Consider the following 72,089-nt stretch of genomic DNA (forward strand, 5'->3'; position numbering starts at 1 on the left):
TATTACCAAAAATTACCTATGTCTTTACGTACATTGAGAAAGTGAACAGGGGACTAATTGTAAGATGTTCCAATTTGAATGAAACAGAGTTTATTATGTTCTTTGACACCAAACCAGGATATTTCTAGTAAGGGGTCTCTGACCATTAATATTAATTAAACAGCACTAAAATCACTAGAGCGTTTAATCAAGCGTCTATGGATGATAAGCGATATCAGGGTGTGAATTATTTGTAAAATGCATCAAGCACCTTGAAGCCCTAAATTATGTGAGCAGATTATTTGAAGGAGAAGAAACCATGTAATACGCCTTTGCAAAGACTTCTATGGACTTTGGCCATAATACAGGGAGCTGTTGGTGTCATTAGACCACAAACCGTGCACTTGGATAGTGGGGAGTACTGTGAGTACCCCCCTCTGTTTTAATTTTTTTAACTGGCCTGTAATTGGCATTACCTTTTTTAATTGGCAATACCTATTTTATGTTTTTAAATATTGTGTACTGTGCTTCTTGTGGCCTGCTAACTGTCAAATACTTTACTGTTCTCCCTAACCATCCTTACTTGCTTCGCCTGTCCTTCCCATTCCTCTGTGGTTCGTCCAGGGCATCTCTCTGGTCTGCCGTGGCTCTAGGTGCCCTTTGAGCAGAGAGAGCAGCCCGGAAAAACAATTTGGAAGGTCAAAGCCCACCCTCCTTGGGTAGTTGACGCTCTAGTCTTTTATGCGCCTTCCTCCTCCCCGGCTTCCAGTTCCGACTTAATTCGGAGCCCGACTCGGACGTGCAGCGGATGCTTGCGCACCATTGGAATGCCAAAGGCAAGCAAGTCTGCACCCGTCCACGCCTGGACACCACCATCCACTAGCAGGGCTGTATCTTTTTCCTATCCTTCATTCTCTTTCCCTCCACACGTCCATCTCATCAGGTCTAAACCACAAAAACTGCATATGGCTTTTAAGGTCTACTCAAGAGAGGAGCTCATTAAGGGGCTAATTATGATTGCGCATTTCCCGCATCCTCCGGGCCGGCGGAAGCCACCGCCGGCCCGGAGGATGCGGGGAAACCGCTGCGGAGCCTCCACAGACCCACCGCCAAATTAGGATGGCTGGTGGGTCTGATATTCTGTCCGCAGCTTTTCCGCGGCAGTCGCCTTCCGACCGCGTCGGAAAAGCACTAACATGTCTGGCGGTGTCTATCAGACACCGCCAGGCATATTAGGATGCCTGCAATTCTATGCTTTTCCACGGCGGCTTTTCCGCCTTGGAAAAGCATACAGACCTGCACTTCGGGGGCCTGTTGCGGGCCCCCTGGGTGAAGGGGTGGTGGGGGGTGCACATGGGGGTACCTATGGTACCCCCCTGCATTTGCGTGCACAATGCAGCAGGCACCGCGCGGTGCCTGCCGCTTTGTGCACGCAAATGCTGTGAATGCATTTTTAACATTGCGGCGGCTGCAGTTTGGAGCTGCACCCGCCGCAATGTTAAAGATTGAGGATGTGACCGCCACCCTGGCGGTCACATCCTAATCTGCACAGAGGGAACGCCGCAGCCCATGCGGACGTTCCCTCATACTCTGGGGTCGCGGACGGACTCAAGTCCGTCCGCGATCCTAATGACCCCCAAAATTAGGGAATCACACTCAAGGAGCACTCTGCAGACAAAAATTATATCCTGTGGAGAAGCTCACCCATTAGCAGTGTGACCTTTGCAAATTTACATGGACCAATAGGTTGTCCATAGGCAGGCATAACAACTTGGGGCCCTCAATAGATGCCCATCTTAAAAGCAAACACCCAGATATTAGCAATAACACCTCTAGTACCCCGTCCCAACTACATTGCACATACTTTAATGCACGCTCGATTCCTAAACACGCTTCAGAACTATGGGACCTCCTAGACTCAACAAGGCCAGATATATGTTTTGTCACGGAAGCATGGTTAACTCAGTCTCATACCCATCATAGCCCCAGCACTTCCACAAGGCTACATCCTAACTAGATATGATAGACAGCATAAAAAGGGGGGAGGGGTAGCCATACACCCAAAATCCCTCTAAGAATAGACTCCTGTTCGTCACCTATAGTGGATATGCTAATCTTTCAACTAAAAGCTCAAAATAACACAACCTAGAAGGGATCCCTTGTTTATCGCTCACCGGAAAGGAAAAAGGTCTTCAGTACCAGGTTTATGGAACATCTAGCGCCCCGTATCCTAGCGGCAGATAACTTTCTGCTGCTAGGTGACTTCAACTATCACATAGGCATCCAAATGGATACTGACACTATGCAGCAAGTAGCAGAGTCGCTTGGTCTCCATCAATCAGTATCCGGCCCTACCCATAGAGGAGGGCTCATATTATATCTAATCTTCATTGATGCCATGAACTTAGCAGTAGACACTCACACTGAGCAGATATGGACCGACCACTTCTCTAATAACTTTTAATTAGATATCAAGTTCCATAAGGATGTACGCAGCCATGGATCCAAGCTCATAAGTGTTTGGAGGAAGGTGCACTTCTCCCGGTTTTTAGTCCTCCATCCATCACTGACCACTAAGACATTAACATGGCCCTGACTGTCTTTGAAGTCTCACTCATAAATGCCTTAGACTCAATTGTGCTGCTAAGAAAACCTACACCACGAGGAGAAAAAACCTCTCTCCCTGGTATTCTGAATCGTTATGGAAGAAGAAACCCACAGTAGGGAGCCTAGAATGCATATGGAGAAAGGATAAAACCAATGAGGGCAAACTTGCCTATGAAGTCACCCTGAGAACATTTCTCAAACACTGTAATTTGGCCAGAAGAACTCACATAGCACAGAGAATTAACTCTACAAAAAACTTCGAACCCCAAAAAGGATTCACAAACCCCAATACTGGCAATCACACAATACCGGTATCAAGCTCACAGCGACAACCTCGCAGCCCACTTCCAACACAAAATTAACAGCATCTACAGCAAGTTCACAAACTCAGTAGCCTCCAAAACAGGGGAGCCTCAAGAAGAACCACACCCCTGCATGTTGGAAACATTTAGTCTGATGACAGAGGATCAAACTCAGGCCCTAATAAATGCCATCAAATCTGTGTCCTCTGCAGACCGGGCATCTCCCCATGTAATTATCAGTTTATCCCCTATTCTGTGCAGTCTCATTACAAACCAATGTTACCTCTCCGACAGCAGGCTAGTATACCTCGCAAAGCGAAGACAGTGTATATTAAGCCCCTTTTTTAAAAAAGTTACAACTGAACCACAGAATTTGGCAAAACTACAGACCTATCTTCCTTCTTCCATTTGTCTCCAAAATTCTAGAGTCCTCAATGAATGCCCAACTAGTATCAGACCTGGAATCTAACCATCTGCTGGACTACTCGCAATCAGGCTTTCGTGCCTCACATAGCACGGAGGCTGCACTAGTGGAAGTCACAGACACTATTAAACTGGCACTAAACCAGAGATCTTCGGCCATGTTGGTACTTCTACACCTTTCAACTGCATTCAATACCATCTCCCATCAGATCTTAGCGCAATGACTTTGGGAGTTTGGTATCAGAGGTAAAGCCCTTGAAAGGTTGATTAACCTCCTGTCAGAACATACTAACTTGGTCCAGTTGGGCGAGCACATATCGGCATCCTAAACGCTAGATAAGGGGGCACCACAGGGTTCAATCTTGAGCCTCACTCTATTTAATGTATATATGGCCCCCCTGGCATGACTCATGAGATCCTATGGTTTTTAAACCATTTCCTATGCCGATGACACAGAACTGATCATCACTATGGACCATAACCCTATTCTGACCAAAGCGGGATTTAAACAATGCCTACTGACAGTAGCCACATGGATGTCCAACAACTGTCTTCAAGTGAACATGACCAAAAGGGAGATCTTTGTGTTCGGGAAGGCACATTCAGCCAGGTCAGTGGACTGGTAGTCATCGGAGCTGGGCCCTCCACCTACCAGGAACAAATATGCAAGGAACCCAGGAATATTGATGACCGACAAGCTCACTATGAGTGAGCTTGTCAAAACTGTCACTGGAACCTGGTTTGGCCTCATGCGAACCCTTAAAAATGTCTTTCAATGGACTCCTCTCCATGGCAGGAAGACTCTGGTACAAGCACTGATAATGAGCCACCTGGACTACGGCAATGCCATTCTGGTGGGTAGTAATGAAGGCTCCTGGCCCAGGTTCCAGGTCGTGGAGGACTCGGCTGCTCACCTGATCCTGAACCCCCCCCCTGTTCCCCTCGGAACCCTCTCTCCACTCCCTTCACTGGCTCTAGATTAAAAAGTGTGCCCTCTTCAAACTTCTCTGCCTGATGTGTAGACCCTGCTTGGGAAGGGTCCACTTTACCTTAGGAAGAGAGAGCAGACAATTATCCCAGCACGTCAGCTTAGATCGAATTATCTATTGCTTCTATGCCCCAAATGTATTAGAACGACTAGGTTCGGAAGCTGCTCCTTTTCATTCCTGGCTCCGCATCACTGGAATCGGCTACCTTTATCCATACGAGCATTCAAAAAAATCTTGAAAACATGGCTATTCACTCAGTAAGCTCTCACTTACAGACTGCTCATACACTGCAAATGCGCCTAGAGATCCCTTCGGGGATGATTTGTGCGCCTAACAAGTGGAATAAATAAATAGAGTCTTGCTGAACCTGAAATTCCAGCTAGAGTGGCTAACGCTTGCAAGAATCAATCAGCTGTTTATTTGGGAATATATGGCATCCTGAAGGATGTGGGACGGTCCCTTTTACTGATCTTCATTAATAAACTAATATTGAAAGACTCTACAAAGTATGTTTGCCATATAGTGTTTCTAAATATGGTCAGTGCATGTGACTGAGTGGAGTGGGTCACAGAAGTGGCTGGTAAATCTATGATTGTTTGGTATTTCCACATGATTGCTTACTTTCCAGTATGCTCTGCTTTCCAGCGTATGTGGCAGATTGTGAGAACGGAGAACGACCACAGTGGTGCAAACTGGATGACAACAGCTGCAGAATGTTAACATTTTAAATTTGTGCCAAGACCTGATCAATCTTAAGTACTTGTTCAGGTGTGTATATTTAGCTGTTATTTGAGTAGTTGTGCATGTGAGGGAAGCTTCTTACAACAGGGAAGCTTTTTTTGGTACAGGTTGTTAAACTCTAGCAAGGGGGATAGCATGCTGAGGAACAGCTGAAAATGAGAGTTTGTGTGGGAGGCTCCATTCTCCCTGAACCAAGCAGTTGCTCACTTGTGAGTCAGTATCTAAAATTAAAATTTCAGCTTATTTTTATTTAAAAAACTATACAACCATTGTACAATAAATACAGCAAGTTTATTAAAAAATAAATAAATAACAGAAAACACAAAATATGTTTCACTAACAAAACATGAGAGACTAGCATAGAAAGTCCTTGCATTGACTTAAATTGTCCTGTGCTTTTAGAAAAGTACACATGATACAGCGGGACACAGAGAATTCAAAACTGGTATAAAATTTGAAGGTCCAGCTGTCCCTTTCTTTGGCTCCCGGGGCGAATCCTTCATTGTGAAGCAGACATGATATTTCAGTGAGATCAGGGCTAATTTTTAACAATAAACAAATATTAAATACCAATAATTAAAAAATAACTTTTTACAGTCCTTGCAAAGCACTGATGAGGTTCTAGGAATCTCAATCCTATAGTTTCTGGCCTGCCAGATGTTTCTTATTTGTAGGGGTCAAAGGGGACCTTTTTGTACTGTGAGACATGACAGCACTTCTTTTCATGAGAGGTGAGTACATGACTGTCACTCATTGTTTTATACAATGTTTAGATAATGTTCCTCTCCTTGAGGCGATTTTCAATTTTATATAAAACAAGGTATATTAAAGATGAGTGCACCAGGTGCGTCATTCAACATTTGTGAGAGGGATGTATTTTGATTGAACACTTTTAGTACAGGGAGGATACCAGGTGTGAGCTGTCTACACCTTTACCGCAGAGAGAATGCCAGGTGTGAGCTGTATACACCTTTACCGCAGAGAGAATATCAGGTGTGAGCTGTCTGCCACGCTCTCGATCTCCTCCACACCTTCAATAATGGCTTCCGCCTGGTCTTGGTGGAGCACATGGCTAGCGTTGGAGCGGAATTTCTCATGGAGTGATTCTTGGCTGAGGGGCTTCCTCCAGTGTCCATAGAAGGTGTCACATCTGCCCGTCACGATCTCTCCGCTGTCCAGGAGCAGCGCTACTTCTCCGTACATCTTGTCGAAGTTAGCCACATTGTCCTCAGGATGTTCCACCACCACCTTCTTCAGCAGGTTGATGAGGTCAGGTCTCCTGAGGGTGTCCTCACTGAAGGAAGAGATGCCCACCTTGCCATCCAGGAGGGCTGTGCAGGCGTTGAACTGAAGGAGTGTCGGGCCTGGTGCTCAGACTCTGGGAAGGGTCTGTTGATGTACTTGGAGACTGGGACCCTCAGAAGAATAGAGCAGATGGCAGCGGGGTTGAAGGAGCCCATTATATTGATGACTCGGTTTCAGGCTGAGATGGCAGCGTCTGCGACCCAGTGCATGCCCAGCTGAGCTGGGAACCTCTTGAAGGCGATGTCTTATTTCTCCAACAGGAAGCTGTAATCTTGATCTGGCACTGCCAGGGGCGAGGGCTGGTAGTCACCATAGAAAGCACTGAACCCTGAGCAGCCGGGCACATCGTCCAAGATTAGTGGGTTGGCTTCCATCCCTCGGGCAGCTAAAAGTGCTGCTTCCATGCCAAGGCGGGTGGCGTTGCCAATATGGAGAGACTTGGCAAGAGTCGCTGCATTGGCCATAGGTGCCCCTGCCAGAGAGGTTGCAATCTCCGGAGCATGGGCACATTCGTCTGTATTCAATGAAACAAGTTTTGCTGTGGCAGCAGCACTGCCCATGGTGCCAACAACAGATGGTGGGTGGAATCTGATAGGAGATACAAAGAACAGTGTCAAACATGGCATAAGGTTAATGGCAAGATAGTTGCATGGGTAGTACTTATAATAAGTGTGAACTAAAGGAATATGCTAAGAGCATGTCAGACATGTACCATTAAAACCATCATGCAGTGTGAGAAGGCATTGACAATATGCTAAGATCTAATCAAGCACTTAATATAAATATATAACCCAGTTACAGTGAACAGAAAAATAATCTTTACCATGTTTACATTCTGTGCTATCCACATACATGAAACTGTTTGCATCACAGGCTCTTCTTTGGGATATTTCTTCCCTCTGTGCACATCAGGCACAGATCATAACATTACCCCCTCTAGGGATCTCACTCATACCACATGAGCTATTTCTACCCTCTTTGAGCATCACAACCATGGTCTTGAGATACTGCAGCCCTTGAGGGCATTCTGTGTTGGTCATGGGATATTTATGTCCTTTGTGGTCATCACACATACCTCTTAGGGATATTGCTGGCTTCATTGGAGAAACGCATGCGTCTTCCTTGCACCTTGATGCCCACGTTGAATGCCAACAGGAAGTCTGAGCCACTGGGTTGTGAGCCCATGGGAGGCATCTGGGAAGCAGCCATTAGAGCCGGCAGCACAGTGCTCGAGGGGTGAGTGGCAGGGTGCCAAGTGTCATCGAAGTCCATGGAGTGAGTCTGTAGAAGAGGGTTAGAAGGTCCTTAAAGAAGAGAACCAGTAAGTGATGGTAACCAGAGCGATAGTGTCATTAACCTATGGAAACAATTTACAGACAAGGAGGATCCATATTCTAAAATGTTGTTGATTGACTGCACCAATGCCCAATACAGACTCTCTACAGAAGTGGAAACAGACAAGATTGAACACTTGAGGAGAGTGTATAGGAGTAAAATTCTCATGAACTCATCGCTCCTAGCCTAGGATTGATGGATACATTGATAAGCAGCTGCCAAATTCCTTACCGCCACTCCATTGACATATGCAGCCAGCGTGGGAGGGAGTCTCATTCTTTTCCTTCCGTACACAGAGCTGATCGCAAACAAAGAGAACATGTCCTGTTGGAGAGAGAATAAAGTGATGAATGAACAGTGCTCCTAGTCACCTAGTAGAGGAAGAAGGTAGCTTGTGAGAGGATGGGTAACTCAACACTAAACACAGGATGGTACATCTCATACCTGGAGGGGTCTAGTAGGAGAAAGAAAGGAGCAGGTGAGGGATCTCCATGAGCAGGAGTAGTGTTCCTGAAGGACAGCTGTGTCGGAGATCAGAGGTCTCATGTTTAGCTGCTTACCCTTGATGATACTCGCTCTCCTGGCAGTGTCTCGAGATATTCACTGCTTAACGACCCCAGGGAGCCAGGGAGTGATTTGTGAAAATTCAAGGTGGATTTTATGAATTGCTCTTTCTCTCTTCTTACATATTATTTCAGGAAGCTGGTCTCGCTATTGGTCAAGAGGGTTATTTAATGGGTGGGAGTCCAGGGTGTGATGCTTGGTTAGATACAAGACTCCGATAAGCAGGTAAAATCTCTTGGTGATCTTGAACAACTAAAGTCTGAAGAGGTTCTGATTAAGGGATGGTTTGATTCATGAGACCTCGCTTTTTTAGTTGAAGTCTCCTTTTCCTTTCGAGTATCTCAAGGCCTTGCTAACTTTCTGGGTCCTGGTAGTATGTTTTAATGGTGGTGTGTTACAAGTTGTGGTGTTTGCTTTGCTCCCAGGATTACTTTAAGGACAGCTGTGAAGGAGATCAGAGGTCCCCATCTTTAGCTGCTTACCCTTGATGATACTCGCTCTCCTGGCAGTGTCTTGAGATATTCACTGTTTAACGACCCCAGGGAGCCTAGGGAGTGATTTGTGAAAATAGAAAGAGGTCTCAGAGAAGGGGGTTACACCAGAACCAGTGACTGGACCCAGGACATAGAGGTCTCAGACCAGGGGGTTACACCAGAACCAGTAACTGGACCCAGGACATAGAGAGAGGTCTCAGGCCAGGGGGAGTGACACCAGAACCAGTAACTGGACCCAGGACATAGAGAGAGGTCTCAGGCCAGGGGGAGTGACACCAGAACCAGTAACTGGACCCAGGACATAGAGAGAGGTCTCAGACCAGGGGAAGTGACACCAGAACCAGTAACTGGACCCAGGACATCGAGAGAGGTCTCAGACCAGAGGGAGTGACACCAGAACCAGTAACTGGACCCATGACATAGAGAGAGGTCTCAGGCCAGGGGGAGTGACACCAGAACCAGTAACTGGACCCAGGACATAGAGAGAGGTCTCAGGCCAGTGGGAGTGACACCAGAATCAGTAACTGGACCCAGGATATAGAGGGAGGTCTCAGACCAGGGGGAGTGACACCAGAACCTGTTACTGGACCCAGGACATGGATAGAGATCTCAGACCAGGGGGAGTGACAACAGAACCAGTAACTGGAACCATGGCATCAGGGACACGAGTCAGGATGAGTGACACCAGAACCTGTTACTGGCCCAAGTGATACAGAGCGGCATCAGAGCAGGGGGCATGACACCAGAATCAGAAACTGGGCCCAGAACATAGAGAGTGAGGTCTCAGACCAGAGGGAGTGACACTAGAACCTGTAACTGGACCTAGGACATAGAGAGAGGTCAGACCAGGGGGAGGGACACAGAACCAGAAACGGGGCCCAGGACATAGAGAGTGAGGTCTCAGACCAGGGGGAAGTGACACCAGAACCGGTTACTGGACCCAGGACATAGAGAGAAGTCTCAGACCAGGGGGAGTGACACCAGAACCAGTAACTGGGCCCAGGACATAGAGAGAGGTCTCAGACCAGGGGGAAGAGACACCAGAACCGGTTACTGGACCCAGGACATAGAGAGAAGTCTCAGACCAGGGGGAGTGACACCAGGACCAGTAACTGGACCCAAGACATAGAGAGAGGTCTCAGGCCAGGGAGAGTGATACCAGAACCGGTTACTGGACCCAGGACATAGAGAGAAGTCTCAGACCAGGGGAGTGACACCAGAACCAGTAACTGGACCCAGGACATAGAGAGAGGTCTCAGACCATGGGGAGTGACACCAGAACCAGTAACAGGACCCAGGACATAGAGAGAAGTCTCAGACCAGGGGGGTGACACCAGAACCAGTAACTGGACCCAGGACATAGAGAGAGGTCTCAGACCAGGGGGAGTGACACCAGAACCAGTAACTGGACCCAAGACATAGAGAGAAGTCTCAGACCAGGGGGGTGACACCAGAACCAGTAACAGGACCCAGGACATGGAGAGAAGTCTCAGACCAGGGGGGTGACACCCGAACCAGTAACTGGACCCAGGACATAGAGAGAAGTCTCAGACCAGGGGGGTGACACCAGAACCAGTAACTGGACCCAGGACATAGAGAGAAGTCTCAGACTAAGGGGGGGTGAAACCAGAACTAGTTACTGGGCACAAAATACAGAGACGTCATACCAGGGGCTGTGAGTGTAGAGACACTTACCTTCCACCGCCGCTGTGTGCACCCGTCTAGACACCCTCGGGATGGCCTGTGGCTTCTGGAAGAAGAAAGAGAGTGACATTAGCTGAGTTGATGCAGTGAATCCGAACATGGAAAGGAGAGAAAAGGGCTAGAAGAGCAGAGCAGAGGGTAACAAGGGTGAGAAGGGAAAGAGGACAGAGAAGGAGAAATACCAGAGGAGAGGTTTGAGGGGGGTCCCTGATAGAGGCTCCGGTCTGCCAAGCTGCAGTCCAAGACTGGCAAATGAGAAACTTCAGCCTGGCCCATGGGCAGTCCCAGCTTTGCAGATAAGCAATCCTATGAGGGCACATGCCCTCTCCCAGCATGGCACATAAGACGTCACTGCCAGGCATATCAGCAGGTAAAGCCTGGTTTATAAACAGCCCTAGACTTGCACATTAGCTGCAGGCTGGCACCGTAGCCACTCTGTCTCAAGGATCAAACCTGGTCCATGTAAACAGCGCCGCTAACGCATTGACAGCACCCGGGATTTATAGGCACCACCCTGGCATATGATGCCAGCATCTGGACACACATGTGATGTCAGCACTCTGATAAATTATGCCAGCACCCTGGCAAATGAAGTCAGCACACTGACAAATAATGAAAGTACCCGGCACTATTGGAACCATACTTGGATGTTATGCCAGCGCCTTCCGTTGGCATATATCTGGTCGCAGCACCTTGACAAAGGATGCCCGTCTTCTGGCCTATGACGCCAGCACGCTGGGAGATGATGCCAGCACCTTGGCACGTCATGTCTGGACTTGAGGTCGTCTGTTGTGGTGCAGGGACTCTGGTGAGATGTTGGCACAGGAACAGTGTGGGCATTATATCAGTTGGCACAGTATGAAACTGTTCATCTTGCTCCTGTCATGGACGTGAAATGGGCAATGTTCCCTAGGGCACAGTGTACCACCAGGGTACACCAAATGGCACAACCATGTCATCTGGGACCCCATATTTCTATTGTCAGACTTCTGATCGGCTAAAGGAGTGTTATTTAAAAAATCCCCTCGGGGCTGCCGCTAAAGACTCTGGCTAATTGAAAACGTTGTGTGACGTACATTATTACACATTGTGAAAGAAGCACTTACAATCCAGTCCCAAACTCCTCTTACAACAGACCTTAATTACCTACGATGCTCCTGTTATGTCACGGTAGACATGCACATCCATGGCATGAACAGAACAGAAACACATGACTAATGCACTCAGAGCAGACGATAGAAAAACACATGATGACGTCAGAATAAAAGGTGCCCTCCTTTTATTCACCAACGTACATTTAAAAACGGAAAAGCATTAAAAAGTATGAGTAGGAAAAGTATTTTAACATTTCGAGAATGCTAACGTGAAATAAAAGACGAATAAACGTGTGATATGACCAAGTACATCTTCTAATAAGTAAATGCCCTCTCTGCTCTATTTTAAAATAAATCTCTATGAAAACAAATTAAATTTCGAGATCTAGAGACCGGCGTTCAACCAATGGAAACAGACGATGCGTCCCAAACTATTACAAAATATACAAATACAGTCGTTACAGCTGCGACCCCTGATATATGTAGCAGGGGCTCACCTGGAAGGCGCCTTGAAGCATCCTGTGCCCGGGTGTCTGCTCTGTCCCTAGTGGGGTTGTCTCTGTCGCGTCAGTCAGTCTCTGGGGAGCTCTTCTCTGTCTCTGCAGTCAGTCTTAGTTCCAAGAGAGGTCTCAATCAGTCGCTGTCTTTGGAGATAGATGTTCTCTGTCCACCTGGAGGGGTCTTTTCTATCCCTGTCCTGGGACAGTCCTTCGCTCTCTCTCGGGTGCTGACAGGAAGGGGCGGGTTGGGCCTCAAGTGCTGGCAGGTGTTGTGTCTCTCTCCAGCCAGGGGTTAAAAACACTTAAGGGGGAAATGAGCTCCCCTAAAAAAGCCCTATGTAGAGTGACATCACTAAAAGGGGCGGGGCTGGGCCTGGCATCACCCTCTGGAAAAGACCAGGAAGACCTCTTGGAAATTCCTGCAGTCCATATTCTGGAGAAAAGAACAAAGGTGGGGGAGGGGCCTGTGGGAAACCACGGGAGACATCCCAGACTGCGTCGAAGTGTCCGCGAGCCCTCCCCTGGCTTCCTAGGATGACGGATGGACTTAGATGATAGTGACGGTGATGTCAAGAGGGCGTGTGCGCGCTCAGATATATAGCTCCTCTTCTGTATGCTTCTAAACCTGAGCATATATGTCTGTACAAATGAAACTGCAATTCTAGTTACAATCGAACACCAGATCTGAACCCCAGACACATAACAGGCAAAGTAGTCTGTGCCATGGGAGAAGCAGCATGTACCTGATAAAATATGTCCTCTGGAAAAAGACCTACAGAAAATCCTTTCTAAATGACACCAAGTTTGAATATTTACCACTGCTCCTCTGCCAGTTAATAGCCCCTAAAAATTCTATTATAAATGAATCTCTAATATACCTGGGCTCTGCCATCACATGCCAAGCTTCTTCCAATACAAATCTAAGTTTTGCTCAAATATGCCAAAGTTTCCCCAATTGCATAACGCTGAGTGTTGTTAATATGATGATCAAGGCGCTAGCCTGTCCCCCGGGGCTGCTCAGCGGTGCGAGACATTAGGATGCTCCTCAACAGCGCCAGCGGTCTGCTCACAGTGCCAGGGGTCTGCTCACAGGGCCAGGCGTCTACCCACTGCGCCAGGTGTATGCTCACATTGCCAGGTGTCTGCTCAGAGCGCCAGGGGTCTGCTCACAGTGCCAGGTGTCTGCTCACAGCACCAGGGGTCTTTCACAGCGCCAGGGGTCTGTCACAGCACCAGGGGTCTGCTCAGAGCGCCAGGGGGCTGCTCACAGCGCCAGGGGTCTGCTCACAGTGCCAGGGGTCTGCTCAGAGCGCCAGGGGGCTGCTCACAGCGCCAGGGGTCTGCTCACAGTGCCAGGTGTCTGCTCACAGCACCAGGGGTCTGTCACAGCACCAGGGGTCTGTCACAGCACCAGGGGTCTGCTCACAGTGCCAAGGGTCTGCTCATAGTGCCAGGGCTTTGCTCACAGTGCTAGGGGGTCTGCTCATAGTGCAAGGGGTCTGCTCATAGTGCCATGGGTCTGCTCGTAGTGCCAGGGGGTCTGCTCACAGTGCCATGGGTCTGCTCGTAGTGCCAGGGCTCTGCTCGTAGTGCCAGGGCTCTGCTCACAGTGCCAGGGGGTCTGCTCATAGTGCCATGGGGTCTGCTCATAGTGCCATGGGGTCTGCTCATAGTGCCAGGGGGTCTGCTCATAGTGCCAGGGGGTCTGCTCACAGTGCCAGGGGTCTGCTCACAAAGCCTGGAGTCTGCTACTCAAAACTGACATTCATGTTGGTAATGCAGTGATGCCCCAGAGTGTGAAATGCGTCTTCCTGTGCCAGTCACTTACCCGGCCCCTGCAGGTAAAGCACCATCACCATGTCAATAACTCACATCGACGGAACACACAAAGACGACCCACAGTCCATGGACGATTTTAATATGTCAATGAGTATATCACAATAAGTAGGAGTGTACCTTCTTTTTTTTTTATTTCAAATGATTTTATTAGGAACATTTTTACATACACAGTACAGAGATAGTGAAGGCAAAACTGGTCTTGTTATAGCGTCGTCCGTTGCAGTTAGTATACACTAGATATGATGGGACGCTTTTATGCTGAGTATGCATAAACAGCCTATGACATTTGCAGCATTTAATGTTCTTGTGCGTTGCCTTCGTAATTGAGAAATCAATTGGAATTTTTTTTTATTCTCCCCCTTTTACCTAATGTTGTGTTATTTGTTTCTTCTTTTTTTCCCAGAGTTTTATATAGCGCGAACTTGACCCGAAGGTGTAAGGTATCTGAGCGCTTTACACAAGCACCAGTTGCTTTAAATGAGGACACATTAATATTTAGTAGGCACAGGAAGATTAACTGATTTTCCCAGGGTTACAGGATGTTGCGCATCCTTGCTGAGACTTGACCCAGTTCACCAGATTTGAGGTCCAGCGCCCTAGCCGTTAGGCTACTTCCTCGCCCCTATGTTATTAGTTTTCGGCAGTACTGTGCTTGTGAAATCTATTGTTTTTCATATAAACTTAAGAGGGGTTTAAATCCTGCCACCTCCCTTTCCAGGCTTTTCATTGGTTTCTGTGCTTACCACTTACTTTTCCGCCATTTCTATTGGCTGTATCATATTTTCCTGCGTTTACCAATGTTTGTAACTCATCTGCTTCTCTTGTCAGTTTTCCGTAGCCGAAATACTGTTAATAGCCGCTTTGGTAGAACTATTTTTCATAAAGTTTTGCCTTGTTCTGCTTTTTGGTCTTGCAGCAGCTTTACATAACACAATTTATCACCCTGAGAGATGAAGTGACCTCACAGAATCACAGAACGCCGCGCCGCAGAGACTCGAGCCAGGATCTACAGCTCTTGATTCAGCTGCTCTGGTCACTATGCCACATCCTCTTCACTCCCATGAGACTTGTAAGGGAGCTCTTTCCTTTGCCTTGAACAGTGATTGATAAAAACAGCTTATTATTCTTCACATAGGCAAAACCGATGCATTGCCATTGCTTGTTTTTGTTACATTGATTGTGCTCTGCAATCGTTCGTATTGATGCATTTTTTTTTTAAGTTCAGAAAAATTTTATTGAAAGAATATGACATAAGCTTACAAAGTAAGACAAAGAAAATAACAAGCAAAAGTATATATCAAGATAATTAAAGGTATTAATATAAGCTACAAAAAGAAACATCAATAATTGAGAATACATATAAGCAAAATTGGCACCTGGTATGATATAAGGTAATAAAAGATATACTAAATATACATTGCAATTACAAGAAAAGCGAAAATAATATTAATATGTTTAACAAAATACAGGAATTCATGGAGGTTTAGGAACTTCTTGTTGTAACGGGAACAAAGGAAGAGAACTCTGAGCACTTAAATCAAAAAATAGTGTGACTCGACTCCACAATTCTTTTCGCTTGGCAGCTAAAGCCAAGGGGTAGACAAAAGTCGTATCTAACCTGTGATTATAGCAAACAGCATACCACCAAGCCTGATAAGATATTTTGGTAAAATCCTTCCAATTTTTAGTTATTTGCTGGAAAGCTACTGCCAACAATAAGTCAATTATTCTAACCCTGAAAGTGCAATGATCCCAGATGGGGGAAACACTCCCTAAGAAAATGTGAGATAAAGAGAAGGAGTGATTAGAGGAAAAAATCTTGTTAATTTGAGACCAAACTTGCCGCCAAACATTATGAACATGGGAACAACTAAAAAGCATGTGGAAAAGATCTGCACATGGTAAGGAGCAGGACCAACACTTATCAGAAGCATCTGGGTATTGTTTACTAAGAACTAGTGGTGAAAATAATAAACGATTATAAATAAAAAATAGTGTTTGAGTAGTATTAGCAGCTCTGGAAGATCTACGAATCTTAAGCCATAATTTGTCCCGTAGCTCAATAGGCCAGGAGACTTCTAGGCCTTTTTCCCAGGTTTCTTCAGTTGTGGTTTTCGTGCGAGATGAAGACTGAGTTTGAAGCAGAGCATAGATTTTTGAAGCTTTAGGTTGTTTAAGAAGTAAAGAACTCAGTGAAGACATATCGGAGGATACGTGGTTTGATGGAGGAGGTGCAGCAAGGGAAGCACCGTAGGCAAGTTGTAATGCGTGTGACAATAATTAATATTTAACTCGAAAAGCGGGAGGTAGATTGAAAGAAGTAGCAGCTAATGCAAATGGGATGATCTGATTTTGGTGAAACAATTGATGTACTCAGATAAGGCCACGTGATCTCCAGGATTTCCAAAAAATCGGCTTATTGTTAATTAATATAGATGTATTGTGCCAAATAGGTTGATCAAAAAAGGATGAAACGGGAAAGGAAGGAAGGATTTTGGAGGTATACTTAAGAATAGGAGTAGATAAAGATTGAGGTTTACGAGAAAACATAAGATATTCTTTGAAAGAAAAGGGGGATATAAAATACTTTTCTAAGGCCAACCAGAGAGGAGAGGATGATGCGGAATCCGTAATCCAGTTCGACACTTGATTCAATAAAAAGGATTTATGATATAAGGCAAAATTCGGAAAGTTTACCCCACCCTCTCTTTTAGAACGCATTAATTTGGACAAAGACATACAAGACTTTTTATGTCCCCACAACAAGGAAGATGAAATAGAGTTAATTTTCTTGAAACATTTCAAAGGGATAGAAAACGGTATGTTAGATATTGTAAATAGCACAATGGGAGAGAGCATCATCTTGATTGTATCTAATCTCCCCCACCATGATAGATATAGAGGATGCCATTTGCTAGTGAGAGTAGTCAATTTTTGTAAACAGTCATCCCTATAAGTGCAATGATCCCAGATGGGGGAAACACTCCCTAAGAAAATGTGAGATAAAGAGAAGGAGTGATTAGAGGAAAAAATCTTGTTAATTTGAGACCAAACTTGCCGCCAAAATTTATGAACATGGGAACAACTAAAAAGCATGTGGAAAAGATCTGCACATGGTAAGGAGCAGGACCAACACTTATCAGAAGCATCTGGGTATTGTTTACTAAGAACTAGTGGTGAAAATAATAAACAATTATAAATAAAAAATAGTGTTTGAGTAGTATTAGCAGCTCTGGAAGATCTACGAATCTTAAGCCATAATTTGTCCCGTAGCTCAATAGGCCAGGAGTGGAGACCAAAATATTTAATAGAGTTAGGGCTCCAAGTAAAGCCCGAAGCAGAGAAATCGTCCTTGAGAGTGAGTTTGGTAAGTGGCAAAATCTCACATTTATCCTTATTTAATTTGTAGCCAGATACTTGTGCAAATGAATTAACTTCATCCAAAAAAGCAGGGAGTATTGATGCATTTTAATGAATAATGAATATATAATTAAATGATCTATGTGTGTTTTAAAAATTCCTGTGGCACTACATTTGTTTGATTGTGGTGACTGAATGTGAGTGTATTTATTGTTTAAATAATCTAGCAAGGGGAATTCTTTAGATTGACTTGTTGCTTAAACACTGTCCCTTGTTTTGAGGGGTGTCTCTCTTTTTTCAAGCAGAAGAAAAGAGACCCTTTAATCGGACACTCCAGGATCCCATACACGGAAGGCTCTGTCCAGGTGAGTCCTATCTCTCTTTCTTATATCGGCCACTCACTGTACCTCCCTGTTGTGTAATTATTACATTATTTACGTTTCTGTTAGTCTAATCTTTATATGTTTCTAATTGTACACGCTTTGCGTGTAGTCTATTCCCCGTTCCTCGGTACAGGCGCTATGGTGCCTCGAGAGGCCTAGTTGGCACTACATTGCAATGAATAAACACAGAAATTAAATACGTTTTATTTTATATTCTCTCTGGGGAGATGCATTTCATTCCCCTTTAAACCGATGTATTTTTCTGTGGAAATCACGAGCACCTTCTCCCTCCCTTCCCCGTCTCTGCCCTGTCTCTGGAAATGTATTCCTGCCTGTCCCGGACACTGTCCTGTATGTGAGGTGTGACCCCTGCTGCTAAGGGTGCCCGTAGAAGCAGCTCGCGGGTGTGAAACCCCCCTCCATGTGTCGTACCACGCAGCGGGGGGGGGGGGGGGGGAGGGGGGGATGCAAGGCGCTGCCCTTTCGGGAAAATCCCACTGCCCCGTGAGTGACAGCGACTAGACACGCCCCCCGGGGACACTGCAGATAAAGAGCTGCTGGGCCGGGTGTGGAGTGAGACACCAGCGGTGACTGACCCGGGCGCACTCCAGCTACCCCAGCCTGACGGGCTCCAGATTCACCCACGCTCCGGACTCACTGCGGATTCAGCCCACACTCCAGACTCACTGCGGATTCAGCCCACACTCCAGACTCACTTCGGATTCAGCCCATACTCCAGACTCACTGCGGGTTCTGCCCAGACTCAATCCAGATTGTCTCCAGCCGCAGGATGCCGGAGCCAGGGAAGGCCCCAGAGCCCCTTCACTATTCCATTGGGATCTTGTCCATCTCTGCAGGTAGGACCCATACTGCCACTTTCGTCATGTTTGATGCCTTTATATAGCGCTAGGATCCGATTGAGGCAGGCAAGCGCTTGGTGAATGGAGAGTCCTGGGCTCTGTTTAGATGAGGTGTTGGGGAATCATATTAGTGTTGAGTTGTTTTCTGAGGCTTAAGAGAATGGTTTAGGATGGGTTAGGGCCAGGAGCCGGTAGAGCTGTCGAGAGTCAGTGACATGCTATCGTCACAACTCAGTGCGACTGACTGTTTCAGCTCCACCGGCCTTCGGAGCAGAAGCCTCTCAGGAAGTCTTGGGTCCCTTATAGCTCAGTTCATGTCTGAATACAGCCATGTAGGCGCTTTCTCCCAGTACCTCATCTGTGACCAATCATTATTGAATATTGGAATAATAAAGTGAACGGGTGTTTCCTGGGTTAAGGCGCGTGCTGCGGAGATCTGAAAGGAAAGGTGTGTGTTTGTGTCACGGATGTCTTTGCTGTGTATCCGGGCTCCTCCCAAGATGGAAGAGAGGCTGGTGTGAGTGTAAGTTATCATTTCGTGCCTGTCTCTGTGTTTCCAGACTCCCTCCTAAAGAGGGACCCTGGCAGGCGTGTGTTTTATTTATCTTTGAATCATGGCTGTCTTTGCTGTTCTTCCAGGCTCCCTCCTGCTGGCAGTGACGTCATACAGCTCCTCCAGAGCCACGCCCCTCATCCCCAGTACACCCCTGGGGGTCCTGCTGGTCATATTGGCAGCTCTGCTGGGATATACAGGTGAGATCACACGCGTGGGGTTCAGGGGAAGTAGAGAGGGAGGCACACGGCTGAGAATGCGCGACACAGTGCCTTAAACACACCATGATTGCTTCAATGCGCTTATGACATCTCAATATGGGAATGTAGTGCTTTAAACTTATGCTAGGCGAAGATGCCCAGAGAGGAAGCCTTCCCTCGCCCACCCTGTGGGAGGGCCTCGGGGTTATGAGTGAGAAGAGACCCCTTCTTTCGGATAATGATAGGAAAGTAAACCTTCGAAAAGCCTGGTGCCGGTTCTGGGGGTCAATGGTGGGTAAATAAAGTGCAGTCCAGGAATCAATAAAGCCTGACCCCGGCTCTGGCTGAGAGTTTGCAGAACTGGTGAGAACTATCGTCCAGGGAAGTCAGGAAGTTACACTGATGCTGATCTGAACCTTTTTCTTGTTCCATTTCTCGATCTTGTTTCCACCTCTGCTTTCTCCCTCGGACCCTCATTGTTCTCTTTCTTTTTCCTCACTTCCAATACTTTTATCATTCTTTTCTTTCAATGATTTTCTTTTCCCTCTTTAGTCACTTCTCCCCTCTGTCTCCCTCCCTCTCTCTATCTACTATATTTATCTCATTCCTCACACTACCCCCTTCCTTAAATTTGTGTTTTCATTTACTCAGTCTCTCTGCTTGTCATTCTCTCTCTCCTTTCTGCCGTGGCTCTTTTTATTCCTTGGCCACACTTTTCATTGTATAGTTTTCTTTAATTTTTAATTTACTTTTCCCTTCTCTCTTTCTTTATCTCCTCTCGTTGTTCCTCCTCTTTCTCTTCATCACTCATCCTTTCTCTTTTTCCATCCTCTCCCTTTTGTCTAATTTTCTTTCTTCCAGTATTTACCTCTCTCTTTTCCTACCTCCTTTCTTATTTTCTTCTCTCAATCCTCTTCTTAGCACGTTGTCTCTTGTTTCGTTGTCCAGTTCCCTTTTTTTTAGCTTAAATGTATGTCTCCCATCTCTCTTTCTCTGTGTCCTCTCACTCAATCCCTTTCAATCCTCTAATTTTCCCTCCATTCAGCTTTCTTTCTCTTTAAACCTACCTTTCCTATACTAACTTCTTCCTTTCAAATCTTTCACTCTCTTTCCCATCTCTACATTGTCACCTACTTGTGTCTCTAATTTTCTTTCTTCCTATATTTACTTCTCCTTTCTTCTCTCCCGCAGGAGTCCGCAGGAGCCGTGGTCCTGTCCCCTTGTTTGCGTCCTTCTGCCTGACGGTCTCAGCGCTATGGTGCTCTAAGGGAGTGATCCATATCATGGACGGGCAGGGGGTCCTCAGCGGGTCCCTTGATCTTCGTAATGCCATGGTCCCTGGCCTTGCAGCCTTCACCCTGGGACTGCTCATCATCAGTCTGGTGGCCGTCCTTCAGAAGGAGGCTGCCCTCGCCATGATGGCGTTGGCCATCTCGCTCTCCGCTGCCCATGAAACCGCCACATACTATGACAGTAGCTTTGGTGCCTCGGCGGTGGCTTCTAACCACCTCCTCGTCTGTCTCGTTGGGGCGTACTTTGGTGGAGGGAGGCTCCTTCATATACTTACAGGGAAGTTGGTCACCCTCCCTGGCACAGTTCTGGCTACGGCTAAAGCCATCCCCCAGGGCTCACCCATGACCGCCAGCAGCAACGACCTGGTCATCATTGGGCTGATCTTGAATATGGTGTCCGCCAGCGTCTTTGGGTGCAGGGTCCTGGGAGTGACCACCAGTCTCTTTGTGGGGCAGGTGCCTTGGCTTTGGATGGCGGGGGTCTTCCAGATTGGGGTCTGCATCCTGTCCTATCGATGCTTGGATACCCTGGCGGCCACCTTCTTTGGCTTCACCTCCATCCTGCGGTTCGCTGAAGGGTATTCCTTGCTCTACCAGTTCTGGCAGGCCACTGAACCCATTTTCCCTGTCCCATTACTGGTGGTCTTTCTGCTCCTGTTCATGGTCTTGGCTGTATTCATGGCTGGTAGGAGCCTGGTGGATGGGCTGTATCCATTGTTTTATGTGACCTACTGCATCGCTTTGGCTTCACGTCCCACTGGATTCTTCCATGGTGGATCACAAGGAGTGAATGTGGCTATCTACGTGGCTTCAGCACTTATGACCCTCATTAAACTTTACAACATGAAAGCGGCCACCAAGATTCCAACAGGAGAGGGGATTGTTAAGAGCCTGTTCACACCTATTAGCATTTTCAAGTTACGTCAAGAAAAAGACCTGCATGTTCCTTACCTCGGCTATTCTAAGTATGCGGATGGAGAGGTGCTTGGCCACGCAGGCAGCATTTTGGCCGCCTTTGCAATCACTATGTCTGTGGACCCAACAGACGCACGTGCCACTGTCGTCCTACCGTGGGTGGTGGTAGCTGGAGGGCTTCTGAAATGTGTCTGTGGCTCTGTGGCCTTCTCGCGTGGTAAGACCCTTGAGAGCAGCACCTTTATTCTTTATGGAGTTATGTGGATCATCTGGGGTCTCACCAGGTACGGTGGCCTCTACGGCCCCACGAGGGGCTTCCACGTGGCTGTGGGCATCATCTGCTTCATGCTCTTGAATGGGTTCATTATTTTCTGCACGCTGTTCCTAAGCAAAGCCTGGTTCCTGTATTGCCTCACCTTTGAACTCATCCTCATCAGTTTTCTATTGGACGCCGTCGCAGCCCTCCCAGTTGGGTATGACATTGCTGTCACCATCATCTTTGGCCTGGTCAGCTTCTACTGCTTCCTGGCTGGGCTGGTCAGTGACACCTTTGAAGAACCCCAGCTGCCCATGGGCCGCCCACTTCTGCAGCTCCAGGGGCATGGGGGTGGAGCCTCCAAGTGCCCCCACCTTCCTGCCAGGAGGGCCACATCCGTCAAGCAGATCGCAGGTAAGGAGATTCTGGGGGAAAATCCTTTTTTTTTTTAATGTTGGGAAATTTAAAATTCTACTAATTTGATTACAGTTATGTCTGCAATTTTTAAATGTTTCCATTCTTAGTTTAACAAAGTTGTACATTGTTTACTGCTGAACTTTGTCCGGAAAGACTTAGTGAAAACATGATTTTACCAGCAGAAAAATTTCTCCTTGGCAAAAATAAGACTTCTATTTTACCTCCAAGTCACATATTGAATCCTTAATAACATAAGTCATATTATAGTTTGTACTTCTTTGTTATATCCATATTTTTTCGGGGTTTGGTTGAAAAAATGATGCTGAAATTAGTATATTTCCACATCCATTTAACCGATAAATATGCACTTATGGTTGAATGTCTGCCAGGGTTCAGTGCTGTGAACACTTCAGAAGATAAATCAGTGCATTATGTGAAAATATGTGAATTTCAGTATCAAAGTTGTGCATATCTACTGCTGTTAAAGCCTTTTACTAAAATTCCTTTCTTTTTGAACCCCCTTATCTATCAATCCACACATCTATTGACCTGGCAGTCATGGCAAACAGGGTTTAGAATTACTCAAAAGCGCCCCAATTTCAGTTTTGATCCACATTTAAAAATAAATACATGCAAAAAAATAAATGTTTTCTGTCTGCATTTATCTGCAAAAATCAGTAAAAACGGAAAACAGGGTGCCTTACCTATAATCATGGGGTTCTTGCTCTTCTGTTGCAGAAATCATGAAGGATGGAGGAATCTGTGGTGTCCCCACAGACACGGTGTATGCGGTGGTGGGAGCCTGTAACCGTCCGGCGGCCGTGGAGAAGGTGTACAGGTGAGTGTTATCTTCACAGCCCTTATTTTCAATAAATAGTGAATATTTTAGATTGATGAATTCTTATAACAATGAGAACCACAGAATGAAACAGCCAAACACCAATTACATTGAGGAAACCCTAGAAAGAAACAACAATATACCAAGAGCAGAGAACCCCTGGAAAAGAAGCAACAACAAACAAGTAACCTTAGACACTTCTGTAAAGAAGAAACCAAATGTCCTTATAAAACTGAGAACAGACCAGCAGTACTATCCCTCTTTCTGCACCTCTTGGGGCATGTGAACAACCCCTAAAAACCAGGATTCATTTTGCGACAAGTGAAAAGGACCAGTGTCTTGCTCTATATGACTGTATAAATCGTTCAGTCTTAAGATGGAGGGTAGATCTCATAATAAATGTTCCTTTTTCCATCATCATGTCCCTGCTGGTGGTCTGAGATTGGCCAGAATCTCAACTCTGGATCCTCCAATCCCAGTGAGATGGATCTCTTCCCTTCACTCAGTTGACCTCTGTCTTGTTTCCTTCCAGGACAAAGCTGAAGCCCAAGGACGCCCCCATGTCCATCTGGATCTCGACCTTGAAGCAGCTGGAGCCGGCTAGACACCTGTTCAGCCCTCTGCTCTGGGACTTCATGCAGGCGGCCTGGCCTTCGCAGATGAGCCTGGTCATACCAAGAGGTGAGCAGGAGATCTCTATTTGAGAGCACAAGAAGACCAGCAGATCCCAGTTCATGACCACAAACAAGGGGGAAAGATGAGAAAAGTAACACCCATCATCTGGATACAAACCTACCACACACATTAATTGTGACTGCAGACTAGGACCCGGTCCCACCCACCCCAGGCTTCAATGCTTCATGTGTACACACAGACCATACATGCTCTTCAGCTTACATGTAGGATTGTTTCCATGTTCCCTCATGTACTGTTTCTTTACCGCTCCTGTTGCAAACATTCACCACAAATTCCGAGTGTGATCTGACCCGTTACATTAGAGTCGCCTGTCCTGCCAACACCTGTGCTTTATCCTTCACATGTCTATAGGGAGGAGGCCCCTACATTGCCTGATCCATGTATATAGGACAAGCACCAACATACTGCCTGCTCTGTGAATCTAAGGAGGATCTTTAGTGATTATTTGGATCTTGGGCGCTCCTGTAAATATTCTGGTCCATAACTGCAGAGGAAGAGCACTGCCCGCTCACTGACCTGTATCCTTCTCTACAGGGTCTGACCCTCTCCATTATCTGCCCTCACCCATAGGAAGAGCACTGCCCGCTCACTGACCTGTATCCTTCTCTACAGGGTCTGAGCCTCTCCATTATATACCCCCACCCATAGGATGAACACTGTCCGTTCACTGACCTGTATCTTTCTCTACAGGGTCTGAGCCTCTCCATTATCTGCCCGCACTCATAGGATGAACACTGTCCACTAGCTGACCTGTATCTTTCTCTACAGGGTCTGAGCCTCTCCATTATCTGCCCCCACTCATAGGATGAACACTGTCCACTAGCTGACCTGTATCTTTCTCTACAGGGTCTGAGCCTCTCCATTATCAGGCCCCACTCATAGGATGAGCACTGCCCGCTCACTGACCTGTATCTTTCTCTACAGGGTCTGAGCCTCTCTCCATTATCTGACCCCACTCATAGGATGAGCACTGTCCGTTCACGACCTGTATCTTTCTCTACAGGATCTGAGCCTCTTCATTGTCTGACCCCACCCATAGGAAGAGCACCGCCCACTCACTTACCTGTATCTTTCTCTACAGGGAGTGAACCTCTCCATTATCTGACCCCATCCATAGGATGAACACTGTCCCCTCACTAACCTGTATCTTTGTCTACAGGGAGTGAACCTTTCCTTCATCAGACCCGCCTGTGGGAAGTGCACACTTTGCTGTCTGTATCTTGTATAGATGAAAGTTTCTCTTCATCATCTGACCCACACCTATAAGGTGACATCTTTACACTGCCTGACATATCCCAATAGGGATACTCTCCATTATCAGAGACCCCTCTACAGGGTGAATATTGTCCTTTGCACGCTTTTTGCCTATAAGGAGATGTTAGTTCATCACCTGACCCTTCCTACCTATAGTGCGAGCACCTGTGTAGTTTGAAGGCTGGTAATATAGAGGCTCCGAGCCACAGGAGCGTTGAATATTGGCTTCAAACAATGAGCTGAACAGCAGCAGGGCACGTGGTGAGTTTAGTGCACACCATAGGATCCTCCTGCGGCTTGGGAGGAGAGGGGCGCTCTTGTGAGCGCGCAGGAGAGGGCCACGTTCGACTGGTGCGTAGTCACTCACAGTGACTGCATGGGATTGGGGTATTACCAAGGGTACCCCCTCACTTTACCAGAGTTTTTTGTGTATTTCTCCATCATGCAGGACTCACATCAGTGGTTAGTTTTTTAAGTGGAGGGGCCCATAGCTTTCCTGAATGGTGGGGTTTAGCAAATACCAAGGCTGTCTGACCTTGTTCCTCCTCATGCCTGTTCCTCCCACAGCCCTGCACTTCTTGTCTCTTAATCTCATTTTGAACTTTCTTCATCCTTGCTTTCATTGTCGCTGTTTTCCTTTCTTTCACTTCTTCCTTATTTCTCTCTTTTCTGCCTTTGTCCTCTTGCTCTGAGGTCCAAGTTTGATGACGAAATAAAAAAACTGCAGTCCCCAAACATGAGTGCAGGTGCCTTTCAATGGCAGACACCTGCCCAAAATAAGCCCTGCTCACACCTTTCTGTCTTCTTGAACCCACAGGCGAGTGGCTGCAGTGCTTCGGACTGGAGGACTCCGCTAAGTACATTGGCACCGCAGAGAGCATCGCCATCAGGATCCCGGATTGTTCTGTGACCACATCCCTGATTGACCTGGTGAGTTGTCCGGTGGTAGCGGGATGCCAGCACTGCCCGGGCATGGCTGGCACTGTTCTGCCACCAGTGATGAGCATGGCTTCCAGTCTGCTGCACCCTTTGTGGGGGCGTGAGTGGCACTGAGCTGCTAGTCCTGCTCAAGCATGGGTGGTGTACATCAGCATACATTTAAGATATGTAAACACATCTCTCTATATCTGGGGAGGGTGAGGGGGACAATGCTTTGTGCCCAATGAAAGTGAGTTGAATCTCCTACTCTGTTTCTTTGTGTCTCACCAGGTTGGGCCCATTGTGGTATCATCAGCCAATCCGAGCGGAGAAGCCGACACCACTCACCACAACCAAGTGTACGCCAAGATGGGAGACAAGGTAAGTACCATTACAAGCACAAGAGGTGTATCTGAGGACACTGTGTCCAGAACCCAGAGTCCTGATAGACCAAGAAGTCTTCTGCGTGGCCTGCATTGAACAGACAACATTTACCAGGGATAGCCCATGTGCACTGTCAATTATCCTGATGAAAGTTAGTTTTTCTAGATAGTTCTGATTTAGTAACTAATATTTGGTAGTTTTTTTGCCAAATATACACTGGATAAAGTCTGGATAAATTTTACAAATGTGATTCGGTTAAAAAAACTTAAAATTGCTCCATGGGACTAGGTGACCGGTGACAACTTAGTTTACCGACTGCAAAGCATTTCAAAATGATGTGATGGTCCCTCTTCTATATCTAGGGAAGATCCCAGAGTGGGATGTTGAAGGTGTGTGCAGCATGAGTGGGGGATCCCAGAGGAGCATGTTGAAGGTGTGCGCAGCATGCGTGGGGGATCCCAGAGTAGGATGTTGAAGGTATGCGCAGCATGTGTGGGGGATCCCAGAGGAGCATGTTGAAGGTGTGCTCAGCATGTGTGGGGAATCCCAGAGTAGGATGTTGAAGGTATGCGCAGCATGTGTGGGGGATCCCAGAGTAGGATGTTGAAGGTATGTGCAGCATGTGTGGGGAATCCCAGAGTAGGATGTTGAAGGTGTGCGCAGCATGTGTGGGGGATTACAGAGTAGGATGTTGAAGGTTTTCGCTGCATGTGTGGGGGATTCCAGAGGAGGATGTTGAAGTTGTGCGCAGCATGCATGGGGGATCCCAGAGTAGGATGTTGAAGGTGTGCGCAGCATGTGTGGGGGATCCCAGAGTAGTATGTTGAAGGTGTGCGCAGCATGTGTGGGGGATCCCAGAGTAGGATGTTGAAGGTGTCTGCAGCATGCGTGGGGAATCCCAGAGTAGGATGTTGAAGGTGTGTGCTGCTGCATGTGTGGGGGATCCCAGAGTAGGATGTTGACTCTGGACAATAGCTTGCTTAATCTTCCTGACGGCTTCCAGCACTGGGAAACCTACGGGTAGCTGTGCGCTTTACAAATGGAGGATTATTATAGTTTTAGTATCCATGGAAGCCCCGCAGCTGCCTGTGTGATGGGAGTCTGTGGGCGGTGATCTCACGTGTGTCTTTGCTCCTCAGGTGGACGGAGTCCTCTGCAATGGGCCTTCTCCAGAGAACATCGCTTCCACCATCGTCAACTGCACCAAGATCGACAGTGGGACCATCGGGTTCTTCAGGATAGGAACGGTGCCCAAATCCCACGTAAGTAGAGTGCGTGTATGTGTGTGTGTGTGTGTGCTTTGCATCTGTGAGTCTCTGTGTGTGGTTGTGTGTTTGTTTGTCCCTTTGTGAGCATGTGTGTGTGTAGTGTCATCCAGTGGCAAATACAAGGAAGGCAACTGATCACGTGCTCTTGGACATTGGAAAAGAGAGTGGAAAGGAGAGAGAGAGAAAGAGAGAGAGAGAGAGAGAGAAGGAGACAGAGAGAGAGACAGAGAGAGAGCGAGAGAGTGTGTCTGTGGAGCCTAGGATGTTGGATGTCCAGGGGCAGAGGTTTGCATGTGGAGTTACAGGAGTACAATCACAAGAAGGATGTTTGAATATAAAGGGAGGAAGCAAACCTGAAGATTGGAGTTCTCAGGGGCCATATTTAAGGACATTTCTCACTCCAGTTTGATGCCACACACAAAGCTGCTGATAGAGTAAAATGTGGAAGCCCCAGAGAAGAAATTGTGGGGCATAAACATGTCAGGAGAGGAGTCATGTCATGTCAAGAGTATGTGTTTGAAGTAGAGTCTAGTTGAGCATATCCAAGAAGGCAGTAAATTCAGAGAGGGGACTAGTGCATAGATGGCCGAGGTGAGCTTGTGAGAAAGTGTTATTCATAGCATTTAAAAAGTAGTTAAAATATCACTCAGGTTCAGGTTCAGAAAGCTTTATTCGGTTTGCATAGTACAACCATAAAAGCGACAATAGACAAAAAAAGGTATACATGCAATTACATAAAATTGTAAAATACAAAATTATTATTATTTACTAATGGCATATTTATCTAAGCATTCATTTCCAAGCAATTGATAGCACTTGAAGGGAAACATTATTAATAAATATTTAAAAAGGAAAATATGGATAGCAGCTATTTCTTTTTTTTTTTTTTTATTTTAACTGTTTTTTATTTGCATCAAAGAATCACATGTACAATAATAAACAATTCATTTTTCAATATTGAAACACAAACAAAAATAAGGAGATAGCAATGTTACATAATTACCATTAAATAAGCATAAGAAAAAACATTCGGCAAAATTGTGATTTGAAAAACATCTATTAAGACATAAAAAGGCCCCATACTCTGTCAATTTTTCGCTTAGCCTGCCCTCCTCTTGAATCTGCAATGGCGGATTCCATACTATAGATTTCATTTACTAATCTCCACCATTCAAGAACTGTTGGTGGATTTTTTTCAATCCAAACTCTAGCAATAATTAGCCTTCCACAAGTAATTAGAACATTTAGCAGATCTTTAAACCTTTCCCCCCCATTGATGCCTACACACACATCTATACTTGAAAATAAGAAAGGTTGCTCCAGCCTCTCAGTGATAACCTTAGTTATTCCTTCCCAATATTCCTTGAGGCAAGGGCAAGTAAAAAACATGTGAACAATGTCAGCCCCCCTCAAATCACATTTAGGGCATTTCGTTTTATCTGAAAGCGTATTATTCGTTGACCATTTAAGTATCCTGTCAGGCGTGTAATATAATTGGCATATTGTTTTGAACATCTGCAGTTTTAAGCCGGAAGATATCACTGTTGTATTTAGGCTTGTGAATGTTTTAGCAATCAACTCTGAAGAGATATTAATGGCTAGTTTCCTATTCCATTTTTCTGTTAAACTGGTAACATCACTAATCTTGAGATCAGAGAAAAGCTTATAACCCACACTAATGATAGATTTATCATCATCCCTATAAATGCAGTCCCAAATCTCAGATTCTAGAATTATAGTAAGTTCTATTTTATTCACCAGGTAATCTCTGATCTGATAGTACTTAAACCTCGCTATTTCTGGCAAGTTGAAGCATAGTTTCATTTTATCAAAAGCCATAAAACCACGATTATCAAATAAATCCCCCAGAAGTCTAATACCAGAGTTTAAGAACACTTGACAGGCGGTATCATGAAAAATAATAGGTAAGCCGGGGTTGCCCCAAACAGGTGTTTGACTATGAAATAGAGAGGTATTACATTTAGCCATAATAGATCGCCAAATGCTCATAGTATCCTTTATGGTCTTGAATTTTACCCTTTTAAAATAATTGGGGTCATTCATCCTATACACAAACATGTTGGCATCTAGTCCTAATAAAAACTTGTGAAAGTATGTGCAGTTCTCCAAAACAGCTAAGCTACGGATCCGAGACATAAATGCTGACCAATAGTATAATTTGAAATCCGGAAATAACAATCCTCCTTGACAAAAGGGAAGTTTAAGTAATGACAAAGCACGCCGGGCCTTTTTGTACCCCCATATAAAGCTGCTAATTATACCTTCTAATCTAGAAAAGAAGGAGTTATTGACCCGTAGAGGGATAGTGCGGAATAGATATAAGAATTTGGGCAAGATTTTCATTTTAACTAAATTTATTCGACCAATGATATTGATAGGAAGTTTATGCCATTTCTTGAGTAGCATAGCAGTTTCTTTTAATAAAGGTTCATAATTCAATCTTATTATGGAATCAATATCTGCACAAATTTTAACACCTAGATAGGTGGCTATATTGCTAATTCCAGGGACAGGGGGAGTGGCTTGATAGTTCATGACTACTTGGGTTTTGGTGGTATTTAGTTTGTAGCCTGAGACTGAGCCGTAAATGCCAGCTTCTTTTAATATGCCTTTCATAGTCTTAGTAACGTCTGGGGTGAAGACAGCTATATCGTCAGCATAGACCGTAATATCCAATTTCTCTAAACCGTTAAAAAAAGGACAAATTAAAGTTTGTTGTTGTAAAGCAATTAAAAAGGGCTCTATTGCAAGAGCAAAAAGTAATGGCGATAAGGGGCACCCTTGCCTTGTCCCTCTTTTAATGGGAAACATTGAGGAGCATTTTCCCATATATGAAACCTTACCCATCGAATTATCATATAAAGATTGTATCCATCGTAAGTGTTTTCCTTTAATACCGAATGCTTGTAATACGGCCCACAAAAAACCCCACCCCACCCGGTCAAAAGCTTTTTCAGCATCTAGTAAGATCATGCCGAGTGGGGTGTGTTTAATCCGCGCCGCATCAAAGGCTGATATAGCCATGTTAATGTGTGCTGAGGTGTCTCGTTTAGGAATGAATCCATGTTGTTGGGGAGAGACAAGTTGAGACATAAATGGAGCTAATCTAGTAGCCAGTATTTTAGCAAAGATTTTGGCATCACTGTTAATAAGGGAGATAGGCCTATAAGATCCCCTCTCTTGTGGTGTTTTTCCTTTTTTTAAAAAGAAAATAATTTGGGTCAGATTCCATGATCTGGGTGCTTGTTGTCCATTACCAATAGCACTGATCACATCGACAAATAATGGTAATAGTTCGTCAGTGCAAAATTTATACATTTCCAAGGGGATAAGATCTTCCCCAACCGCTTTACCCATTGCCAGAGTTTTAATTGCACCCCTCACTTCTAAAGGCGTGATATCAGCCTCTAATTGAGCCGATTGGTCTAAATCTAAGCTCTTAACTTTATTAGTATCAATATACTTCTTAATACTGTCATCTAAAATAACATCTTCCGGTGTATAGAGAGATTGATAGAAAGAAGCAAACTGTTGTAGAATTGATTTTGAATCGCAAAATAGTTGATTATTGTCCCCTTTAATTTCTTTAACCATATTAATGGAGCGATCTTCCGCAACTTTGTAAGCCAGCAATTTCCCGCTTTTGTCTCCATTTTCATACTGTTCCATATGATACTTTCTAAGTTTATTAATACTTTTATCCCTCAAAAGTTTTTTAATTGTTGCTTTAAGTTCAATTAATTTGAGATTTAGAGCTTCTAGATTTGAAGCATTGTTACATATGGCATCAGATATCTGGAGTTCGATATCCCTTATTTCATTTAACCTTTGCTGATTAACAGTTCGAAGTTCTTTGTTTTGCCGCCATATGTATTGTTGGGTGAATCCCCGTACACTAGCTTTGCATGCATCCCAGACTATCCATGGTAAGCTTGATTGTCTATTAATATCAATAAATTCTTTTATATGCTCCCTAAGCTGATTTATGAACATAGTGTCAGAGAATAAGTAGCGTGGGAAGGAGAAAGAGCGAGTAGGATTCTCCTCTGTTATAAGTGTAAATGTTATAGATATCGGATTATGATCAGATGTCACCCTTGGATATATGTCCATGAAACATTTACATTTCTCAAGAATCAAACCTGATGCCCAAATCATATCAATGCGTGTGCACACCTTATGAGCCGCTGAATAAAAGGTGTATCCACCTGTATCAGGATATAAAGATCTCCATACATCTTTTAAAAGATGAATTGCTGCCAAATCCAAGATTGCAGCCCTAGTTTTCCTCATCCTATGAAATGCATTTTTTCTTGTGCTATCCAATTTATAATTCATTATACAATTAAAATCACCTAACACAATTATCTCACCCCTCCAACCCAGTAACTCCATATTAATTTGGTCTATGATTAAAGGTTCATCCTGATTAGAGGCATAAACTCCACATATTGTAAGTTTGAGATTTTCTAACTTTAACTGCGCTATCGCCCATCTCCCCGCTTTATCGGTTAAAGTCTTAACTACGTCACATTTCAGCCCTTTATGCTTTAAAATCGCTACTCCCCTAATAGAAGCATTAAATTCTGTACTTACTATTAGATCAAACCCAAATTGTTTAAAATATTTTTTGTCTTTATAGGCAATGTGTGTCTCAGTTAGGACTACTATTTGTGGGCTATACATCCTGAGTTCCTCATAGACCAGCCGGCGCTTAGTTTTATTGTTTAATCCTGAAACATTCCACGTTAAACACTTTATTAAATGCATCCTAAATTATATATTGCTTTCCTTAAGTAACCTATGTAACCAAAAAAAAATAATCGCAATCAATGTCTTGTGAAGCATTTTAGTTTTTTCTTTGTCATTTTTGTGATCTTTGATGCAATTTTTACCCCCAACCAAAATTACCCATACCCTGCCCCACACTCTGGTCTTACCTCCCCCCACCCCCACCCCGTGTTTACCTGTGGATCCTCCCTCCCTGTTGACTGCCGTTCACTTGGCAGTAGGTGGGTGGAAAAAACGCTAATCGGGTCCAGGTATTATAATTAATCCGTGCAATACAGTCCCATACAGTCTAGCATGTATTCTCAATATCCCACTTTTGGTTATTTCAATATCAAATAAACATTAATTCATGCCCTCCAAAACATTAGTATACATAATGAGAAGCTAGAGGGAAAAGAAAGAGAAAGATTTTTACACCAATATTTACTTCTCAGTATGCTTAAGTTCAATCAATCCATCATTTCCCAGTTTTCCAGGAGGTAATTGCTTTTTCAACCTCGGCTGCATCAAAGAAGAAGTATGAGTGACCATTTTTAATCACTTTAAGCTTAGCAGGCTCTTGCAAATAAGCTTGAAATCCAAGTTCTTTAATCGGGTCTATAAACTGTTTTAGTTTCCACCTTTTCTCTAATGATAGTTTGCTTAGATCTGATCTCACAAAAAAGGTGACTGACTCAATAGTGACTGGGGTATTAGGCCGTGCTTTCAAAGAGATGGCCTGCCGCAGCAGAAAATTGCCAATGTAAATCAAAATGGGTCTTGGAAATTTCCCGCTCTTATCTCTCTGGAATAGGGGTAAACGATGCGCCCGTTGGATCTGAGAGTCCCAGTCCCAATCAGAAAGGTCAGGGAAAGCCTTCTGAAACAAATGGGTAATGTATGCCCTCGGATCCGCCCCCTCTGCTCCTTCCGCAATACCAAAGACACGGAGATTCTGCCTCCTATTCCTATTTTCCAAGTCCTCGAGTTTGGCCTGCATCTGGGTTATTTGTGAGTCATGCCTATTCAACTCTGCTTCAGCGTATTGTGATCTCTCTTCCGTAGTGACCACTCTCTGCTGCAATTCTTCAATGTCCTGTGACACCGCTCCCAGTTTACACGCCATCTCCTGTAGAGAAATTTGAGTTCGGCTATTATCCTCTCTCATTTGCTGATAATGAGTTTTAGCCTCTTGTTTTTGTTCATTTAAGAGGTGTAGGATTGTCTGAAAAGAGGCAGTCACTTCGCCCTGCGGTATCCATTCAGTAGCCCCGGTGGGAGAGGTTAAAGTATTGTCACCCATACACACAGCTAGAATAGGTTCACCTAACAGGGTCCTAGCAACCTCAGGAGTAGTGGCCTTCGGCGTTTCGCAAATGTCACCACTTAGGCTAATGCTGATATCATTGTTATCAATTGGCCCAGAAGCAGAAATCGAGGCAATATTATCATCAGTAAGCTTCAAGATGGAAACAGAAGACTGAGGCTGTGACTGATCCGTGATGCTTGCTTCAATACCGGCTCCTGCTCCAGTGCTAGTATCCGTTGATTTTTCCGTGAGAGTAGGCTGGGTAGGACTGGGTGGAGCATCCCCTTTTGTTTTATCAGAGGAAACAGTGATTACATCATTGGGACTATTGCCAGACAGACGTAAAGCCATGGTTTTCACGCCTCCTTTAGCCTGCACCCACTGTCTGATAGGGCTATTTTCAGCGATAGCCTTCAGTGCAATTGACTTCGATTTGCCTGCCATTTTAGCCAGCTTATTCTTGTTTTTCCCCTTGGGTTTTTTGGATACCGTTTTATTTTTATCATTAGTCAGACCTAAAGGTGTGTTACTCCCCTGCTCATTGACATCCACGTATTCCTCATCTGTCTCACTTATATCAACGTTGACCTCATTCTCAATTCCTTCCGTTTCAACAGCCTCCCCAGTACTGCTTTTATCAAGTAAAGCACTAGTAGTATTAGTAATGGCTTTGGGATTTTTAGCATAAATGTCAGTACATTTTGAAGACTGGGGTGTCCCAGGGTCGCTATGAAGGGCAGGAGTACTGCTAATATTTACTGTTGGGGTGGCGGTAGTGCTCATGTTGGGATATAGATCAGCAGTATTGTCCATTACCACAGTGTTAGCGGACAGTATCCCATTATTACCCTGAGCTGCTGCTGAGATATCAACAGTATCTGTATTAGTGGTATTTTGAGAAGACTCCGTGGGGTCTCTTAAATTGCTCTGCTCTCTTACCACCCCATCAGCCGCATTGCCTCCCTCCTGTCCCTTATCCGCTGTAACTGTACCTTGTGCTTTTCCTCCATTACTACCCGCTTCTGCTGTTGCCACTTCTGTCGCTTCCGCCGCTACTGTGCCAGTACCTGCTTCATCCAATATCTCCTGCCCGGTGTTCTGCGTCCATCTCGGCGCCGTGTCCGTGGTGTTTTTCTTGCTTGTAAGGATCTCGTTAATAGCTGTAACTGACAGAGAAACCGCCGCTGCTCCTCCTCTCCCGCTCGCTGTGGTGTTGCGCGTTGTCCGTGTGGGAGGTTTCGGCGCCATCCTGCTGACGCTCGCTCTCTCCGGTTGGACTGCTGCCGGTGCTGTGGGGGAACGCAGACCTGACCAGCGGATCACTGCTGAGGCTGAAGTCGATCCAAGCCTAATCCGCGTTACCAGGTTTAACCAGCCTCGCCAGGATTTTGCTATGAATCGCTGCTGCTGCTGCTGCTGTGGTAACTCGTTTATTACGGTAGGTTTTCCGGTAACAGTGAGGGAAAGTAGCTTTTGCAAACGGCTCCGGACTTGCCGTATTCTCCACATACCCCGCTGTTCACGATTGTTGCTGAAGTCTTCGGGTAAGGTTCTACGTTGTCACTCACAGGTCACTGCTGTAGCTGTATTGGGATATAGCGTTCAAAAGCGCAGTTGCTGCTCTGAACCTGGACCCGACTGCATTAGCGCTTCCACTCCCGGCGGTGTCAATCCGCCATCTTGGATCACTCCTTCCACTCGGATAGCAGCTATTTCATTAAAACATTGTACTAAAACAGTATCCTAGCTAAACATGTTTACCAAGAATTTTTCTAAAGTGACATGTGCATAAAGAGAGCTAAAATGTATAACAGTACAATGCATGATATGCATATTCATTTTCTCATGCAGAATGACAAAGGCAAGTGAAAACCAATTCCGCTATAATGTTGGCGTCACAAACTAGACTTAGTACCCCAACTATATACACATGGATGAAAACTAGCGTATACTTTTCCTAAAAATACCAGTTGTAAGTTGTTACAAAACTATTGATTTCCTGGCTGCTCTACATTTTAATATAAATAAGGCGACCCGGAAACAAATATCTATATTCTCGAGAGCACACAATAAATTCATTGCATCCACTGTTTTACGTACATTATATTTATTATAAAATGTCACTCATAATTACTCTGACATTATGAAAATGTCACACATAGCAATCTGAAACCTTGGCAGATATGCATTAGTTTCTTAGAAGAACAGACATAAGATTACTGCAGCCCTCACGTCCAGTCACAGCTCTGATTACAGCCTGAACGCACTGTCGGAGAGTGGAAGATTCCATTCCAACTCTCTCTAAGGGGGAGGCCTGCAGTCAGTAATACTTTGTCCAGACCCCCTGGTGGTGAAGTCATGGCATTGCTCCTGCAGTAATGGCGCCGGTATCTCTCATTACAGGTGCTGCAGCTGTTCAAGCAGATCCAGATGAAGCACAGCTCCGATCTTGTCTCCAGCGCCGTCACCGAGGTCCCCTTTGAGCCACCATACTCGTCCAGTTCCATCACAGAGCACACGCTGCCCAAGAGCTCCGAGGACCCTTCCCAGCAGTCCTACGTCAATGGAGGATTCAGCATGGAGGATGAGAAGTTGTGATGGACTTGTCTGGGGAGAGTACCACCTAGTGGCGCAGGAAGGGTGCCCGTGACTCTAGTCAAAGCAAGGAGAAAGGACTCCCTACCCTATGACAGGGTTGTACAACACAGAACACAGTCATCCTGGGATGCAGTGGAACCTGAAAAAGCTGGCGCCTTTAATAAAAATGCAAAAAACCTTTACCATCTTGGACGAGTATTCCAAAGTCATAGATCACTGCAAAGTCTTAGATGGCAGAGACCTCGCCCGGCTCGAGAGGGTTCACCCAATCTCTTGTGTTTGATATTGCACACCTGTTCTAAAACTCTTTATTTAATATGTTCTTTATTGCATTCTTGAGATTGTTTCAATGTGTACATCATCCTATTGTGAAGGTTTTCAAAACATCTGTATTTTATTTATCAATGTATTTATTTATTTTTTGTATTTTGTATATGAATAAACTCAAGTCTAAACTTATGTTATTTACGTTTTTTTTCTCCAAATCAGGCGATCAGTTCAATCTTGCATCCAATTCGCAAGCTAAATAAAGCCATTTTACATCCTAAAAAAATCCTCTTCATAGCACTTAACCGACTGGGCGCTATAGTTTGAGTAGTGAGGAGTGGTGGAGCCCAATCCCACTAAGGGCAGAGTTTGATTCTGGTTCATCGCATGACAGACTGCAACCCCCCCTGAGGATTCATTTCACACACGTAGCTCACTGAATCGTACCTTGGCGCTGTAGCTCAGCTGTGGTTGGATTGGTTCTGCCCGCTCACTTACAATCGGACAGGTGGTCTGAGTTCTTATTTGGGAACACTCTGGGTTCCCTTTATTGGCATCAGAGTGCAGTGGGGGCACCATCGGGGGGCCTTTACTAACCAGAAGCACAGATCAGACAGCGCCTCCGCCTGAATCTTTACATAAGAACTGTGCACGACCCTCACACAACCACGAACGTGCTCCCCCATCAGTGGAGAAGTGTGGCTCAATGGTTAGAGCGGCAGACCCTGATGCAGAGGTCTAGCCCGGGACCAGGGTTCAATTCCCCACCTCGGCGAGTCTTGGGCTCAAAATTCCACGGACCTGATAATTCTCGCCTCGGTGCCTACTCCAATCATGGAGTCCCACTCTGCAACTCTGGGCAATAGCTTGCTTAATCTCCACAACGCTAAGGATGCCTGGCTTCCACCTTGGGGGTGCCAAGCGCCTTGAGAACCTTTCGGGTGAGTAGTGTGCTATACAAGTATCAATTTATTTATCAGTCGGAGGTCACTACAGTGCAAACATATGGCACAGATCCCTCTGAATGTGGACTTCGATGCCCGATTCACAAAACACTTTATAAGTCAGCGCCCGCAGGCTCCGGCCTTGCATAACAAAGTGTTGAGATTTAGACAGGCTTCAAGTCTCTGAAAACCTTCGTGAATTGTGAATTCCGTCTACACAAAGGCATTTGTGCATGCATACTTGTAGATGGTGTAAAATTACACATAAGGGAAAACATTGCATTTGTGTAGTTTGTTTATACAATAAAACAATAAAGCAATTCAATTAAAGCAACAATAAAAATATGATTATGGAGCAAACACTGATCTTTGTTTCTCACTCAACGTCTGAGCACCTAAATCTAGCTCCTACTTCACAGGTGTGTTGGGCGAGGCACACTCTCACCCTAATGAAGTGTATGTGTTGGAGTCTCTAAATCCAGGCGCTAGGGTTACTTGGTTGGCCCCAGTAAGAATTAAAAGATCCCAGACACATAATAGGTAAATTAGTCTGTGCCAAGGGCGAAGCAACATGTATCTGATAGAATATGTCCTCTGGAAAAAGACATCGAAAATCCTTTCGAAATTACACCAAGTTTGAATGCTCATCACTTTCCCTCTGACAGTTAATAGCCCCTTAAAATTCTATTATGAATGCATCTCTAATATACTCCAGGCTTCTCCCAATACAAATCTAAGTTTTGCTCAAATATGCCAAAGTTTTCCCAATTACATAACGCTGAGTCTTGTTAATATGATGATCAAGGCGCTAGCCTGTCCCCGGGGCTGCTCAGCTGTGCGAGACTTAAGGATGCTCCTCACAGTGCCAGGGGTCTGCTCACAGTGCCAGGTGTCTTCTCACAGTGCCAGGGGTCTGCTCACAGTGCCATGGGTCTGCTCACATCGCCAGGGGTCTGCTCACAGCGCCAGGGGTCTTCTCACAGTGCCAGGGGTCTGCTCACAGTGCCTGGGGTCTGCTCACATCGCCAGGGGTCTGCTCACGGTGCTAAGGGTCTGCTGACAGCGCCAGGTGTCTGCTCACAGGGCCAGGAGTCTCATCGCATCAACAGGGGGTCTGCTGACAGTGCCAGGTGTCTTCTCACAGGGCTTGGGGTCAGCACATAGTACCAGGGGTCAATTCACAGTTCCAGGGGTCTGCTCACAGTTCCAGGGGTCTGCTCACACGGCCAGGAGTCGCTCACAGTGCCTGGGGTCTGCTCACAGTGCCAGGGGTCTGCTCACAGCGGTAGGGGTCTGCTCACAGCGCTAGGGGTCTGCTCACAGTGTCAGGGGTCTGCTCACAGCGCCAGGGGTCTGCTCACAGTGCCTGGGGTCTGCTCACAGTGCCTGGGGTCTGCTCACAGTGCCTGGGGTCTGCTCACAGTGTCAGGGGTCTGCTCACAGCGCTAGGGGTCTGCTCACAGTGTCAGGGGTCTGCTCACAGCGCCAGGGGTCTGCTCACAGTGCCAGGGGTCTGCTCACAGTGCCAGGGGTCCGCTCACGGTGCTATTGCAGCATTGCATAAACACACACTACGCCTCACTGCGATCAGACACCTCTCTGAGCCAAGACTCTGCAAACAGTTGTTGTCCTCTGCGTACCCGACCAGCAACAATGACAGCAGCCCGGCCGAAGCTGAAAGCGGGAGGCACCGGATCCTTGCACTTGTGGTCAAAAAGTTGTTGTAATGCAGGCAATGAAATAAATATCAAACTTCTGATGAGAATAACACTTTATTTACTTACTCTCGCTGGTCTGCGTCACTCACAATAAACAGGCGCTCAGCTTTGAATCGTCCCGAGCATAGGGGCAGCTTTACAAGTCCCATGCGCCACTTTTGCATCACTTTTCCCATGTTACAAGTGACGCAAAAGTGGCGCATGGGGCTTGTAAATATGCCCCATAATGTTCTCAGAGGAACCAATCTTGCCGCTAGAGCAGGGGAAACACAGGAACAATGAAAAAAAATTATAGAATAAATGGATATATTTCAACACAGCATATATAGCATTATAATAAAAAAGAGCTCTCAACAATCCAATGTTCTAATTACTTACATGAACTTTCAGTCAACCCCATTTATTCATTGGTCTGCTGTGTCAATCATGTTTTTCTTCTGCCCACTACAACATAGAGCGTGGTGTAGGAGAGTAGGATCTGCTTACTTTGCTCACCCCCACTTTTTGCTGAGCTTCACTGGTTTATCGACTTTAGTCTGGCTGTGGCCCTGCTAATCAGGACCCCAGCCTAGTTGTTCTCTCTCTAAATTGATATCCTGTACATTAGGCACACATCAGATTGGTTACTGGGTTACCCTTGTGAGTCCCTAGTATATTTTTTACCTTAGGTACCAAGGGCATAGGTACCCCAGAGGTCTACCAGGGGCTGAAGCATGTATTATGCCACCCCTGGGAAGCCTTCCAAAATGGCACCACAAGTCTGCACTTGCAGCCTGGGTAAGGTGGTGTAAGCACCCCTTACTGAGATATAGTATACCTATATCTACCTTTAAAAACAAATATACATATAAACCTATACGTTACTCCTATGGTAGGCCTTGACAATCCTGAAGGCAGAGTGCTTTGTTTTGTGTGAGAGGGTGCCCTAGCATGAGCTGAGCCCATCTGCAGCTTTCGGAATCCCTTCATTATAGCTGGTCTGGCCATACCATATACTCTTAAGTGCATTCTAATCCTTGCGGTTAATGCTAACTTTGGTTTGGCTTTAACAAAACATGTCGTGTTTGGTGTCAAACACTTTGGAATAGTACCCCCACCCCCCTTCCCCCCCCTGCCAGTTCTGGTGACGGGGGTAGCCTTCCATCCTTCTAGAGGGAGAGGACATGTAAACACTTACTTTCCCGGTAATAGTTTAAAAGAGCCCCAGCATCACAAAATGGATGCTGCGGCACAGACACAGGTCTGACCTCCTGCTGCTGGACAAAACTCTGGCAGGGGAGACCTGGATAATAGGTTTCTCGTCCTCACCTCCTCAGACAGGCTTTACTGTATTGGGGCAGGGTGGGTAGCATTCAGTGAATGCTTTTCAGACACTGTCTGGGGCACACAAGGTGTCTCATTAATTTCCCAGTTCAAACCAGTTGCTGGGGCACTCAGCCCCAGCTCTGGCGCGAAACTGGACAAAGGGGAAGGGGTGTAACCACCCCATCCCCAGCTCCTCCCATAGGTGGGACCTGTTGGACTTGGGCCGTTTTGGAATGTTCACCACTAGACATTTTGCCTTTAGCCCCTGGCATGGTGGTAGTGATTTTAGGCCTCTGCGCATCTTAGCACTGTGGCCCAGTGTAAAGAGCGTGCCCACTCTGAGTGCATGTCCTGAGAGTGGCCTGCCCTCCTAAAGGAATGCATGGGGGATATGTGTATCCATTGTACAGACCCCCAGGATACAGCGGCATGGATTCGCAAATTTAGCGGCACAAAAATGAAAATTTAGCGGCAGAAATATGGAAATTTAGCGGCAACTTTGCAGCATTTTATTTGGCCATTTTTCCTACAACAAACACAGATATCTTAGCTTTTTTAGTTATTTAACAACATGAAGCTATGTATATTTGGTTTAATTACATGTAGACACTTTGTTTCCCTCAAAAAGCATGTACAGATATTCGAGTGTATATAGATATGGTTTGGGAATTCTCAACGTGTCAAATCCTGGTGCTGGTCGTGGGGAAATGAAGTGGTGAAGTATTCCAGGGGCGTGACGTCGTTGGACAGTCCGCACCATTGGTCTCTTGAAGTGCGTGCTCTGATTGTTGTCGAACCAGACCTGGAGTAGGTGATGGCGTGACTGAGTGAGATGTCAAATGCAGAGTTCACCCGAGTCCACCGTGATGCACACCCTTTGGCTCACAGCCCTACTTATGCCTCGTCGTGATGCAGGGTGCACTTTCGGTTCTCTGCAGCTATATGTGTACTGTAAATGCACCCTCTCCTAACTCCTAAACTCCAACGTGCAGAACTCCCTATGCATTCCCAAGTCCAATGGCAAATCCAGAAGTCTCTTCTAAGTAGCTGCCTGCCCCTACCAATCCCCACACATGTGCAACGCAAACAACCTGCTCGCTTTCAAGAAACTGCTGGAAACATATCTCTTCAAGAACATGTTCCACACTTTCTTGCATCCTTCTCTTTTCTCTCTGCCCCTAGAAGCAATTCAGGCATCCGGTGCACACTATTTAAATATACGTAAATAAAATAAGTATTCAGTGACAGTGCAGCTTGCATTGTGGGCACCCCACGTGCAAAATCGTATGCAGTGTTGTGGTCAGGAGTATAGGGTGGTATTTGGGCACGCACAGCTATCTTCCCTAAAGGGCTGTAGTGACTGTGCGAGGTTGGACCTGAAGAAGAAAGGCTGGAGTGCACATTAGATAAAAACAAACACTCCTGAGGGCATTGTGGTGTTGTATTTACCAAAGCCTCCATCAATCTGGGCGTGTACCTGGCTAGGTAATAAAGGACCTCCTCTGGCAATTGAGTGGCATTTATTTTCTACCACAGATCTACCCGGTCCAAGGCGCCCAGGGGCCATTTCCCCTAAGAAGTGTAACAATTCAGACTATTTTAGGTCACACAAAGCTATAATAGTGGCATGAGCGGTTGGGATTATTAATTTTCAATCTATATTGTGTAAATATAACACTGCTGTTGTGCTAATCTCAAAATTAAAAACAGTGCCAACATCTGAAACTAGGGGTGGTACACTTTTGCAGACACTTGGTAACATATAAGACTTTGTAAGACATATAAGACTTTAATGCCCCTCAATCACTGTGACTGTGTTTTGTAAATATTGCGTAAATATTGCGTAATTGGGACTTTTGCAGCTGTTTTACTGTACTCTTGATTTACTAGGCCCTTCTAATTATTTTTACTACAGAACTTCACCTAATGCCACTTATTGGGTTCTTGTTTCCGGTCTTTCAGGTCCTCTCCTGACTTGCAATGATTGAAGAGCGAAATTTTTTCATAACATTGGTAATTTGTCTGAGGTCGCTTGCAAATAGGACCCCCCAGGATATAGTGGCATGGATTAGCTTTTGAAAAAATACAGCGATATCTACAAAAGTGCCGATTTCGTGGGCACTTTTGTAAAAATTGCGGCATTTTTACAAAAGTGCCGATTTCACGGCAAACCGCGAAATCGCGATATCCTGGAGGGTCTGATTGTAGTTCCTGATATGTGGGAGTGCAGGGTCAAGTTTGGTATGTGCGAACTCTTGAGAATAAATGTTGCGCGATGGTGTGAGCAGATTTATTGTGTCTAGTGGAGAAGTGCTACTTTTAGAAGTTGCCATTTCTGTGTGCTGTGAGATGTGGATTGCCTGTCTGGCTTGTGAGTGACAGGGGCTGGCTGGTGTGGTTGGCTCCATGAGCCAGGATGAGTCTGCCCGGTGGTGAATAGGGAGATCTGCATGTAGATGGGAGGGAGAAGTTGCACCTGGGGCCTGAATAGGGCTGTGCCTTCCCTCTACAATGTTGGCTCCGCCCCCTGTGGTGTGTCTGATGTCCCTGGCCTGTCTTGTGAATAGAGAGGGGAGCTGAGCAAAACAAAGTGCTCCAGAACCAGTTGTGCCTGGCTATCCCCTTGCCTGCACCTTTGAGAACAAACGATTTAGCTGTATAAAAGGAGGGGCTGTGACCCCATGAAGATGTTCTTGTTTGTGGACTTCAATCTTCCAGGGGCGTGCTGATGCTGGGGCCCAGGGGAAGGCTTATCTCCCTGGGCTTTGCCCTGCCCCTGGATGCCTGGAGGACTCCTTGGGACCCTTCTTCCTGTCCCAGCTAAGCACTAGGACTATTTTTGAGCTATTGTTCCCTTTGGGACTGGGTGTCTGTACGTTTAGCGCCTGGGCGCTTTATCTCAATTATGCCCGCTTATTTTAATATTCCATTGCAGGTGCCCACCCTGCATTGTGTCCGCTTGTTTTATAATTAATTATCCCCAGTGCGCAGGTGCCCACCCTGCGTCTTTCTAATTACTTTATAATTAATCAGGGTGCCTACACCGCTTATTTGAGTCTAACGCGGGTGCCCATCCACTTCTACAGTCATATTCAACCCGTGGGAGCCTACCCCTCATTGCCCGATAATACTTTAGTGACCGTTGCGGGAGCCCACCCCGCGCTTTCAGCCTTTTTCGCTCCCGGCCACTCCAGTGCAACCCGGAAGACAGGCGCCGTCCCTGGGACATGGGCGGGGCCTGGTGAACTCTGTTTCCTCTTCACCCTGCCTGGGGAAGTAGTCCCGCACCTGGCTGGTCTCCCGTGTAGAGAGGGAGACTGGAGATGCTCCCCGTCGCGCTGAGAGGAGATCCGAGTCCCTTGACCCCAGAGCCTGCCTTCCGCCACTGAGAAGACAGCACTGGTGGAGAGAGAGCACCGTGTGGAAGGCGCAGCTCCAGAGCTGATGAGTGCAGCTCGACGGAGTTTGGGGGGGAGGTGGCAGAGTCAGAGCGGCCCGTCTCGCAGTGGGTTGCTCCAACGTTGTTAATCCACCTCCTGGGAGCCCCCGTGGGCCCCCGTGCTCGGGGGCAAGTTCTGCTTTGGCCCTGATTTGTTTAAAGTCCCTGTGAGGGGCTTGGGGCCTCATTTGTTCCACAGAGCCCCGTGGGGCTTCCATGCTTTTGGCCCCATTACTCGTAGAGCCTAGATGGCTTCAATGCTTCCTAATATTTCTTGGAGCCTAGATGGCTCCAAAACTTCCTAATATTTCTCAGAGCCCAGATGGCTCCAACTGGGGGCATGTTTGATTCCAGAGCCTCCGTGGCTCCAACAAGCCCCCAGTTGTTTTCAGAGCCAGATGGCTCCCAGAGGGACATTATTTATTTACTGAGCCCCGTGTGACTCCAACGCTTTGCACATTTTGTTCTAAGGGCTACTGTGAGCCCATGCAGCATTTTATAACTTCCCAGCTGCCCAGCAAGTAGTGGGCAGCTGCACCCTTTAGGTCTTTTTGCATTTTAAGGGACATGTGTTAAGTCAAGGAGTGAGACGCACTCCTTTGCCCTACCTCGGCCTGCACAGATGCGCAGCACTTAGTGCCAGCTGCTACATTTAGGCCCTTCATTGAGGACTCCCAGCTGCCCAGCAAGTAGTGGGAAGCTGTAACGTTCAGGTTTGCGCCAAGTGCACCCCTTTGACTGTCACTGCATTTGCAGCGTGCTCTGACTTTGGACAGAGGACATTTGAGCCCCTTAGAGATGGCCAGTTGGCCCTCGCGACTGCTAGATTTATAGGGCCAGAGACCCTAGTGTGATTTATATAGGTGCTAGGAAATGCAATGTTTATGTAGTATGGTTTATGCACCTTGATTTATGCTTATAGATGTGCTTTTATGCTTATTAAGGTTTTACCTACTGTCTTATGTTTTATTTGCTTCTCTACTGTGGTCTAGGTTTGATTTATTCCCTACTACAGGTTATGTTATTAAGTTTAGTTTCTAATGCAAGTTATGTTTGGGAGATTATGGTCCACCAGATTTTATCTTATGAGGTTGGCGCAGAATAGAGTTCTCGCCTTATGTGATACTGTGCCTATTATGATTTATGTTACAGGTTGACACTGAGTATAGTGTCTGCCAGTGATTACTGGCTGTGTTCTAAGTTCATGATACATTCTTGCTTTTACTATTTTTACCAAGTGTTGAATCTGACAGTGGCCCACGTTGCCCTGTCATGTGTAAATAATCCCTTGTAAATATTACCCGTTCCAGTTGGCACAATGTATATGGTGTGATTACTATCTAATATGTTTTATTACAATACAAAGGCTGTTTTTATATATAATTTTGTGTGGAGTTCCTTTTGTGGTTTGCCTAGTATGTTGTTACTGTGTGAGTTGTGCAAATGCTGTACACATCGCCACTGAGATAAGCCTAACTGCTCGTGCCAAGCTACCAAGGAGGTGAACAGGAGTTATCTTTGGCGTGTAACTCCCTTTCCCTCACTAGAGTGGTGGTCTCTGCCTGGCTTTGGCACAAGCCTTAGCCAACCAGAGAACCCAATTTCTAACAGGACCTTAGAGTTAGTCCAACCCCTAAACTTAGTTTAAGTATAGGAACCCAGTCCCTAGGACTTTAGATTACCCTGGACGAAATTCTGAAGAAGAAATCTTGGACCTTCGACATTACTGGAAGACGGAAGAAATCTCCCGTGTGTTCAAGGAGTGACTCCCTTGTTCAAACAGGCACCAAAGAAGCATCTTGCTGGTCTGCATTTTCCAGGCTCCTGCCGGACCCTGAAGAATCTGTGACACAGGACATGGACCTCCAGACATCTCCGAGGCTGACACGAGTCCCCAGCAAAGCTGAGACCTGTAGCCATCACGAGGGAACCGGAATGCCTGGACATCCAACACATTTGCTAGTGCATTGACTTCCCTAGCTTTTCCGAAGTTGTGCATTGGGCTACGTATAGTACAAGCCCTGAGCATCTTTTGCAGCGAAGATCACGAGCCTACACCACGCCTCCTGGTCCTCGTGGCTGAAGAGTCAAGCTTCACCTACTTCACTTGAAAGCACCCAACATTGGCTGGCATCTTCTTGTCGCCATCCTGGTCACTGGCTACTGACCCAGACTCTGTCCCCTCTGCTTTCAGGTTCTTCAGATCTCTGATCCACCCTTGGATACATCCGGACACTTTTCTCCTGTTCGCCAGCAGCACTTCTTGGCAGCTCTCCATAGGAAACAACGACGAAACCCGACACAAAAAGACACCTATGCACCCGGCTTCCCTGGGTGAGGTAACATGAATACTTTGGTGCTCCCGTGGGTCTTGACTCTCGGAGTGTCCAGTACTGAAGGGGTTCCCTCGTAGTCCACTCCTAAGTATCCCTAATCTTTAACTTTGTAACTTGTGCTATTTACTGTGAGCTATTTAAGTTCTTGTATTGTATTTTTGCCCCTAACCTCATCCAGAGGCTAGAGGGGTTGTGTTTAGAATAAATACATATATATTTGATATATACCTGGTGTGGTGCTCTTTCCTTTGGTCATTCAAGAGATTATAGACTGGTAAAACAAGCTTCTTCAAGACTTAGCCTGAAGGCTGCTCTCCACAGCTACCACTAGGATAGATTTCCACATAGGTTGTCTTTAAACCTACCATCAATCAAGGTACTTTGGACTGGTGCAAGGTTCCCACTAGAATAGTGGACTTCATATGCCAGGCCAACTTCTCACACATGGGACAATGGTTCAGCCCACTTCTGCCACTGGCTAAATTCACTATGAGGGGTGGTATTCTGTCTTTTCACAAGGAGCTCAACTACACACCAAGCAGATCCCTTAAGTGCCTAAAACTACTGTGGTAATACTTACTTTTTTGAGCACATGGATGACTGAGAGCAGTTTCCCCAACTATAAAAGTGTGTAAAATCCATGATAAAGCACAACAAGCATTGACAAAGCCAATAGTGTGGCTTCCATTGCCAGAGCTATAGGCTTTGACAATGCTTGTTTTTATCTATATATGGCAGTGGTGGTTAGCAGGGAATAGGGGTTGCAGGGTGGCTCAAAATGTTTTTTAAAAACACTTACCATTTGCCGGCCACCGTCTCTCCTCTACTTCGGTCCCTTCCCATGCCACCTTCTCCTCAGCTTCAGTGGAACCAGTAAGAACACAGGTTCCCTCCCCTAAGCCAATCACAACACTGCACCATGGTTCAGTGCTCAGATGGTGACAGGGAGCCTGTGCATGTTCCTCACCAGGCTGTGTAATGCAGCCTGGTGGGTAACATGCAAAATGAGCATCCATTCCATTTTAAACTTTATTCGACAATTAAGTCATAAAAGCATTCATAAAACATACATTAAAAAAAACACAGTTTTTCTATATAAAATCCAATAGAACAGTTCAATAAATATCTAAGAATAGATTAAACTACTATAACCTATTGCCGAATATCAATTACTGATGCACTCAGGGGTCAATCGTCTACCCTCCTTCGACAGTAGGTGACCTTAATAGATGACCTAGTGTCAACAATACTGAAATTTGAAAATGGACACTTGATGTCCGTTTTGTGCCAAATGCAACAACAATTTAACCGTACTATCCTTGCAACCTTGTTCAGTGTCGGAAGCTTTAAGAATATCGTCTACATATTGGAGTAATACGTTACCTGCAGGAAGCGCAAGGGAGTCCAATTGGGCTTTTAAAGCTTGACTATACCTACTAGGGCTCTCAGGATAGCCCTGAGGAGCTCCACAGAATCTAAAGCTTCTGCCAGCTAGTGTAAAACTGAACAATTACCCGCTGTCTGGATGGATCGGAATACTGAAGAATGCATTTTTTAAGTCAATGACAGAAAAGAACTTAGCTGTAGAAGGAATCATCGTAAAAAGAGCAGTATTGTCAGGCACCACTGGGAACTAGGGAACCACTATTTTGTTAATTTTGCACAAATCAATCACAAAGCGATAGACGTCGGCAGAGGTACCCCAAGGTGCTCTTTTAAGATTGGGAAGAATAGGGCTATTGCAAACATTATAATTAGGCTCCTCAACCACATATTTTTTAAACAAATCCTGTATAATCTCCAATAGAGCTCGCACTCCTGCCTGCTGTAATTTATACTGAGGGATGCGGGGCAAACTGGCATTGTCTTTAACTCGAATAGAAACAGGTGGTACTTTTAACAATCCCACGTCTGTGTCACCTGTCACCCACACAGTGGGGGGCATGTCCTTAAATTCAGCTGGAAGGGGTGCATCCTTAAACAAACACTGTCTAGCACATACTACGTTTAGGCCAACAGTCATGTAAACACCTTCTGGAGAGCAATAAATTGTAGCATGCAACTTCTTCAACAAATCCAAACCCATTAAATTTTCTCCATATTTAGACATCAACAAAAATGGCGAATCTACAGTAAAAGGACCTATAGTCAATGCGAGGTGTTTAGAAATGGGGCTTACAACCGGTACACCAGAAAATCCGACCAAAATCTTATTATGGCCAGACAGAACTGCCCCAGGGACCAAAGAACGAGAAATAGAGCTATTTGTTACACCTGCATCCAACAAAAACTCCTTAGTTGAGCTATGCAAATCCACAGTAATGTAAGGACCACGCTGATCTACAAGTATCTGAACTGTCCTTGGCAGTCCTATCTGTGAAACATTCCTGTCACCTCATCCATGTCATAGTCATCATGATAATACTGTCCGCCCCGAGCGTCATCTAAATAGTTACTATCCGGGCCATCCTGTGAGGCCGTGGCATGCTGAGCTCTGTCCTGCCTGCCAGCTTCCCACCCTGTCCATGATAACCTCGTCCTCTAGGGGCCACGACTTTCTGCAACAACACTGGACACTCTCTACACCAATGTCCCTTCCCCTTGCAAAATGCACACTGATATGGCCCCACTGGCATAGTATTCCAGATAGTACGGTAAAGCTGCTGGTCCGAACCACCCCTTCCTCAACCGTGCCCCAGAGAAACCTGCTGTAACAACAACGTAGTCTTCGAATCCTTATGATTTTTTCTCCGTCTTCTTTGAATTTGTTTTAAAAGAATAAAAGATGATTTAGGTTTCTATGGCATTTTTCCAAATCAAGATGATTAAATTGTAAATAGAAAGTGACAGCTGTGAATGTAGTGGATGCATGCTTGAATGTGTGTAAAGGTTGAAGGAGACATTGAATGGGGGAAATATGTAAATTTAAATGTTTTACTGTGCTATTTGTGTTACAATCATGATGTGAAAAAAGTTAATGTTTTGTAAATTTGAAAAAATGTTCGTCTTGACAAAAAGCTAATTAAAAAGGAAAAGATTTATTCATGACAGAACTAGAAGTCTATAGCACTTGTTGTTTGGTCTTTTCGAAATGGTTGCACTAATTAGGTTATAATTAAAAGAACAGTATTGGCATTTGTTTAGTTTAATCTAGGTCAGTGGCTAGGCCTTACTGTTGGTAGCCCAAACCCAGTGGTGTTATTAGAAACAACAGGCGTAGCAGGGAGACTGGTAGCCATTGTAGCCGCAGATGGCGAGGGCACAGAGAGGACAGGAGTCACTGTGGCCAAAACAGATGGATCAATAGCAGAAGAAGCAGAAACAGCAGAGACATTAGGAGCGGGTGGCTGAGGTGGTGATAGGGCAGGGTATATTCTCTGCAGGGCGTACGGAGGTGGGGGTCATGTATCTAACAATTCCTATACAAAAGTTTCATTCTCTTCTCGAACTACATAAGACTTTTCACATTGTAATCGAAATATCCTATTTGCACACTCTATTCCTTTTTCTATCTCTCTCTATCATGCGCTACAGCCTTCTGAGTCGCTAGTTGCATTCTCCCTTTCGGGCCTCTTTTACTGCTTTTATCTGCCTCTGTTTGGCTTCCTTCTGCCATGTCAGGACAGTATCAAACATAGACTGCCTACTTCTCCTTGCAAACAGTTTTACCTGCAAGAACTCCATTTTCTGCTCATCAAAAGTACTTGTCAAAGGTCACTGCAACTCGGCATTGTCCCTTGTATATTTGTGCCATAGTGTCCTAAATATAAAAGGGCCAATAACATGTTTCACATACATATCAAAATTTGGAGTGCATTCCGGAGGCGCTGGGTCGCTTTCTTCCAAATGAGCATCAGCAGAACAACAACGACAGCCCAAAAAAACATTTTGCTGAAACAAGGCATTCTCAAAAGATAACAAGTTCACTGCTTATGCCTAAAATGTATTTGCAAATACCTTTACCAAAGTTGATCCTTAGACCACATAAAATACAAATCAAAGTGGTACCATGTTCATAAAGAACTCAAAGAAATTCAAGTGCTTGTCCAAAGACAGTCTTCAAACCATAGAGGTACAGGTAATCAAAGGAAGAGTGACCATAAAGGTAAAGTATATAAAGGAGGTGGGTGTCGCACGTGAAGTCTGAGGCCAGTTGTAAGTGGTCCGGTGGTAAGACCAATTTCAAGAAAAAATACACTGTTTTTTCAGGAAACCCTCACTCACCCTAGTGGTGACATGCTTCATCATCGGGTCCACCGGGAGAGATCGAATACCTCCCCGGTGTGCTGCGACGCCAGGAGACTGCGGAGCAGGTTTTTGTGTGAAGATGAAGTGTGAAAAAATGCTGAGGTTTAAAAATGTCAGAGGTTGTACCAAAAAAACTTTATTCACTGGTCAACCTGACATATTAAAAACAAGATATGTGAAGGGAAACTAACCAATTACTTTATACTGGTGTTTACCCTGTGGAGAAGGTCAACATGTTTCTGCCCGTTTTTATGTGTTACTTTACTGGGCTTTCATCAGGACCGGTAAGCGAGTGTGCCAATGACAGGAGGGGCGCGCTAAGGCCCGCCCTGCCAATGGTCGTGAAAGTTAAAAATAGCACTATGTGTAAAAATGGTGCAAAAAGAAAGAAAAACAAACTCATAAGTAGTGGGGTTTTACCTCTTTTGCGAGGAACCTAGGAGTCTGTAGGAGGGAAAATGACAAACAGACAAATACAAACATAAACACAAAGATATCGAATCAATGATTTGTGCATATGTACAGTGGCCATAAAGAGTGACTTTGTGGCATGACACGTGCTTGCATACCTATCAAGGGCCGTGGCCGGTATGCCTGGGTTGAGTAGTTGAGGTCATGCCGAAATCCGAAGTGGAGGGGCCTCAACTAACGCTGATTAAATCTGTTCAGCGCGGGCTGTTGCATATGTGTGGTATAGCAACAGTGGCTAAACAGGCAGACTTGTCATGTCTAAGTCTATTTGTGAGGAAGTACAAGAAATATCATACTACCTATGGTGGGGTGTCAGGGAATGAACCCCGAAGGAAAACAATGTTAGAGCAGTGTTCCGGTGCAAAGCGCCGTGACACTGCTGGCCGTGGTATATAAATTACCCAAGCACACAACACTAAGTACAAGGTATAGGAAAAATGTCCTCACTTGTAAAGAAATAGATCCACACCCCATAGAACACAGGAGGGGGGTGGGAGCGACAATGGCACACCCTGTAAATAAGGGGGAGAGAGAAACAGATACACACAAAGGAGGTTTTTAGAACTGGCAGGGTCCCATTCATACAACTTATCTGGTTAGAATGATGTCTCCAAAGTAAGGTCTCTTACGCCCGCAACGCTCAGCACCCGCTCGGCACCTAGCTGCACCCTCACTGGATCTCGTGGATCCATTGCGACGGGCGAGCGAGGCGTTTATGGGGCGGTGGCTGCGCGCGGGCCAATCGGACGCCTTAGATGAAAGCGAGGCTTGGAGCCCAAAGCCGTTAAGCCTATGGGGGACGAAGGAAGGTGCTCGCGTAATCTCGCGAGAGGTCTTGAAAGCGAGGCTTGCATTGAGACGCAAGCCTCGATCCTGGGATGGGCGGGGTCCGCCCTTCTATACTCCTCCCCGGGATGTTGTCTAGGTGCTCACGAGATCACGTGAGAGATTGCCTGAGATGACAACGAGGCTTGCAACTAAAGCTATAATGAAACGCAAGCCTGGATTTTGGAGTGGGAGATGTTAGTACTATGCGGGAAAGCGCAATGTCCAGCATGTGTTACCCAGTATAGATGAAGACATAAATGAACAGCATAAGTATGGGAACCCTAATCAGGATAGCTGATTCAGGTTGTTAACATGGGAATTTGTTAATGAATGAATCTTAATAGCAGCGCTGGTGTGAATAAATCACTCAACACGTATGGTTGTGGTATTTGCATTCAAGGTGGGAGGGCATAAGAGAACTCAGGATAGTTTTAGTGTTTTAGGACGCTGGTCCACGGAATTTGGTCATTTAGTCCATTAATATGGGTGCTGAGTCGATAGACCCAGCGCTGTTCTTTTTCAAACAATATGTTTTCACTGTTTTTTACACAGTTGACCTGTTCGATCACTGTCCAGGTCATGTCATTCGGAGTATGAGTGGCTTGCAGGAAGTGCTCGCTGAGTTTTGTAGTGATTTTTTTGCATCGAATGTTGCTACGGTGTTCCCCGATGCGTGTCTTAATTTTCCTGGTGGTCATCCCCACGTAGCGTTTCGCGCAGGGGCAGGTGATCAAGTAAATCACGTTTGTTGAATTGCAGTTTGTGTGGGATTTTTGTGTCCACACTTTTCCTGGTTCCAAGTTGAGTTGTTTAGAATGAGTGGTCAGATGACAGACACTGCAGTCTGTGCATGGAAAATGACCCGTAACTGGGGGTAGGTGCCAAGCATCTGTGATAGACCTGGTTGCTGTGTTTGCACTGGGGGCTGTTAATGGTCTTGTATGCACCAAAGCATCTTTAATGCTCCTGCCTTTCTTAAACGAAAAAAGGGGTTTTTCCCAGTTACTGAAATTGCTGCTGATAGTTCTCCAATTTTTATTGATGGATTTTTTCACTGTGTCTGAAAGGGTGCTGTAAGTGGTTACACACGTGAGTGGTGTTTCCGTGGTTGTCCTTACATTGTCCTCTAGTAGTGCCTCACGGGGTTGATTTCGTGCTCTGGTTTGGCCTTTTTTCAGTACTCCTTTGGGATACCCTCTTTGTGTTAGTTTGTCTGTTAGCTCCTTGGCCTGTTCCTTGTAGTCGTTAATATTACTACAATTTCTTCTCAGCCGTAGGAATTGGCAGTAGGGCAAGTTTTCCCTTAAAGGTCTTGGATGGAAACTCCTGAAGTCGAGGAGGTTGTTTTTCGCCGTTGGTTTGTGGTGAGTCACAGTTGTGAGAGAGGTGCCCTCTATTTTAATTACCACATCAAGGAAGATGATCGATTCCCTACTGAAGTTATTAGTAAACCTCAAGAAATGATCCAGAATATTGACCCACTCTAGGAACTGCAAAAGACTGGCTTCCGTCCCTGTCCATAGTAAAAGAATATCATCAATATACCTCCTCCATAATCCTATGGAGGAGGCAAAGGGGTTGGTAGGTGGTAGGATATGCTTTGTTTCGAAATCATAAACATACAACCCCGCTACGCTAGGAGCGAAAGTACTCCCCATAGAGGTCCCAGTGCATTGTAGATACAATTGGCCTTTGTACTCAAAGTAATTTTCTTTGAGTGCCATTCGTGCACATTTCAGGATGAATTCTTTGGGGGTGGTGTATTCCCAATTTTCTTTGTCTAATGCTTCCCCTAGTACCCGTAGTGTGTCTTCCTGTGGGATACTAGTGTACAGACTCTCTATGTCCATTGTTACCAGTATTACTGAGCTTTCTGGTAGAGTGGTATCGTTCAGTAATTTGAGTAAGCTCTTGGTATCTTTTAAGTAGGTTCTGGAGTTCTGTACTAGCGGTTTCAAGTAATGGTCACAAAAGGTGGATAAGGGTTCCAGAACTGACCCGATCCCTGATACTATTGGTCTACCTGGAGGTGGGTCCACATTTTTATGCGTTTTAGGCAGGGTGTAAAAGTAGGGTATGGTTTGTCCCCCTGCCATAAGGAATGCTGCTTCATGCGGGGAGATGTGACCTTCAGTCTCTGCTTCCTGTACTAGGGCTCGAATGCGTTCCTTCATTTCTGTGGTAGGGTCTGTGTTGAGGAGCAAGTAATTTGTTCTGTTGTTCAGAAGTATCATGCAGGCATTATCATATTCAGTGGTGTCCTGGATCACTATCCCTCCGCCTTTATCGGTGGGTTTTATGGTTATTTCTTTGTTGTTTCTCAGGTTATCCAAGGCCTTGTGTTCTGCAGCGGAAAAATTGTGGAATCGTTTGGGGTCTTCACAATTTTCCAGGTCTTTTATAACTGCCTGTTCAAAGGCAGTAATTGCTGCAGGGATCGTATGCGGAGGTGGCATAAACGTGGATTTGAGTCTGAGATTCGTGTCAAACTCCTGTTCTTCTGTCAGGGGCTGGTCCTTAGATTCAAAAAAGGCCTTTAATTTTAATTTCCGAAAAAACTGTGAAAGTTCACAGTGTAGGAGGAATTTGTCAGGACGACAGGTAGGGACAAATCCCAGGCCTTTTTCCAAGACTTTTGTTTCTTCTGGAGTTAAGACTTTTTTAGAGAGGTTGGTGACCAGGCTTACACTGCGCTGGTGCTGGCTGTCGCTGTTCTGCTGCGGGTGTGTTTCCCCACTGCATCCTCGTCTTCCCAGGTCACTTGTGTGTTGCCTCTGTTGCCTCTGTTCCGTCCACGTCCTCTCCCGCCCCTCCCTAAAAAAGGCATCGGTGGATGATTGAGGGGAAACTGGGGGTGCATGTATGGATTCCAGTTCATCATGAGGAACTGGGGTTGTTGATAAAACATTGGTACAGGACCGTTGTTAGGCTGGCCATAATTCTGCCATCTGGGTTGTTGGTTTGGGAAGTTAAATCTACCCCTTCCTCCTCTCCGTCCCCTTTGTCTTGGACTCTGATTGCTCGCTGTACTCCCACTTGAGGAGTTGCTATCTGAGTCATCTGATTTGCTGGTGTCCTTTTTTGGAACACTGTAGTTTGGATCGGAGTAGGGATATACGTTCTCAAATTTAAATTTTTTGAGGTCTTTTTGGAATTTTGTGAGTTTTGCCTGCATCAGGTTGTCCTTGTACTCCGTGAGATCTTTATTGATTTCGTCCAACTTTTTTTTATAACCCGTTATTGTAGATTTATATTGGGCTTCTGTTTGTTGGATTTCAATTAGCAGAGTTTCGGATAGGCGTAGTGCTGTCTTAATAATGAGTACCAGCCAGTCTCTGGTGCAGTGCCAGGCAATCATGGCCCAATCTCTTCTAAAAGCGGCGTCATTGAGAAAGATCCTCGGGGCGTTTGTAACCAGCAGCCCTTTGGGTGCTGAATTGGAGGTTAGGTATTGCTTTAGGATTGTTCCATGAAGTATGGTTCTTATTCTGTCGCGCTTAAGTTCGGTAAGTTGTTCCCATTCTGCTGTATGTGAGATAGCCTGAGATATTGCTGGATCAGCAAACATATTAGGATCTGCCAAAAGTTCGTCAATCTCCTCCGTAGAGAAAGTGAGTCCCAAATTTGCTGCCATTATCAGTACAAAATACAAGAAATTTATATTTTGTGAAAGAAAGTTTGTGTAACAAGAAAAATCTCTCACTGCTGTGCGCAGCTAACTATATATCAACAAAAGGAGAGAGAGGGTTTTAGGGCACTCTTAGTCCCCAAGCAATATACAGGTAATCAAAGGAAGAGTGACCATAAAGGTAAAGTATATAAAGGAGGTGGGTGTCGCACGTGAAGTCTGAGGCCAGTTGTAAGTGGTCCGGTGGTAAGACCAATTTCAAGAAAAAATACACTGTTTTTTCAGGAAACCCTCACTCACCCTAGTGGTGACATGCTTCATCATCGGGTCCACCGGGAGAGATCGAATACCTCCCCGGTGTGCTGTGACGCCAGGAGACTGCGGAGCAGGTTTTTGTGTGAAGATGAAGTGTGAAAAAATGCTGAGGTTTAAAAATGTCAGAGGTTGTACCAAAAAAACTTTATTCACTGGTCAACCTGACATATTAAAAACAAGATATGTGAAGGGAAACTAACCAATTACTTTATACTGGTGTTTACCCTGTGGAGAAGGTCAACATGTTTCTGCCCGTTTTTATGTGTTACTTTACTGGGCTTTCATCAGGACCGGTAAGCGAGTGTGCCAATGACAGGAGGGGCACGCTAAGGCCCGCCCTGCCAATGGTCGTGAAAGTTAAAAATAGCACTATGTGTAAAAATGGTGCAAAAAGAAAGAAAAACAAACTCATAAGTAGTGGGGTTTTACCTCTTTTGCGAGGAACCTAGGAGTCTGTAGGAGGGAAAATGACAAACAGACAAATACAAACATAAACACAAAGATATCGAATCAATGATTTGTGCATATGTACAGTGGCCATAAAGAGTGACTTTGTGGCATGACACGTGCTTGCATACCTATCAAGGGCCGTGGCCGGTATGCCTGGGTTGCGTAGTTGAGGTCATGCCGAAATCCGAAGTGGAGGGGCCTCAACTAACGCTGATTAAATCTGTTCAGCGCGGGCTGTTGCATATGTGTGGTATAGCAACAGTGGCTAAACAGGCAGACTTGTCATGTCTAAGTCTATTTGTGAGGAAGTAACGGAAATATCATACTACCTATGGTGGGGTGTCAGGGAATGAACCCCGAAGGAAAACAACGTTAGAGCAGTGTTCCGGTGCAAAGCGCTGTGACACTGCTGGCCGTGGTATATAAATTACCCAAGCACACAACACTAAGTACAAGGTATAGGAAAAATGTCCTCACTTGTAAAGAAATAGATCCACGCCCCATAGAACACAGGAGGGGGGTGGGAGCGACAATGGCACACCCTGTAAATAAGGGGGAGAGAGAAACAGATACACACAAAGGAGGTTTTTAGAACTGGCAGGGTCCCATTCATACAACTTATCTGGTTAGAATGATGTCTCCAAAGTAAGGTCTCTTACGCCCGCAACGCTCAGCACCCGCTCGGCACCTAGCTGCACCCTCGCTGGATCTCGTGGATCCATTGCGACGGGGAAGCGAGGCGTTTATGGGGCGGTGGCTGCGCGCGGGCCAATCGGACGCCTTAGATGAAAGCGAGGCTTGGAGCCCAAAGCCGTTAAGCCTATGGGGGACGAAGGAAGGTGCTCGCGTAATCTCGCGAGAGGTCTTGAAAGCGAGGCTTGCATTGAGACGCAAGCCTCGATCCTGGGATGGGCGGGGTCCGCCCTTGTATACTCCTCCCCGGGATGTTGTCTAGGTGCTCACGAGATCACGTGAGAGATTGCCTGAGATGACAACGAGGCTTGCAACTCAAGCTATAATGAAACGCAAGCCTGGATTTTGGAGTGGGTGATGTTAGTACTATGCGGGAAAGCGCAATGTCCAGCATGTGTTACCCAGTATAGATGAAGACATAAATGAACAGCATAAGTATGGGAACCCTAATCAGGATAGCTGATTCAGGTTGTTAACATGGGAATTACAAGACTTAGACATGACAAGTCTGCCTGTTTAGCCACTGTTGCTATACCACACATATGCAACAGCCCGCGCTGAACAGATTTAATCAGCGTTAGTTGAGGCCCCTCCACTTCGGATTTCGGCATGACCTCAACTACGCAACCCAGGCATACCGGCCACGGCCCTTGATAGGTATGCAAGCACGTGTCATGCCACAAAGTCACTCTTTATGGCCACTGTACATATGCACAAATCATTGATTCGATATCTTTGTGTTTATGTTTGTATTTGTCTGTTTGTCATTTTCCCTCCTACAGACTCCTAGGTTCCTCGCAAAAGAGGTAAAACCCCACTACTTATGAGTTTGTTTTTCTTTCTTTTTGCACCATTTTTACACATAGTGCTATTTTTAACTTTCACGACCATTGGCAGGGCGGGCCTTAGCGCGCCCCTCCTGTCATTGGCACACTCGCTTACCGGTCCTGATGAAAGCCCAGTAAAGTAACACATAAAAACGGGCAGAAACATGTTGACCTTCTCCACAGGGTAAACACCAGTATAAAGTAATTGGTTAGTTTCCCTTCTCATATCTTGTTTTTAATATGTCAGGTTGACCAGTGAATAAAGTTTTTTTGGTACAACCTCTGACATTTTTAAACCTCAGCATTTTTTCACACTTCATCTTCACACAAAAACCTGCTCCGCAGTCTCCTGGCGTCGCAGCACACCGGGGAGGTATTCGATCTCTCCCGGTGGACCCGATGATGAAGCATGTCACCACTAGGGTGAGTGAGGGTTTCCTGAAAAAACAGTGTATTTTTTCTTGAAATTGGTCTTACCACCGTACCACTTACAACTGGCCTCAGACTTCACGTGCGACACTCACCTCCTTTATATACTTTACCTTTATGGTCACTCTTCCTTTGATTACCTGTATATTGCTTGGGGACTAAGAGTGCCCTAAAACCCTCTCTCTCCTTTTGTTGATATATAGTCTTCAAACCATGTCAAATACAAACCAAAATGGCACAGTCTCCACAGAGACCGAAAGCAGACTCACCTGGTGCACACAGGTCAAACAAATGTATTCTCCACTGCTGACTCTTCGGACCAAACAGTCAAATCCAAGGGTTTTGCCATTCCGGACCCCAGTCTGGATGACCGCTGGGCGAGGCACTGCCCGGTCAGACAAGCGGGGCAGATGCAAGTTCAAGACTCTCTCGTGAAGGGATCCCTGGTCCGCCTATCCGACCGACGATGGCTCCCGACTTTCTCACCGGTCCACGGACAAGGATGGGTCACCTGATGGAGTGCCTGTTCAGGAGCCAACTGAAGGTAGTGGCCCGCTTAGAAGAGTCGGTCACACAGTAGAGAATACAACCCACATATATTTATTATTTACACTGAAGCGGAGCCCTGTCTGCTCAGTCTCTTGGGGTGCTGCAGAGGACTGACTTCAGCAAGCATGGTAATACATAATATACAATTAAGAACCAAAGAAGGCACGCCCTAACTGGAAATTTCCAGTTCGTAGCTGATGAACAATGGAAATTCAGAAGGATGGATTTTGATCCTGAGACTGGGTACATGCTATCTCAGCACGAAGCAACTGAATACTTCAAGTGTCACCGATCACATGACCCTACCCGCACTGCATGTTGCAAACAATAATTTGCCAAATGTATACCCACACATTTTTTTTTAAATCCATACATTTCACATGTATTTAATGCATTCTGTTTTGCGTAACAATTATTATCCAAAATGAAACTCTGCACGAAAAAAATTGTTTCTTTCAAACAATATTATTCTAGTCTGTAAAATTTCTTTTTAACAAAACACCAAAGTTTTATCAAATGCATTTAAACATTCATGAACTTCAAAAGTTGTTTATCCAAATGCATTTCAGGATGCAGGATCCCTTCTTCAGGGAAACTATCAAGAAATAAACAACATTTCACATATCATTGTATCGCACAACGCTGTGGGAAAAAGTTACAATCAACTTATTTACCAAAAAGAGCTCAAGAAATGCTGGCTGGTTATCTGATAAACCTTCACCCAACTGAAAACACCTGATTTGTGAATCAAAAGTATTACTTGAACAGTACCACTTACCAACAATGAGTTCAAATGCGAACAAATAATGCTGCAGATCGTGACGCAGTGAATTCTAAAATCAAAAAACGAACTTGTGTTCAAAACCCCAATTTCCTAGAATTGCTGTGGCAATGTCTGCTATCTATTGGCCCAAGCGTCTTAACTTTAAACAGTCCTGCCAACTGAAGTCTTTGTACACTGTGTAATGAACAGAATCCACTGGTCCTTCCCCCAAAAATGTTCACTGCAAAAATAACAGTACGCTGTAAATATCTACACCAGAGCCATCTGATATGATCGCGATTGCTACATGTAAGTAAGTTAGCCAATAAGTTAGCCAATCTCTCATACGTCTTATCAGTAAACCTCTTAAATCAAAACATGTCCTCGCTCTGAAGCGTAAAAACCACTATGATTAACTCGATGATCTAAGTATACCTAAGTATCAGTTGAAAACAGTTTGCAATGACCCTAAGTGGGTATATGTTAAAAACCAATAACTCAGCGTGCTCTCAATTATGCCTAAAAATGAACATGATTACCTTAATACGAAGATGAGACGCGGTTCTCGAATAATAATGAAGTCCACAAACAGCCCTTCGTTGAGTGTGCTGCGCACCCAGTCTGTAGATAAACTTGTATGCCAAACAGTAGCCTGTAAACCATAAAACAAAGGTTGAAGCACACCAGTGTGCGTACACCACGTTTTTATTCTACTCTCAATCTGTACGACTGACCTGTAGGATTGCCGACAAATTTACAACTGAAAAGCGTGCCGATCGAACGCTGGGAACGTACACAAGTCTCTGTGTTTTCCCGATTCTAGTACCGTCAGAAAAAATAGGACTACTCTGAACAACACCGGGGTAAAAACGGTGGCCATCTTGCGATGACTATATCAAACAGATTTCTAATGCGCTAGTGTACCATCATAAAAAGATCAAAAGGATGAAAGAAAGGTGAAATGAAATCTATGCAAAAAGTGAATTAAAGTGAACCTATTGTACTAACACTCTTCCAAACTTCAGTTAAGATAGAATGAGTACATAGACATCTGCATGTTTACAAAGGTTATTGCTGTAAACATTATTTTACAAAAAACATAATATGTCAATGTTATCATACAGTTCCCTCGGTATCATGGTATCTAAGAGTTTTAACCACCATTGAGAAAGCCATTTGGCATTATCCCAATCTGGTGAAAGTTTGATTTATTCTAACACTTGGAATCTCAATTGGGGAATGAGGTGATGTTGTTCTACCCAATGAGTTGCTAGACTTGAGGTACTGGTTTTACTTCTAATACGGTTCTTATGCTCGGTAATGCATACCTTTATTTTTCTCTCAGTTTTTACTATGTATAATTTGCCGCACAGGCATTTGATGCTGTAGATCACATATGTTGAATTGCAATCTGACAAATCTCTCAACTTGATGCGTTTGCCTGTTTGGGGATGTAATATCGTTGATCTTACAATTACATTATTGCAATGGGTGCAATTCGGAAATTTTTTCATTCCTGGATTGAGGACCTGCTCATGATTGCTTTGAGGTGTCGCAGTTACCAACTCTTTGAGATTTTTGCTCCGAGTGTAAGCAAACAATGGTTTGCTGTTAAATAATCCCTTGAAGTCTTCTTCATGTTGCAGTAGTTCCCAGCGATTACTGAGAATTTTCTTTATCAGATTAGATTCAGTTGAGTAGAGACAAAGATCATCCTTTCTTGTTTTTTCTTAGGTTTCTCTTTTAGGAGTTCTTCCCTAGATAAGCCAGCGATCCTTGTTTCGGCTGTTTGTATGGCTATGGGAGGGTACCCTCGTTCTTGGAACCTTTGTCTCTGTATTTCCATTTCTTCAAGTAGTGCACCTTCGTTGGAGGAAATCCGTTTGATCCTCATCATCTGGGAATATGGCAAATTTTGTAGTAAAGCTTTCGGATGAAAGCTTGTAAACAATAACGCATTGTTGCGGTCAGTCGGTTTATGGTAAACTGCAGTTTCCAATCTTGAACCTGTTATGTTTACCATTACATCCAAAAATACTATTGCTTGGTGACTGATAGAGTGTGTAAATTGAATCCGGCTATTTTTCATATTCAATTCTTGTATCTTGAGTAGTAATAAATCTTCACTGCAAATCCACATTAGGAAGATGTCATCAATCAAGCGCTTAAAGAATATTGTCTTCTTATTCCATTCGTAATCTGCAAAGATAAAATCATTTTCAAATTTGGCCATAAAATATTGGCAAATGATGTGGTTCCTGGAAACCCCTTCGTAGTGCCGCTAATTTGTAAGAAGTAATCTTCTTTCCATCGAAAATATGAGTGGCGTAAGCAGAATTGTAATAACTCTAATATGAAGACTTTATGTGCCCTTAAATCTGTTGACTGTAATAAGGCCCATTCGCAAGCTTCCATGCCCTCTGCCAGTGGGATGGATGTATACAACGCAATAACATCAACTGTGCACAAAATTACTCTGTTGGTATCAAAGTTCACTGTTTTTAATGATTGAAGAAAATGAGCCATGTCCCAAATGTATGTAATCCAGTTTTGGACGAATGGTTTTGAAAACTCGTCTATGTATTGACCAAGTGGTTCAAAAATGGACCCACAGCCACTTACTATAGGTCTATAGGGTGGATCTTGTATGCTCTTGTGGATCTTTGGTAACATGTAAAGTTTGGGGCATCTGGGATGTGAGGTAGTCAAGAATGTATTTGTGTACACATTAATCCATTCCATTTCCAATGTTTTCTCCAAAATGTCGGTCAATGGCTGTGTAATCTCCACTGCAGGATTGTGTGCTAATCTCAAGTATATGGATTCATCACTCACATGTTCTGAGACTTTCCTCTCAAAAAACTTGGTATCCATAATTACCAATGCCCCACCTTTGTCCGCTGTATGAATGGTTATAGATGTGTCATTAGCCAACTCCTTGATAATGTTTTGTTTCATGCTTATTGATTTTCATTTTGACCCGAGTATTCGTTTCGTTTCAAAATGCTTTATTCGGTTTGTACAAGTACAACCATATAGCAACATACATCATACAGTTAGAAATCATACTTATGTAAGTTAAATAATGAAACGTTTAAAATTACATCAATATCCATGCCAATCTTGTTAAATCCGTAAGGTAAATCTCGTTTGGGTACAGAGTTAAATTTGGTCACTGTATATTATTTAGCAGCAGTTGATGGAGAAAAGGTTAGTGCAAAAAGACGCCAAGTATAATAGTGCAAAATCGGAAAAACCTATTATAGGCATAAAGTGCAGTTGACATGTGCAAATATGCAGGGTTATAAGTAAAGTGCAACGTCTGTATGGTCACTTAGGTATTTTAGCAGCAATTTGTATATGATAAAAGTTTGTACAAACGTTAGTGCAAAAAAAGTGCAAAGCCGGAAGACAATCATTACCATAAGGTACATTCAACAGGTGTAAATATACAGAATAAATATAAAATTCATATAAGGGAAATGCACATAACTCAACAGTAAATCACAGTTAGTCATAGGATGTGACAACCAACGGGGATAACGAAAAAAAGAAATCATATAATAATTGATTTCCTATGCCAAATACATTTTAAAATATAGGTGCCACATGGTAACACACATTCGGGGAAGCCAGATCAAACAGCAATTGCATTGCAGCTCTTGTATTGCACGTGTTGTGTTCTAAAAATAATTGCTTCAGATAAAACTTTCTAAAACCAGTATAAAAATTACAAAAAAGTAAAAAGTGGCAGATACTCTGTTTGGATTTCCCATCCCATGGGCACAGACATGACCCGGGTTTTTTTTACAGTAGGGAAAGCCACCAAATGGTGGACTATACCCAACCTCAGGCGTACTAGAACAAAGCGATGGGAGTTAATGCTAACAAATGTAAGATAGGAAGGGAGTCCTGTGCTAAGGTTGTACTCCAGATACAATTTGAACGTACTTTGCATAGCATACTCCTTCATTCTGGTCCCTTTTGCGTGATCCAGATAGGTGGTTTTAAGGTCACGTTTTGTTAAAACCGATTCTGTTAAAATATCTTTAAAAATGTCCTGACCAAAGAGGATCTTGTACCAGGAGTAAATGTGTTTTAGCCAGGGGATTTTCGAATGCCGATCTAATTTAATACAGTCCAAAATTACTTCCTGGGTAAACCTGGTTTCTTCTTTGGCCCATATGGACCGCCATAGAGAAAGGGGACGCAATGCGATCAGGTCTGTGACATAATTTATGCCTAGCTCTCTGTGGGTGATCTCGTTTGACACTGAAACAGGGAGGCATAATAGTCGTTTCAGGTACCTGTTTTCCTCTTGCTGGATGGATAGGGCAATCTGAGAATTATATCCCCATATCCCTGCTCCATATAGGGCAGAGGACATGCACCTTGAGTTGTAGATGGAAATCATCTCTCTGATTCTGCGACCCCCCAGTTTAGAGGCGAATCTGAAGATGCAATTTGTATTTCTAGTCATCTTCATGCCAACACAGGATTGCTCGTTTACCCATCTCCCATCTCCTGAGAAGGTAATACCTAAATAACAAAAATGTTGAACAGACTCAAGTTTATCCCCATCTAAAAAGAATGACTTATTTTTCTTTATTTTCTTACCACAGGTCATGGTCATAGTCTTACCCTTATTAATTTTAAGCTTTCTACCCTTAATAAAAATGTGAAATTTCTCAATAAGCTTTTGCAGCCCATTCGCGGTCCTGGAAATCAGGACCGCGTCGTCCGCATATAAAAGGACGGGTATTTGTTTTCCATTGATAATGGGGGCGTCAGCATAAGATTCTTGTAAAAATTGATCAACCTGGTTTATAAAAAGGGAGAATAAAAGGGGAGCAAGCACACACCCTTGTCGGATCCCTCTGCCAATTTTAAAAAAGGGGGTGCATTCACCGTCTGTTCCAAATCTGACCTTACTTGAAAGACTACTATACATTCTGGCCAGGAGGTGGATGATTTCAGGTGGTGCGCCCATGGCAAGTAGTGTTGGCCAGAGCAGTGCGTGTTCCACTAGATCAAATGCGGAACTTAGATCGGCAAAGCACATAAACAAATTCCCCTCCTTGGCTTTTGTGTACTTGCCGATAATAAGTTCAAGGTTCACGCACTGCTCCATAGTTCCTAGACCTCTTCGGAACCCATACTGAATAGGTGAAAGAACATTTTTGTCTTCGGCCCAGGACTCTAATCTTACCAGAAGCACGCGACTCAAAATCTTTAGCGACGAGTCTAAAAGTGAAATTGGGCGATAATTTCGTGCTTCAGCCCTTGAACCCTTTTTGAAGAGTGGCACTAAGATGGATTGACCCCATGAAGTTGGTAACTTATCCTCGATTGCAGCATTAAAGTAGCGTGTTAAAATGGGGGCCCATAAAGCAATCTCAGATTTGAAGAAGTCCACAGGGACCCCGTCTGGGCCCGGGGCTTTCCCCCCCTTACTCTTCTCAATGGCCTCAATCACCTCATTTAATGTCACCGAAAACAATAATTTCTACCATTTAAAACAGGTTGGTGTATCAGTTAAAACATTAAAATTTGAAACAGAGGTAAAATCAGGGGTAAAATCAGAATTAAAAATCCCAGTGAAGTGTGCTATCCAGGCCTGACAACTGACATGCGAGGTTAGTTCAGGAATGTTGTCGTTCTTCAAGAACGGACTATTTACTGTGTCCCAAAAAAGTTTATGATCTTTGGTATCTGCAGCCAGATCTAATTTTGCCCATGCCTCGTCCTGCAAATCCTTCTTCCTGGTGGATAGTGCAGTTTTGTAATTATGACGCTCTTCCCTGATCTTACAAAAGTCTCTTGATGTGGAGTCAAGCGACATTTTTAACCTTTTTATTGACTGAGCACAATTGTCATCAAACCACACCGCCTTGACTTTCCTTGGTTTCTGGATTTTACGTGTCAAGGATTTCTCAATAGCTTTTGTTATTGTTAAGAATTTAGATAACAGGGTTCGTGGGCATGGTTTCGGGGATAAGCAGTACTCGACCTCTCCACAACAGTTTGTGATCAGATTGGTAACAAGTTTAACGGGGTCAACTTTTGTCCATTTCACCCTCATCCCATTCGGTCTTCCTGCAGCAATGTCCTGAATTGGTTGACCATAGGTGTTCCTTTTGGTTCCCCAACCCAATAGTTCAACAGTTACACTGTTGTGATCACTGACCGTTTGTTCAATCGCCCAAACATTGATATAAGCTACAGAGCAAGATATCATAATATGATCAATAAATGATTGGCTATTCCTTCCATGGAATGTCGGACATCTAGCATTGTTTGCGTTCTTATTGCATTCAAGGAGTTCCAGGTCGTATTTAGCCAATAGGTTATTCAGAGCGCTACCAAGGTTGTTATGCGGGAAATGATTATATACACATGTTGTTTCCCTTCCCGAGTACTCCTCCCTATGGCCGCATGCCCCCTTGAGTGCATAAATACATGATTTAATGTTAAAATCTCCTACCCACAGGATGGCAGCTGGTTTGGGTGTACTTAGTAGAATTGCATCAATGGCCCGCTCGATATCAGAAATAAACATTCCCTGTTTGTGCCCCGCAATATTGTTATAAAAGTTCACTATTATTAAATCTCTGTATCCGCTATGGACCATACGCAGGACAGAAGCATGTTCTCCTAAGACTACATGATCACTAACACAGAACTCAGTCAGTGCGGTAGATATCAGAGTCACAAGTCCACCCTTGGCTCGACCAGCCTGGGAAGCCACAGCCTGCACATTAAAGGAGGTATAACCCTCAACGTGTACTTCAGCCCTATCCCAAGTTTCTTGCAGGCAGATTATGTCGTAGCCCTGTTTAATAAAGTCAGCCCATATGGGGGTGTTTACCTTAGAAGCCAACCCAGCTATATTCCACATAATAGCCCTCAGGTTCTCTTCCGAGGCTACTTGGGGTGGGTCGGTAACTGTTATGGCTGATGATATTATTGGGTTTTCCAGACAATTTTCAGCAGTACATATGGTGACGTCTATCACGGTTAGATCATTAGAGCTTATTGCAGCGGTGTCTGTTGGAGGTTCCCCAACTGTATTACCGGCCATTAACCTAGGGACCTCACTTGCAAGTAGTTCTTCAACGGGGGTATCCTCGAGTCAGTCATTTTCATCTAAGGAATTGAATATCTGAAATCTGTTCGATGTTGGGACTGCATATTGACCACAAATGTTAGTTCCCGGCCCAAAGGCATTATGGTTGTTAAGGTAATTGGGGTTTTGCATTCTGTATAAATTCATGGGTTGTTGTAAAGGATACTGATTATTTGGGTCATGAAAGGTCAAGGGGTACCCAACTGATTGCGCTGGTGCCTGCTGTACTAGTGGATAAGGCGTGTTAATTGCTCAAGGGTGTTTAAAATTCTGCACAGGAATCTTGAATCCCACCATATTTCTATAGAAGTAGTCCAATGGGAACAGGGTGGTATTGTAATCATTGTCTGAAGGGATGGGCGCGTTCAAGATGGAATCTCTTGCCCATTCGGTGGTTTTATAGTTTATGATTATACAGTCCCCGCTAATTTCCTTTTTGCTAGGGCCCACCCACCCTACCCTTTGGGTTGAAAGGATCTGGCCTGCCCCACTTAGGGGGAATCCACAATTATGGACAAGCCAGTGTAAAATTTTGTTTTTAAGTGTTTCACTATTTTCAAATTGGGAGGGTTTAAGTTTTGGGACATTGGCAAGAATTGCCACGTATGGCCTACTTTCTGGTGGGAGATTGATCACAGCAGGAATGATATTATTATAGTGACTGCGTGCTGGTGGATTCCCGCTTACTGAAGTATGACCCATTGGCACTCCTCCTCTTACCCTGGAAGAAGAGGAAGTTGAAGGCCCATTGATAGTATTGCCTGGGGTATTGGTATGTAAATTTGTAGGCTTACCGTGAGCTGCCGTAGGGGTCACATTTCTAGCGGATGGAACCTGTGATTTAGTTGTGTTAGTGGCAGTCATATTAGCCTTATTCACAATAGGTACATTCAAGGGGGATTGAGTAACTTGTGGACCCAGATGTTCAAGGATGTCTAGTTTAGCTAAACCCAATTTCTCCAGGTTTTCCACCTTTTTACATATCTGCTCGAGTTTGTCATTTAGGGGGGCAATAAGGAGCTTCATAGCATCCATAATGTGACCCATTATAGACTCCCCATTGTCTATGATACCCAAATTTGAGCTTGACTGTGGTGGTTCTCTTCCATTGGTCTGTTCTAATAGTGGTAAAGTTACCTTCTTTCTTCTACCCCTTTGTTTGGCACACCCCCTACTTGGGGCCGGTAATTTTCTATTGTGCATGCGTCTAGATCTGCGATGGACAGAGCCGTGATTGGTCGTACTGTCGACACAGCTGTTATTAGGTGAGTCAATTGTGTGGATAGGATCATCATTATCGCAGGAAATCAAGATTGCGCTGGTCTCAGGCGCCTTGCTAGGCCCCGGTTCCTCAGATGGTGTTGCAATGATCTGCAAATTAGGAGTTAGGGACAACCGGCTATCCCTATCTTGAAATACTGCAGGAAGCGTAGGAGGATCTTCCACAAGGGTTGGCACGGCCCCGGGGAGACCTGTGTAGGATTGCATTAAGATAGAATCATTTGATAGTGATGTCACATTTATATTATGTACATTACTGACCGCAGGTTGTGATATCTGCTGAATGAGACAGGTGCTAGGTGGTAGCGACAATCGTCTCTCAGTATTTTCGATGGCGTTCGCTACCACCACGATTGTCTGTTGGAGCATGCGATCAATTGCAGTTAGCGTTGGTAACGGTGTTTTAGTTTGAGCGGTATTCCTTGTAACGGAGCGTGTATGGATGGGCGTTTTTTTAGCCGTGTTCTTAGCGGTGGATTTGGGCTCCATGGGGGCCATTTACAGTATGCTTAATCAACGAATATGTAAATACCTTAGCGATGGGTGGCTGATCGGCCAGGGGGTAGTGCCCAGCCCAGACTCCTCAGGCCTCTGAGGGCCACAGAGGGCCCGCCCTTTGCCCGGGCTTAGCCCCGGGCATGGCCCCGCGCGCGGTCCCGCGACGCGGGAAGGCCAGCCCCTTTAACGGCGCCTCCGGGCGCCAAGCCTCAACGCGACTTCCGGTCCTGTCGCGGAGGCTTCTGGGGACTGTAGTCTCAACTCCCCCGCTCTGCGGCAGTCCGGGTGTTGGAGGGCTGCGGCGGGGGGAGGAGACAGCAGGTGCGGTGATGGACGCTCGAGTCCCTTGGCAAATGAGGCTGGCGGCAGGTCAGGATCCCAGACGGCTGACAAGCGTGCAGGTAGGTACACGCACTGGACACTGCAGATTTTGGCGCTAACACCCCGCTCCACCGCAAGGCCAGCCCCTTTAACGGCACCTCCGGGCGCCAAGCCTCGACGCGACTTCCGGTCCTGTCGCGGAGGCTTCTGGGGACTGTAGTCTCAACTCCCCCGCTCTGCGGCAGTCCCGGTGTTGGAGGGCTGCGGCGGGGGGAGGAGACAGCAGGCGCGGTGATGGACGCTCGAGTCCCTTGGCAAACGAGGCTGGCGGCAGGTCAGGATCCCAGACGGCTGACAAGCGTGCAGGTAGGCACACGCACTGGACACTGCAGATTTTGGCGCTAACACCCCGCTCCACCGCAAGGCCAGCCCCTTTAACGGCGCCTCCGGGCGCCAAGCCTCGACGCGACTTCCGGTCCTGTCGCGGAGGCTTCTGGGGACTGTAGTCTCAACTCCCCTGCTCTGCGGCAGTCCCGGTGTTGGAGGGCTGCGGCGGGGGGAGGAGACAGCAGGCGCGGTGATGGACGCTCGAGTCCCTTGGCAAACGAGGCTGGCGGCAGGTCGGGATCCCAGACGGCTGACAAGCGTGCAGGTAGGCACACGCACTGGACACCACAGATTTTGGCGCTAACACCCCGCTCCACCGCAAGGCCAGCCCCTTTAACGGCGCCTCCGGGCGCCAAGCCTCGACGCGACTTCCGGTCCTGTCGCGGAGGCTTCTGGGGACTGTAGTCTCAACTCCCCCGCTCTGCGGCAGTCCCGGTGTTGGAGGGCTGTGGCGGGGGGAGGAGACAGCAGGCACGGTGATGGACGCTCGAGTCTCTTGGCAAACGAGGCTGGCGGCAGGTCAGGATCCCAGACGGCTGACAAGCGTGCAGGTAGGCACACGCACTGGACACTGCAGATTTTGGCGCTAACACCCGAGTATTCCTTTTGAGTTTATGCAGATCTTGTTTACCAAAATTGTCAATGATTTTATGCAATATGTTATGTTATGTTATGTTATAATCCATTTGTAAAGCGCATGTAGACCAAGGTTTCATGGCGCTGTTCAGAGTAGGATGCGGGCAGGACTAATTTACTCATGTGCCTGTGTGAACATGCCAGGTCTTAAGCTGCTTTCTGAATCGAAGTAACTCAGAGCAGGAGCGGATCTCTAATGGTAGTGTGTTCCAGAGTTGTGGTGCCAGGAACCCGAAGCGACGGACGCCATGTCGCTTCCGGTTGAACCTGGTACTCACTAACAGATTTTGATATTTAGAACGGAGATTGCGAGTGGGAGTGTGCCTTAATATCAGATTATTAATAAAGATGGGGCTATAACAATTTAAGGACTTGAATGTTAGGCAAGCTGTTTTAAAAATGGACCGTTGGAGCAGTGGAAGCCAATGTAGCTTCATTATAAGGGGTCTTACCGATTGCCATTTAGGCTGTTGATAGATCAATCCCGCAGCCTGGTTCTGTATATATAGAATATATATATATATATATATTCACTGAAAAAACCATAGGTTTTACACACATTATAGTTAGGAAATAGCATTTGAAAAACCTATGAAATTCACTGAAAAAACCATAGGTTTGACACCAGTTATAGTTAGCTGGAAATTTTACTGATATAAAACCAATGAAATTCCACGTTATAGTTAGTTGGACTCACTATAACTTGCGCGTGTAATGCACTGCTGATGACATCACATATTACATCACTGATGACATCACTGATGACACTATTCAGTGAATGTGTGTCTTTTTAAAAAATAAATATGTTTTATATATGTATATGTAGAGGTTGATGGAAAAATAAATGTTTAAATAAGTGTCTTAATGGATGTGCAGGACTGTATGGATGGCTGAGTGTGTATATGTGTGTGTTAGTCAGTGAATACCTGCTTCACTAGTGTGTTTATTAGTAACCACATATGTTTTAATGTAGTTTATGTAAGTATTGATATATATAACTGAGTATATGTGACAGTGAGAGATTGAAAGAGTTCCTGTTTAAATAAATATGTGTTTCTATAAGTGATTGTTTAAAAGATTAAGTAACTGAAAGTTTACTTAGAAGTAAGGTGTTACTGTGTGTACATCTGTATATGTAAATAAATGGATGTTTATTAGTTTATTTCCAAGTGTGAATATATGTGTGATTTACTTTCGGATGTCTGTCGGTATATAATAGGATGTATAGCTGTATCACTATATATAATCAGTAAGCATATATACGAGTGACTATATAGAACTGTTAGTGAATTAGTGGATGTGTATATAAATGTTGGAATTACTGAATTGGTTGTTGTAACTGGTATAGGTATCTCCATTTTTTTGAAAATGTTAGTTTCTATTTTTGAATATGTGTTTCAAGGGTTGCATTACACTGAAATGATATCTGTCACTTTCTCACAAGGATGGTGTCATCAGTGTTGTCATGAGTGATGTCAATGACCATGTCATGAGTGATGTAATATGTGATGTCATCAGCACTGCATTACACGCGCAAGTTATAGTGAGTCCAACTAACTATAACGTGGAATTTCATTGGTTTTATATCAGTAAAATTTCCAGCTAACTATAACTGGTGTCAAACCTATGGTTTTTTCAGTGAATTTCATAGGTTTTTCAAATGCTATTTCCTAACTATAACGTGTGTAAAACCTATGGTTTTTTCAGTGAATTTCATAGGTTTTTCAAATGCTATTTCCTAACTATAACGTGTGTAAAACCTATGGTTTTTTCAGTGAATTTCATAGGTTTTTTGAATGCTAGTTCCTAAGTATGAAAGATATACCTGAAATAAATATCGACATACCAATCTTACGTGCACAACCGAGTGCACGCACCCACCTATTTATTTCATGAAGCTTTCCAATTTAAACCTAATGAATTTCTTCATAGACCAATGAAAAAACTTATAGTACGTTAAAGACACTGAACCTAGGCTTTTTTTCTCCTATAAACTTTTTAATTAAATGAAGCCGAATTTTTTTTAATCATTCGTGCGTGACTGATTGTACACACCTTAATGTTTATTTTGAAAAATATAACAGATTTTATAATTTATTAATTGTATACTTTAATCGAGCTGTAAAAATATGTGAAATCCGTATGTGTTTGAATTCACTTCTTTTCACGTTTTTAAACTTCAGTAAAGAACATCGCTACTTCCAAATCACGTTCGTAACTAGATAATGTCACCGCCTACACGTCCTAAGAAGCGCATGTAAAGTCATGTGACTTGAAAACAAGACTTCCAATTGGTTCTTAGTAGTTTCTGTTCTGAAATTTACACGAAGCACTCCACCCACTTTCCTCACAATTTTTTTCTACTCTGAAGAGACAACAACGTCGAGCATCTTCCGGAAAAGTTTGCTGAAATGGCTGCCGTTCTGCATTCATCTTCCGAATCAGAAGGAAACGAGCGACCA

General features: G+C 45.0%; 1 protein-coding gene across 1 annotated transcript; it reads left to right on the forward strand.

The window, feature by feature from the left end:
- Positions 1-18,409: 18,409 nt before the first annotated feature.
- On the forward strand, positions 18,410-36,168 carry LOC147689224 (uncharacterized). The gene is made up of 9 exons (XM_086939899.1): positions 18,410-18,476; positions 19,119-19,232; positions 20,424-22,109; positions 22,851-22,950; positions 23,483-23,631; positions 25,718-25,830; positions 26,110-26,199; positions 27,342-27,464; positions 35,974-36,168. Exons 1-9 carry the CDS (start codon positions 18,410-18,412, stop codon positions 36,166-36,168), a joined length of 2,637 nt encoding a protein of 878 aa, XP_086796025.1.
- The last annotated feature ends 35,921 nt before the right edge of the window (positions 36,169-72,089 follow it).

This window comes from Lissotriton vulgaris, chromosome 10, assembly GCF_964263255.1.
Source record: "Lissotriton vulgaris chromosome 10, aLisVul1.2, whole genome shotgun sequence".
NCBI lineage: Eukaryota > Metazoa > Chordata > Amphibia > Caudata > Salamandridae > Lissotriton > Lissotriton vulgaris.

Excerpts from the sequence above, each read along its gene's own strand:
- LOC147689224 (XM_086939899.1), top strand. The coding sequence starts at position 18,410 with ATGCCGGAGCCAGGGAAGGCCCCAGAGCCCCTTCACTATTCCATTGGG. Across the intron at positions 26,200-27,341 it reads ACGCCAAGATGGGAGACAAG|GTGGACGGAGTCCTCTGCAA; the intron begins GTAAGTACCATT and ends TTTGCTCCTCAG. Across the intron at positions 27,465-35,973 it reads GAACGGTGCCCAAATCCCAC|GTGCTGCAGCTGTTCAAGCA; the intron begins GTAAGTAGAGTG and ends CTCTCATTACAG.